Source organism: Centroberyx gerrardi, chromosome 3 (genome assembly GCF_048128805.1).
Source record: "Centroberyx gerrardi isolate f3 chromosome 3, fCenGer3.hap1.cur.20231027, whole genome shotgun sequence".
Lineage (NCBI taxonomy): Eukaryota > Metazoa > Chordata > Actinopteri > Beryciformes > Berycidae > Centroberyx > Centroberyx gerrardi.
The window spans coordinates 7793269-7864600 of NC_135999.1; the positions used below are offsets into that span (position 1 = coordinate 7793269).

The 71332-nt window shown below is 44.1% G+C and overlaps 3 protein-coding genes across 21 annotated transcripts in view; 1 reads left to right on the plus strand and 2 right to left on the minus strand.

Moving 5' to 3' along the window:
• Window positions 1–5049: 5049 nt before the first annotated feature.
• Window positions 5050–24987, minus strand: ecpas (Ecm29 proteasome adaptor and scaffold). The gene is made up of 49 exons (XM_071901858.2): window positions 24945–24987; window positions 24005–24135; window positions 23499–23615; window positions 22828–22946; window positions 22439–22588; window positions 21920–22097; window positions 21425–21564; window positions 20740–20818; window positions 20531–20650; window positions 20049–20134; window positions 19850–19925; window positions 19713–19762; window positions 19545–19611; window positions 19285–19407; window positions 18848–18951; window positions 18524–18647; window positions 18161–18241; window positions 17791–18007; window positions 17374–17465; window positions 16599–16733; window positions 16294–16453; window positions 15847–16019; window positions 15520–15621; window positions 15094–15217; window positions 14257–14402; window positions 13919–13973; window positions 13636–13750; window positions 13429–13497; window positions 13122–13239; window positions 12450–12617; window positions 12253–12332; window positions 11724–11829; window positions 11338–11385; window positions 11108–11226; window positions 10264–10414; window positions 10087–10152; window positions 9786–9875; window positions 9495–9561; window positions 9313–9404; window positions 9126–9192; window positions 8805–9002; window positions 8134–8345; window positions 7881–7924; window positions 7552–7744; window positions 7283–7430; window positions 6743–6848; window positions 6533–6621; window positions 6375–6446; window positions 5050–6101 (listed from the first exon to the last, which is right to left on the minus strand). Exons 1-49 carry the CDS (start codon window positions 24964–24966, stop codon window positions 5962–5964), a joined length of 5529 nt encoding a protein of 1842 aa, XP_071757959.1. The 5' UTR covers window positions 24967–24987; the 3' UTR covers window positions 5050–5961.
• Window positions 24988–25454: 467 nt separating this feature from the next.
• On the plus strand, window positions 25455–51842 carry kdm4c (lysine (K)-specific demethylase 4C). Of its 7 annotated transcripts, none has more exons than XM_071901780.2 (22): window positions 25455–25572; window positions 27715–27881; window positions 28492–28667; window positions 29450–29564; window positions 29894–30087; window positions 32538–32587; window positions 33148–33251; window positions 33498–33635; window positions 33775–33968; window positions 34792–35060; window positions 35326–37409; window positions 37525–37636; window positions 38798–38979; window positions 39238–39487; window positions 41654–41730; window positions 42384–42439; window positions 42655–42766; window positions 47159–47353; window positions 47947–48117; window positions 49210–49329; window positions 50306–50398; window positions 50633–51842. In XM_071901780.2, the coding sequence occupies exons 2-22, from the start codon at window positions 27738–27740 to the stop codon at window positions 50798–50800; spliced, it is 5004 nt and encodes a 1667-aa protein (XP_071757881.2). In that variant the 5' UTR covers window positions 25455–25572; window positions 27715–27737; the 3' UTR covers window positions 50801–51842. The 7 variants fall into 7 exon arrangements, with proteins under 7 accessions (XP_071757881.2, XP_071757884.2, XP_071757883.2 ...); XM_071901783.2 differs by having other exon boundaries at window positions 50306–50383; XM_071901782.2 differs by having other exon boundaries at window positions 42658–42766.
• A 4503-nt stretch (window positions 51843–56345) lies between these two features.
• The window catches only part of ptprdb (protein tyrosine phosphatase receptor type Db), a 62272-nt gene continuing 47285 nt past the window's right edge, over window positions 56346–71332 (minus strand). For all 13 annotated transcript variants that reach the window (XM_071901798.2, XM_071901799.2, XM_071901806.2 and 10 more), the window contains 9 exons: window positions 66732–66851; window positions 66113–66267; window positions 64055–64340; window positions 60904–61082; window positions 60220–60346; window positions 59374–59499; window positions 59085–59239; window positions 58174–58309; window positions 56346–57808 (listed from right to left, as the gene is read on the minus strand). In XM_071901798.2, coding sequence (XP_071757899.1) covers window positions 57740–57808; window positions 58174–58309; window positions 59085–59239; window positions 59374–59499; window positions 60220–60346; window positions 60904–61082; window positions 64055–64340; window positions 66113–66267; window positions 66732–66851 — 1353 coding nt within the window. In that variant the 3' untranslated portion in view covers window positions 56346–57739. The remainder of the gene's footprint in view (window positions 57809–58173; window positions 58310–59084; window positions 59240–59373; window positions 59500–60219; window positions 60347–60903; window positions 61083–64054; window positions 64341–66112; window positions 66268–66731; window positions 66852–71332) is intronic.

Consider the following 71332-nt stretch of genomic DNA (forward strand, 5'->3'; position numbering starts at 1 on the left):
CTGTAACAGCTGCATGGAGCCATTTTATGGTTATTTTCCGTTATTTTTTGAACTCTGAAGACAGGTCTCCAGCAACTTCAGTTGTTTTGGAGAAAGCTGCAATGTACTTCTTCCGGGGATCTCCGGGACTGTTGTATGGACTAACAAACATTACCTGATTTTATACTGGCATGGTAGATAATGTAGTAGATAATGAGTAGATAATGACTGAATTTTCATTTTTGGGTGAACTATTCCTTTAAGCTAGTCTGTTACTAATGAGAAGAAAATAGAGCAACAGTTAAGATGACCTTCTGTTTACTTTCCATTTGAAGATTGTGGAGGTTTGATCTGGAGGGTTTTGATCAAAGTGTCCAGCCTCTCCTCTCGCTGGTAAGACCAAGATCATGAAAAGAAGTTTGCAGTAAATTATCACATAACACTAGATTGATCCTGTAAATATGTCAAATCTTAATGGTGCATCCCATTTCTTGTTTCAGATGTGGGAGGTGAACATCAGCATGAAAATGATGGTTATTGAGTTTGTAGCCCGAATTATGCTCAACTCACCTGAAGCCAACAGTCCTTGTTTTCAGTAAGTCACATTTATGAGATAAGATGAAACTTGAATGATTCCCGTGGGGAAATTGTGTCTTTTCAGAAAATGTGTATTTCAACTCATTTTGAGCGACTCTCATCGACAGAGACCCTCAGATCATCCGTCTGGCTGACAAAGCCATCAGAAGCCTGATGGAGAAGCAGCAGCCCAGCTCCAGCCTCCTCGGTCCCCAGGAAGTGGTGATCCTGGTTGTGCCCAAAGTGCTGCAGGGCTTCTGGATTAACCCGTCGACCCTCTTGTCCGTTCCCCCGCTGCAGCTCAGCGACTTGGCCGTCGGACTCACAAAGGCCGTTCAGGATAAGCTCTCCGCCTCTCTGACCTCCACGGACTGTCAGGCCGCCTTCTCCCGCTCCATCCGGGATGAGAAGGTCCTTTCTATCCAGAACAAGGTCAGAGAGAAGTACACTCCAGACTTACTGCTGGAGGAGCTGAACCGCTTTGGGCCGGAGCTGCTGGCCAGGATCGTTGACGTCACAGCGGGGGAAATCTGTGTGATGTTCGAGCCACAGAAACACATGGAAATGTCTGAAGTGCTGACCACCAAAGAGGTAAGAGGACCTGCGCAGAAGTATGATCGAGTAGCTGGATAAGATACTGTATAGTAAAAAAGAAAACATTTTTTGTTTTCTAAAATTCAAACGGCTTCTCCACCTCTTTAGGTGGAACTAGATGATTTCACCCAGCCAGCTATAGTGGATGCTCCTGTGGTTCCTCTGAGCCTCCCTACTGAAGCTCCTGTGGTTCCTCTGAGCCTCCCTACTGAAGCTCCTGTGGTTCCTCTGAGCCTCCCTGCTGAAGCTCCTGTGGTTCCTCTGAGCCTCCCTGCTGAAGCTCCTGTGGTTCTTCTGACCCTCGCAACTGAAGCTGCTGTGTTTCCTCTGAGCCTCCCTACTGAAGCTCCTGTGGCTCCTTTGATCCTCCCTACTGAAGGTCCTCTGGTTCCTCTGACCCTCGCTACTGAAGGTCCTGTGGTTCCTCTGACCCTCCCTACTGTGGTTCCTCTGAGCCTCCCTACTGAAGCTCCTGTGGTTCCTCTGAGTCTCCCTGCTGAAGCTCCTGTGGTTCCTCTGACCCTCGCTACTGAAGGTCCTGTGGTTCCTCTGAGTCTCCCTGCTGAACCTCCTCTGGTTCCTCTGACCCTCGCTACTGAAGCTCCTGTGGTTCCTCTGAGTCTCCCTGCTGAAGCTCTTGTGGTTCCTCTGACCCTCGCTACTGAAGGTCCTGTGGTTCCTCTGAGCCTCCCTGCTGAAGCTCCTGTGGTTCCTCTGAGTCTCCCTGCTGAAGCTCCTGTGGTTCCTCTGAGCCTCCCTAGTGAAGCTCCTGTGGTTCTTCTGACCCTCGCAACTGAAGCTGCTGTGTTTCCTCTGAGCCTCCCTACTGAAGCTCCTGTGGCTCCTCTGATCCTCCCTACTGAAGGTCCTCTGGTTCCTCTGACCCTCCCTACTGTGGTTCCTCTGAGCCTCCCTACTGAAGCTCCTGTGGTTCCTCTGAGTCTCCCTGCTGAAGCTCCTGTGGTTCCTCTGACCCTCGCTACTGAAGGTCCTGTGGTTCCTCTGAGTCTCCCTGCTGAAGCTCTTGTGGTTCCTCTGACCCTCGCTACTGAAGGTCCTGTGGTTCCTCTGAGCCTCCCTGCTGAAGCTCCTGTGGTTCCTCTGAGCCTCACTACTGAACCGCCTGTGGCTCCTCTGAGCCTCTCTACTGAAGCTCTTCTGGTTCCTCTGAGCCTCACTACTGAACCTCCTCTGGTTCCTCTGAGCCTCCCTACTGAAGCTCCTCTGGTTCCTCTGACCCTCGTGACTGAAGCTCCTGTGGTTCCTCTGAGCCTCCCTGCTGAAGCTCCTCTGGTTCCTCTGACCCTCCCTACTGAACCTCCTGTGGTTCCTCTGAGCCTCCCTACTGAAGCTCCTGTTGTTCCTCTGAGCCTCCCTACTGAAGCTCCTGTTGTTCCTCTGAGCCTCCCTACTGAATCTCCTGTGGTTCCTCTGACCCTCCCTACTGAAGCTCCTGCCATTACTCCAGTCCAGGAAGGCTTGACCAGCAGCCTGGTTGGCACTGAGGAGAAGGAGGAGGTGCAACAATCCTCTGACACCACATCAGGTAGGAGTTCTCCATCAGGTCCGCTCACCCTGTAGCTCATGGCTACTTCCATCAAGATGAACTGAGGCATTGACTGTCCTGTTTTATTTTTCAGAGATCAAAAAGACCAAGAAGAAGAACAGAGTCCGACGCTTCTTCCGTCGGCTGTTCCAAACACTCCGAGGAAAAAGAGAGTGACTGAAATCCCACTGCAAAAAATAAATTCAGTGTTGCATTGCAATCACTCCATGTCAGTCCATTTTTTTTTTCATCACTGTGAATTGATGCATTGTAAAATTAAGAAATGATCATACAGGAATTGCATGATACATATAGTCAATTTCAGAATTATTGTCACCCTTCATGAAAATGAGCAAAATTTATTGCACAAAATCAATTTTAATTATAATAAAAAAAATAATCTCAGAATCCAGAAAATGTATTGCTTTCATCATTTCCTGTTTCACTGGGATCAAAATATGAGGTTGCACACATGTAAAATCCATTTGTCATCCATCACTCTGTGGAAAATCAAAGAGCTTTCAACTCAGAGGAGACAGATAGTAAAATACCACTAAGCACAGTCAGGGCAATAATCAAAAAGTTTTAGAAATCTGGAACAGTTGCAAATTCACCAGGAAGAGGACGCATGTGCATATTGTCCCCATGAACAGTGAGGAAGATGATGAGGAAGATGGTGAGGGAGGCAAAGAGGAACCCGAGGATCACAGTTTCACAACTGCACAGTTCAGTGGAATGCTGAGGTTATCAAGTGTCAAAATCCTCCTCCATGTCAACAAGCTCTTTGGAAGGGTTGCAGGAAAGAAGCCCTTACTGAGTGCAACCCATAAACTGAAGCACCTGAACTTTGCCAAGCATCACTGGAACTACAATTGAAATTGTGTGTTGTGGTCAGATGAGACCAAAATTGAACTTTTTGGCCATGCACACCATCGGCATGTTTGGCAACAAAAGACAACTGCATACAAGGAAAAGCACCGGATGCCCACGGTGAAATATGGTGGAGGATCTTTGATGCTTTGGGGCTGTTTTATTGCTAGTGGTCCAGATCTTGTTAAGATTTATGGCATAATGAATTCCACTAAATATCAGGATATTTTAGCTCAAAACCTGGTTGCCTCTGCCAGTAGGTTGAGAGTTGGCCGTGGAAGGACCTTTCAACCAGACGACGACCCCAAACATACATCAAAATCATCACAGAAATGGTTGCGGGAACACAAAGTCGATGTTTTGCAATGGCCATCTCGTCTCCAGACTTGAACCCTATTGAAAATCTGCGGTCTGAATTGAAGAGGGCAGTCCACAAGCGCAAACCTAAGAATATCAAGGATCTTGAAATGTTCTGCATGGAGGAGCGGTCCCTCCCAAAGTGTCCTCCAACCTTGTCAGACATTACAGTAAGAGGCTATTGTACTAAACCATAAAACATTTTGTGTTTGAAGCATGTATTGTGTTAAAATAGAAGTGTACGACTCTATGGCTTACCCATCATTCTATATGAGACTCTCTTATAAGATGCCAATACATTAAATTCTTTATACCACTCCTCCATGGAAATCACCTTTTCAGACCTCCAGTACCTCATTATAATCTTTTTCCCAACCAACACAGCTGTGCGTACCCGTTCTGCAATGGCATTCGACATCTCTTTAATTCTCAATGGGTCTCCCAAGAGGAAAAAACAAGGACAAAATGGTATATTTACATTTGTTATTTCTTTTACAACATTATGGATATGATGCCACATCGTCTTTATTTCTGGACAATGCCATAAGAATGCATCAGGGTTCACAGCCTGTTTACACTTCCAACACTGAGGGTTTTCTTTAAGACCTACTTGATACATTTTATTTGGTGTCCAATATACCCCATTTAATAATTTGATTTGAACCAACTTCGTTTTGAGTTCTCTAGACATCTTTTAGATGGCTGGGTTTTGTGGCATCACATGTGATCCCAAGACGGTGCAGCTGGAGCAGGGGCCGCAGCAGAGTGACCCCCACAGCACAGGGTACAAGCGACCCAACAGCCCCCCCCCCTCCCTCAGCCCCGACCAAGTCCAGAGACAAAGATGACTCTGGGGAGATGTGATATCTTTTTGGCAGTTTATTCATGTCAGTCAGTGACTAGATGTGCAAGATTTTGTGTGTGTGGGGTGGGACCGTGGGGGTTCAGCATTTACACCGTGCCATCTTAGGATCTGTTGCTTGCTTTTTACCCTTCAATTAAAACTGTATGACATCATTATGTCATCCTGTATTTGGCAAGACAAAAAAACGTGTCACTTGTCAAAGTTCTCAGAGTAGTTTTATTTCATTAGGGGATAAATTCAGACAAGAACTAATGCGACCCTCTCAACTTCACAGTTGGGTTTTTATTTATTTTCAAGACTTCGGAAAATAGGTTGTTTCATACCCCATTCACCTTGCAAACGGGAGGCAAAAGAACACCATTTTCAACACAGAGGACAGAGAGAGGTGCTCAATGCCCTAGTCCGACTCAGTTCTTCATTATTTTCCCCCACTCCCTTAATGTAGATTTTAAATGCATGGGATTTGCCTATGTATGTGCTCGTTCACCCATATAACAGCAGTGGTGGAATAGTGGATATGTGTCCACATACAGGAAAAGGGAAAACTCAGGCCTAGAGCTGACCAGCGACCCTCTGCGTTAGCTAATGAATAGGACCTGCTGTCGTTCTGGTGTTTCATGAGCAGGCAAACCCACAACAGTAGTAAAAGTCCCCATTTGGGGCAATAGGTATACAGTGTTCACAAACCCAACACATTGGTTTATATGGCATTTATTATTATCATTATCTTACTGTCCATTGAAATGAACCAAATAAAACTGTTGACACATAATAGTCTTCGTCTTGCTCTTCGTCATTTTCCGAATTTAGACTTGGAGCAAGTTGTTGCAGTCTCTTCAAGACAAGGTCTAGTTTTGTCAGCCATCAGCTTTAAATCAGTCAGTCAACTTGAATGGAGCAGTCTCTTTTGCACAAGCCAGCTTCAAAGCCCACAGGTAATATGGTTAAGTAATGAAATGACAGAGATTAGTGAAGATCTGTTGAAGAGAAATCAGTTGTATAAAAGAGGGGAGACAGTGGAGTGTACTATGCATGTTTTTTTGTTTTTTTTTTCCCTCCACAAAGAAGTAGAAAGAAATCGATGTGGTTTTGTGTGCTCTGACATGGCTTTGTGTCTGTATGAGTGCATGTATTTGGCTGGCTAGGTGAGAGGCGTGTGTGCGTGTGTGTGTGTTCAGGGCTGGCTCTGGATGTGTCTGCGCAGCTCCTGGGCCTTGTCCCGCAGGTCTGGTCTGCTGTCGGACTGCAGCGTGGACAGGGAGCGCTGGAGCTGCTCCCGACTCTTCACAGACACGCAGTCCCACTGCTCGCTCTCTGCACCATCACACACACACACACACACACACACACACACACACACACACACACACACACACACACACACACACACACACACACACACACACACACACACACACACACACACACAAACATTTCATCAACACCACAGTGACGCCAATGTCAATGATCTCTGGCATCATGCACTGACAAAATGAACTTAACTCAGCCAATCAGAACTGAGGATGACTACATTTTATGACTACATTTTATAGGAAAATCTCAATTCTAGCAGGAGTGAATACTTACCTCCGGTTCTTTTCACCAACAGCTCCACAACTGACAAGGCCTCCGTCCTCACAGACGAGTAACTCTTGTTTTCTGCATGGGAACACAATGTATGATGTATTGAAATCCATGCAGATTAGACTGCAATGCAGAGTACAGTAACGGTGTGAGGGCCTTACCTAGAGGGTATGTGAGAGCAGCACAGGTCTCTGTGAGGATCTGGGACAGTGCATTGAAGTCTTGATGGCCCTTCTCTAGCAGCAACAACCTACAGAGAGAAATGATAACTTCATAAACGGCTCAAATAACTTTTGCATAGGAGTGGTGTAAGCACTACTTAAGAGAAAACACTGGTGAATTAGGAGATCCTGTGTTTGCTTGGTTCTCACCCCTGGAAGTACGCCTTCATAGACTGTAGGACGCCGAGCTGGACTCTCCAGGTGCTCAGCTTGAGCTTCTCACACATCAGACAGCACAGCTCCACCTGGAAACGAGCTGTAAACAAAAAAAAGTTATTTGTGATAAGCTGCAACCTATTTGGCTCTGTAAAACCACATACAAAAACCTAAACCTCCGACTAGTAGAAGTTTGAAAATGAGCCGGATAGTAGTCCTTGGATCCACCCATCTCTAGTTGGGGTCGGCAACATTTTCTACTCTGATCAGACTCTATGAACTCAACACAATCATAATCACAGATTGGGGTGGGGCTAGAAGTCCAGCAGGGTGTTCAACTTCAACCGGGGGGGGGGGCAGGAAAACGATGATTTTCTGCCTTAATAACAGCTGTATAATCTTGTCTTGGAAATTACTCGTGTCCAGGATTGATATGTTTCACCATACAGAAGGCATACAAACTAGTTTACAGCTTGGAAAATGTGATTTAGGGATTTTTAATTTCACTGCACCAGGTCACTTAAGATGTCTTACTCTGGGTCTGTGGGTTCCTGGGCCAGCTCTTTCCAAGTGTCTCAAAGGCACAGAGCAGAGCTTCTGTCCGCAGCTCTTTGTCCTTCACATCTCCATCGTCGTCATCGTCCAGTGACCTCGGGGACCGACCGCCGCTCTCTGGGCAGTTCTGTTGGGGAATTGGGAAGTTAGATTGAGCCACAATATAGTTGTCACCCTGCAGATCTCACTCATGTTTTTAGCACTGTAATAACACATGAACAATATCAAACGTGTAGACGTCATTGTACCTTCTTGATGAGAGGGATGAGGATGTCAGCCATGTCGCTGAAGCGGTCCTCCTGGCTGCTGTGGAGCACGTCTCCGGCACAGCGCAGGGCAGCCATCTTGTACACCAGGCTCTCCTTGCGGCACTCCTTCACCACAACCCCCAGCACCTCGGAGATGGTGGGCTGGCCTGCGCAAGGCTTCTGCAGCTCCGCGCTAAAGCCGGAAGAGGAGGGGGGGGAAGGTGACAGAGTGAGAACGGTAGGAACAAGGCATAAAAGAAAGTACATGAATGTGTTGTTCTACATGCGAGATTGGCTTTAATGGATAAAACTACTGCGAGAAGCCGCACCTGCATTTGGACACCACCGATCCAATGGCTTTCAACAGCTCCTCCTGGAAGAAAAACAAAAATCAAAGCACTGGTGTGAGAAAATGTAACGTTAAAATGTGAATGTGACCACTCTTATCACTCCATGATTCAACGTGAACCTCCAAGGTGGGTAGCGGGAAAAGTTCAACAATCAAAAATCTGTTTTTAACATAGTTAAAGTAATCCCTTTTTATTGTATGTTCTGCTGTTGTTGTATTTTTATATGTCTTACCTTGCCAGCCCATGTGCGTCCCGACAGTCCCTGTATTAAGGCCGTTAGCACCAAGCCAAGGTGTGGTGCCACCAACGAGCCCGTCTGTTCCTTGGCAACAGTTGCCATGGCAGCTGCACCCTGAGCCTTCATCTTCCAGGACTGGGACTGCAGTGCCTTCTGCGTAATAGCGATCAGCTCGGTCATGTAGAGTCTGATGCCTCCAAAGCTGCCTGGTATCCAAGTAAAGTTCAAATCATAAAAGGTCAAGCTGTCATAATGACAATACATATACATACAATACAATACATATAGATTTTATGATTTAGATTGTTTTTCTTTATATTTCACATATGAGTCAACTGTCTGCTCAAATGTACAATGCATTTTGTGTCTATATACATACGATTCAATACAAGCATTATTCCAAAATGCTATATATACACACACATATATTTTTACCTGATTGTCATCATTTAATATTTCTAAACTATAGAAGATGCAGTCTATAAAAATGTTTTCCCTTTGTGAACCAAGGAGTTGAATTACCTAGTATCCTTTAAAATGACCAAAATTTGTTTTGCACATTTTCAATCATTTTCATCAATCATGTCAAGAGTTTGTGTCACTTTTTTCAAAAAGAAAACTCATTTTTTTTCACTTCATATTTATATTGTGTGCGTATTGCCCACCTGGGACGTTCTCCTGCCACACCTCCGCCCACAGCGTGGCATCGTGGCTCTCTCCCTTCTCCTCGTCGGGACCTGGTGCCTGGTGCATGCCCAGGAAGGCCAGGGGCAGCGCCACCCCTGCATGGCCCTTCAGCACATCAGGACTGTAGTGGCTGATGGCGTGCACCGTCAGCGCACATGATGACTTATACACTGGCTCTGGGTGGGGAGAGAGAGAGAGAAGATGGTTTAGGGAAGACAGCGGAGTCAGAAAGTCACCATTCTGTATAATGCACATTCATGTCAAAGTACAGGCGGGAACGTGTCTTTTTCTGTTCTCACCCTCTTTCTCCAGGTACCAGGTGTTGAGCTTCAGTAGTAGTTTCTCTACACTGCTGTCTTTTGCAGTCTGATGGGGCAAACAAACATGTTATTATGATACTTGAGGACGACAGCTAATGCTTACTGAGTCATTGAGAACAACCTATGGTGTGGTTACTGTAATAAGCTTATTATAACCGGTGCTTACCCTGACTAGGTGCCCCAGAGCGAAGGCAAAGGCTTTCTGCACTACACTGCTCCGATCATGGATGCCATTCAGCAGGGCGCTCATCAGTTTACCTGCAACACCAAACACACCACTCCACTGTCATCGGTTCACTAGCAGCATGCAGTAAATACATTACAAGAATACAAATACGTGTGCTGTACCTGAGTATGGGGTGAGGTCTTGGGGACACTGCACTGTGAGGGAAACGATTACACTAGCACAGCCGCCCTATGGAGAGAGAGGAGACAAAACTCAATACGTAGGAATTAACATGAAAAGGTTGACTTGGCAAACCACGTGTTTACATAGAGGAAGGAGACAAGGGGCAACGCATGGGAAATAGGCAGCTGAAGTGAAATGAGGATGCAAATAAGCACACAAGCAAACCATTAGCCACTGAATGAAAATGTAAGAATTAGTTACTGTATGTGTGCGTGTGTGTATGTGTCTACCTTGGTACCCAGGCCCACTCCACTCTTGAGTAGCTCACAGAGCCTGGGAACCAGCTCTCCCAGCACAGAAACATCCAGGTGCTGCAGACACTGGGCACAAAGACACAAAGGATATACCCTTAAAAACAGCTGTGACTGATTTTTTCTTAATGTTTTGTAAGGTTTTGCCTAAAAACTAGAAACCTGAAAATGTTTACTGTGACCTAAATAGAAACTGGGTCCAAAACCCCAAAAGAAAATGTTGAAAGGTCATACCAGAACTGAGAATTGACCATAATTATGAAGATAGTGTTGTTGTTACCATGTTAATGGTCTCCATCATGGGGGAGGACTTAGCAGCGCTCAGCCTGGCGGCATCCATGGCACTCTGGAGGGAAAAACAACACACCGCATGACAAGGTGACTTGTAACCTGCGATAAAACTTACAGACTGTAGTTAGTGGAAGAGGGTGATGATCAAGTAGACTGTTGAGGTTACCTTCTCCTGCTCTGTGGCTCTGAGGCTGAGGTAGTTGAGGACCTGAGGCTCCAGGGTGCTGAGGGCCTCCAGCAGGGCGGGGATGAGCCGTGAGGCGTGAGGCTTCAGCCTGGCACCAGCGGTCTTACTAACCTTCACCAGGGTCTGGATACTGGTGGGGAGTAACACATAGAGTGAATGGGAAAGAACAAGGCAGAGAGTGAGGGAGAGTTATGCTGCATTCATATGGTGGCCTAAGAAAAAAGCCATATCGGTCAGCACTGTGGCTTGTTGCCATGGTGATTTTAATAAACAATATGTTCGACCATTCCATGCGCGTTGATAAAATAAAAACTAATAGCATTGTCTTTATTTTCAATATTTAATTTAGGTTCAAAATGGGTTATATTTTGCATAAATTATTAAATATGACTCCCACTATAAAACGAATAGGAAGCTAAGCAGGGGATTTGAATAGTCTAGCCAAACTTGGCAAAAGGTCCTTGCTTATTCACAATTTTATCTTTGTTGGATCATATGTGGGTACATCTATTTTGCTAGACATCTGGTTTAACTTCACCGCCAGAATTGAAGGCAAACATTGGGAAAATGGAACTTTCAAGTCTGCAGACGCAGTAGCCAGCAATTTACGCAAGCATTGGTGGAGTTTTAAATCAACACCCGGTCCGGTTTGTCTACCGCATATTGCCAAAATGTGAATGCAGCATTTGACAGAGAGACAGACAGAAAGGGAGATGGGTTTAGCAAAAGTTGCCTCAATATGAGCAACTTCAGAACAAGGCCACGCAACAGAACGAATACTACAGTTATGCAATACAAAAACACAAATGAAGAGAGGCGTTACCTGAGTGAGCGGACCTCGGACACATTGCTCACGATGCCTTTGTCCAGCAGGGTGGGCAACAGCACCGCTACAGTTCTCTGGGCTGCAGTGCCTGTAGACTCACACATGCGAGCGCACACCTGGACAGAGAGAGAGAGTGTCGAGGGACAAGCACTTGGACATGCACTGATGTACCCACAAACAAATATGAACACATACAGGCAGGCAAGACTTATGACAAACAGCCTTACCTTACTGAGTGTTTTCAGGGTTAGGTCTGCGGCCTTCCTCACAGATTCCTGAAACGCAACCATGACGGGGTCAGAATCTCATCTAATAAAAATCCGAGCCAACTGTAACAGGGATCATAACATGTCGCAGATCTTAATTAAAAGAAATGAGAAGCCCTTTATGGAATCATTATGGTTAGCTATGACTGGAGTTTATGATAGAGAAGAGACAATGTATACTTGTTTAGTCTACTGTCGCACTATATGTGAGGTCCTGTTATAGTTTGTCTGACATCTAGTGTGTGAATCCTGCATTGTGAAACTGCCTTGTAATGTGTTAAAAAAAAACAGTCAAATTCCTTGTGCACGGTGAATAAGAGCAATTCTGATGAGTATTTCCTGGTCACCTTGATGTCATCAAGGACTCTGAACAGTGTCTCCCACATCTCCGCCAAGTGATCGATGAGGTCATCAGCCTGGCGACCGCGGATCAAGTCGTTCAGAGCCAGGCAGCTGGATGGGAAATCAATATATGAATCAAACAGACTTCTTTCAACTACAGACTTTTACATTATATTTTAGCTGATGCGCTTATCCAGAGCAAGTTACAGTGAGTCCAACAGTAGAATAGGCTTTAATTCCTACATCAACAAAATACAAGCAACCAACGGCAAGGAATACAAAGGGCCTTAATGCCCTCATAGTATTCCTGTGACCACAGAGCGATCATGTATGACAGAAGTACTAGAAAAAGAAGTAAAACACAACCTAAGGAGATAGAAAGGATATTGTTTAGACCATTTGGTCCTACACACAGTCACAAAACTCAGGCTACATAAATAGATGAAGGTAGATACTATGATGAGCATCTTAGGAGTCTTCAGTTTCAGGGGTTTTATACATAACTCATATATGGGGTGTGTATTGTTATTGTACCTGGACTCCCGTACTCTCCAGGTGTTACTGGTCAGGTTGGAGATGACATCCTGCAGAATCTCCTTAAGATACTTATCCACCTGAAACACATCAGCCCAATCAAATGTGCACATACAACACACTGATGATGGCAGCCATTTACATGTAGGTCTATGTGTATATGAGTGTGTATTTGTTGTACGTGTATCAGCTCCTACCAGGGTCTTGTCAGTGACCAAGGCATCCCAGATGCTGGTCATGGCCTGGCGAATGCCCAGGTTGGGGTCAAACTGGTAGCGGTAGAGACGGGGCACTAGCTGGGGAAGGTATGGAGCCAGCTGCTCCCCGGCCTTGGCTGCTATGATGTGGAACCCAAAAGCTGCACCCTGGAGGGAGGAGAGGGGAGGAGAGGTGGGAGAGAGGATAAGAGAGGATAAGAGAGGCGAGTCCAGTCCAGGGAGAGGGTGAAAAGACACAGGAGGTGGATGAGAGAGAGAGGATGAGAATGAAAGCAAAGGGAGTAAGAATTGCGAGAAAGATGAAAAGGTGGGGTGCATAAACACGGTGAACTGTGTGAGTATTTGGCTAGTGACAAGCTTTGGCTCTGTCCTCTGATGTTCTAGGAGAAATGATGCCAGAACTATGAGGCGAAAGTACTGACTGTCTGCTTTAATTTGAGGATATTTTCTGCAATATTGGTTGAACAGTTAAAAGACTATAGCCCTTCTTGCCATGCTCTCCTCATTTCAGAATGCCAAAAGTATTTGGACAGAGTGTCAGAAACATTCAGTGACAGATCACTTCAATCTGCTATCATACATTAACTCTAAAAAAGGCCTTTTGGTGTGTTAGTAATGCATCAACCGGTCGATTGTACTTCCTGGCAGTACCTTGCGAGAGTTCCACATGGCGTGGTGATTGGCCAGGTTCATGAACTTGTAGACGAGATCTGGTTGGTTCAGGTCACTGGCCAGTGAGCAGAGCTCCTTGTACGTGGACAGCCCCTGCCTGCCAGGAACCATGAATATGAAGAAGAAGAGGGTCAATTTGTGCATAAATTACCTCACTCAGAACTTAAGTTTGGTTCCTATTTGATGCTTGTCTTCATATTAAAACTCCCATTTTGTAAAGATGTCATTAAATTTGAAAAAGTAACAAAAGAGAAAACACGCCTAATTGTGGCGACATATTACTTACCCATCAGGTGCTTTCCCCAAAGCATCTCCTTGGAACACCTCTGTGTCGTCTGACATGGCATGCTTCACTCTGTTAGGAAAGATAAATCAGCATTAAACATTATCTTCATGCATTTTAAATGTTCTCCCCTACACAGATGATGCTAAAACGTGTTATGATTCTCTCTCCTGCTCCATTCTCTCCTTCACTCATCCATCTAGCTGTTACCTTTTCCCAGTCATGAGTGTTTCCACCAGGGTGGACACCAGTTCCTGCTGGTCCCCCTCTCCTCCCATCTCATAGACCAGGCCAAGGCCTTTAGATGCCACATCCTGACTCAACTCTGAACCGAAGAAGAGGAGGGATGGATAAAGAGGTGGGAAGGACAGAGAACAAGTGGTGAGGGCTCTTCCTTTTGTAATGTTGCAGGGATGCACAAATACATTTCAAAAGAACTAGTTGGTATAATAGTAATAAGTAGATCAATGTAACAGAGAGATCCTCATCTCACCATCAGGGTCTGAGAGAATGGAGATGAATGCTGTCTGAATCTCCTTCAGGTGGGACTGGAGGAGAAGAGAAAGCACAACAGTTATTACAATTAGAGTGATCTGACAAATACAGAATGAACTCCAACTCCAACACAAGAAAAACAAAGCAAAATACCAAGTAATTCTTATATTTAAATCACAAGAGGCTGAAACACTTCTTGAATTCGGTGCCCATATGAAGCTAATAGGAATAGGAAGTATTCATGTGAATTGACTCCTGGATATCACACAACTCAGCCCTTGAACTGTGACCCCCGCTTGTCTTTAGACTCTGAGCCCCTGACCCCCAGCCAGGTACCTTGATTTCCTTGTGTTGGCCGATTTTCTTGACCAGGGAGAGCAGCCAGATGCAGGCTGCCTGTCGGACGTGGGGGTTCTGGCTGGGTATGTACTTGGACAAGATGGACTTGAGGACCCAAGGAACCACGTCATTGTTTTTCATATCTGACAGGGCAAGGAAGAGAGTGGAAAAATAAAAAATTCAGTCCGGAATTTATTCGACCATCTAAATTTAGCATGTATCGAGATAAGTTATTGGAGATTTTGACATTTAAATGGAAATGGGACTATTAAAGTTATGTTCAGACAGGCAGCTCAAATCCATTTTTTGCATATCTGATAGCGTGCACACTCCTGAGATGTTACTATTACAAAGTCGTAATGACAGCAAATGATTATACCGTTTAAAAACACAAATCCAATCAGGTCACTTGTAAATTACAATGTGGACAGTCAGCCTTAAAGATCAGACTTGAAAAACCAAATCGGACTTGCCTGCTGTCTGAACATGACCTTAGAAATTTCTTAGTCTAACTCCCAATTTTACAAACTTGTAAACAAACCTTGTAAAGCCTCAACATACATGTAAAACTCAACAATAAATTTTAGAGTGAAAAATCTTCAATACCTTCAATCTAAATAAATCACTACATAAACAAAGACAGTAGCGAGAGCGATAGTGTTTGAACAAGACAACATTTTGCAATTCAAATCATATGCAATAGGTATATACTCTGAGTGCATGTATCTAGTACTGTGTGGGTGTAAGGTGGAGTGTTTTACTCTATGTGCATGCTCATAAATCCTTGTGTGTGTGTAGGTGTGTGTGTGTGCGTGTGCGTACACCCATCCTTACTGTATGGTGGGCTGTACTGGTCCTCGGTGCAGGTCCATGGGTCTCTGGCGGCTCCAGAGCTGGTGCCTATGGCAGCGCTGGTGATGGCCTCGCCTACTGTGAACTGCAGCTCCACCTGTTTGGCCTGAGAGAGGGGGAGAAGGGGAAAGAGAGCGAGCGAGCGAGGAAAAGAGAGAATAAAACAGACAAAGTGAAAGGTGTAATTGTGTTGAAATGGTCGAATTGCGAAATGGCTTGTTGATGTTGTGCACATGGAGAATGAAGTTTGATCCAAAATCCATGAAAGAAATGGGGAAAGGAGATGGGATACTTCAGTAATAATCTCTATGAATTTCTGTCTGACTCATAAGCAACTTGCAGACTTGTAGAAGCCTACATAGCTAATGTTAACCCTGCTGTCAGTCAGTCAGTCAGTGTGTTTCGTACCTCCACAGAGTCCATGAGTCCCTGCAGCAGCTTCTTCTGGTGAGGGAAGTCCCCATCTCCCACTGGTAGGTAGCCCAACGTCTGGATCGATCGCTCCTTCATCTGGACCATGCACACACACACACATACAGTGAGTTTGATGGATGATGCAAGTCAGAATTTTACCTGATGTATACACCGATGAAACAGTGATCTACAAACACTCTTATTCACATATACACACTTATTCATCAATAACATATACAATATAAATAAATGCACAACTTATTAACTTGTCACCACTGGACAGAATCATAAAGCAGCCACTTCTGCCGTGTCCCAGGTTACCTTGGTGCTCTCCTTGCCGGAGGGGATGCGAGCCAGCAGGTTGTCCACGGTGGACAGTTTGGTGAAGCCCTCACCCTCTGCGGGGATCAGCAGGGTCCCGTTCCGCCCGATTTCCCCCAGCGCTGTACACGCCGCTACCGCCAGCAGCGCACTACTGCTGTCCAGGAAGGAACCTGGACGGACACACAGGAATAATTTGGTTCACACAAATAGCTTTACATTGGCAAATCAAAAGTGTGACCTTTATTTTGTTATGGGAATACAATAGTGGAGGGTAGATGTAAGCTACAGTTAACAGTATTCATTACATCCCCTTGTTGCAAACTCAGCAAACAACTGGTAACTGTAACTAAACACCCATTTTTTGTGCTCAAACAACTGCTACAGTCAATGAATTATGTTGGCAGGAAATGCATGTAACATCATTACAATAGTGTGAATTCATACCAATTGTCTTGGTGGCCATGGCAACAAGTTCATCATCCTCCTGGGGTGTGGTGATCATTCGCTGAGCAGTATCACTAGCGGTGACAGCTTTCCTCTTGCTCATGTACCTTCCCACCATGTAGCCTAGAGCCAAGATGGCGCCATGCTGGGTCTCAGGACTCTGTAGAAAAACAGTAAACATTTAGGCAACGTAAACTGGGACAACTTACTATATACATAAATGCAAAAGTGCTCTTTAACATGGAGGTATTTCTGTTTCTGAAGTTATCAAGTATCAAGAGCTGTGTAGAGGCAAAGTGGCGTACGTGGTTGTCTTTGGTGATTTTGATCAGGTTGTACACAGCGGTCTTCAGCTCGTTGCCAGACATGGTGGAAACCACCACGGCGTACAGCTGGGCCGCCAGCTCCCTCATGTCTTCCTTGTTTGTGTTCATCAGACTCTGGAGAGGAAGGAAACGTGTGTCGTTACAACTGACTGCATCGATAGGTGTGGTGTAATCTGAATCAATATCACAGCTTTACAATATCAGAGGACAGCTGAGCCTATGTGGTGATTGGACGAATAGTTTAGTCAATTGTTGTTTGGTGATATTTGTCATACTGATGAATCAGCTCACAGTGAAAGTCAGTGTAGTCACCAAGTCTCCCCACCCTGCATCTATCATGCATTAGTGCTGCAGATTTTTCCAATAAATTCCATCAGCAACATTCCACCAGTGCAGCATGTGAAAAGAGTTTTATGATGGCCTCATCTATATTAGGCTGGTATGATGCAAGCATGTTTCATCATCGATAAACCTAATATACGTGCGGCCAATTTTGGACACCCTTGGCCAATTCAGACACATACACACACACACACACACACACACATACACAGATATTACATTTAATTTTTACCATCTTGTATAATGTGTAATTTTAAGTCACTTGCCTTTCGTTGAGAAACTTAAAAAAAATTGTGCTAAAAGAAAACCGCATCAAAGAGTGTGTCTAGAATTGGTGAGAGTGAATTGGCTGCCAGTACATTAAAAAGAAAAGAAGCACAACATATATCTTTTATCAAAAAAAAACACTCACTTTAATCCAGTCAATTTTCTCAACATATCTGGGAGCCAGTTTCTGTGGGCAGACAGACACCACCTCCAGCAGACAGTACATAACTGGGATTCCTGTTGAGAGATTACCAATAAAGTGCAATAAATTCAGATTGTCTTCAGAACACAAAACAATAACCTATGCATGCATGCACTGATTAATGCAACATTGTCTCACATGCCCACATTTTAACACAATAAATGATTCAGACTGCATGAAGTTTGAAACCGATTTACGCACCACTGTGCTGTGCTAAAGTCAAGGTCTGATTCGGGCCCATAGTATTTAATCTAACCCAATACTAAAACCACCACACCAGTTTTGTAAGAAGCATGTAAATAACACTGGAGCCTTGTCTCCATTATGGTCCTAAGTGAACAGGAGATTAATTCCTCTCACCTCCTACGGCGGAGAGCAGCTGCTGCAGCAGGTCCATGTAGATATGAATAGGATTAGCTTCGCCACCCTTTGATCCTGAGGGCTGAGGCTCAGAGGTCAGCAGTGCGTGGACGTAGCGGCCGATGGACGGTGCGTCGTCCTGCATGTCCACCAGGCTCTTGGACAGCGGTGTGGCCCCCGCGCTGTGGGCCAGACACATCCTCAGGTAGAGCACAATCTGGGGGAACAGGAAGAGGAAACACAGTGGACATGAAGCAGAAGAGGTTTAAAAAAAGCAACTTCCTTCCCGACAAAGACAAACTTGAATTCGCAAAATCAGTCCGTGTCAAGGTGAATGGATGTAACTGATTGATCACCAATTATTTTTTACCTCTCCAAATGCAGACGGGTTGAAAGGAAGAGTGGAGGTTCCAACAATGTACTTGGCTGGAGTCTTCATCCTCTGAGCCGCCTGATATGACAAGATCAAAAAATATGTGAGAGCCATTATAATGTCTAGCAAAAATAACAACCGGTATAAAATACTGTAACCTGAAAGAATATCAAAATTCTGTTGCCCCGCAGAGTGACAACTACTTCTTAGAAGAAACAGCAGCTGCTTCGAGGGTTGTCAAGCTCAAGGAAAGGCCTCCAGCATATACTGTATGTAGGCCAAATTATGCCACTGGCCAACTCTTAACCTGGGTGTTATATGACTGGAGGCACTAAGTGGGTGATATGGACAGGCCTTCACCTTCTCCTGGACGTAAGCCACCATGTCAGGAAAGGAGGGCATTGGTTTTGATCCCTCCTTCTCGGAGCTCTTGATAGGAAAAGCCCTCAGCACCTTCTGGGCCTCCCCACACACCTCCTCCCTCCTGCAACACAGAGGAGAAACACTTCATCTTCTGCTCCATTCAACAGAGTAAACCCTCATTTCACATCATCTTACAGGTGATAAATAATCATTTACATACTATTTCGATGCAAGTAAGGTGCATTCAAAAGTCACTAAATTACCAATAGTGTATTAGTGTTTTACTTTCCCTCTCCATTATACAGCAGTGTTGGGACTTACGGGTCTCCAGCAGCCAATAGCAGCAGGTATCTTGAGGGCACGTGATCAGGTGCAAACACCGTGCTGGCAAACTTCATGGCCACCTGACGAACCTGCACCTCCGGCTGACCAAGAAAAAGAAAAAAATATATAAACAAAGCAACTATCATAGCGCTGCCAAATGAACATTGGCAGTAATTCAACATCACAAAGTATGTGACTGTTAAAATGTGTTCTTACTTTACTTTTCAAATACATTTAAAATACCCTAATAGAATTGACATAACAGGTAGTTCGTTTAGTTTTACTACTCATGTTTCATGTTTAGTTTTATGCTTAGTTTTACTTGAAATATGAAGTAAATCAAACACCACTCACATTTGTTGTTTTAACCAGAATTTTTCAAAATCTGTTTTGCCCTGGTATGCTTCCACATGACATTCTGACTTCATGCCTACCTTTCCTATGTACGCAGCCACCAGGGCCTCCATCAGGTTGAGCAGTGCCCCCTGCAGGTTAGCGTAGGCTCCTACCATCATAGACAAAGCCTCCTGAATGGCCAGACGAACGTCAGCCTCCTCCTGGAGAAGTTAACACAGCAATTTGGAAATATCAAGATCAGTCATCAGATATTTTTCCTGTAATGTATTGTTGTTTGGTATTGAGTTCTTTCTTAAGTGCATTTAATGCCAGATCCTTGAGAGATTCTTTAACCTACCTTGCACATGGACTCAAAAAACTGCTGTACAAGTGCGATGTCCTTTGTGAATAGTTGTGGCATGCGGCTAGGAGAGAGAGTGTAGAAAAATGGCACATATTTCGTTATAAAAATTCCATAGTAAGCTGGCAGCTTTCAAGAAAAAGATCATTAGGATCACAAACATACCTGGATAGCTTCCCGACAGCAGAGTATGCAACACACAGTAACTTAGGATCCTGCAAGGACACATATATACATATAAAATCAACTACTGAACTGTATGAAATAACAGATTAAATATGTGTTGTTATTTGCAGTTTTACCTCCTTGTATTCATTGATGAGCTTGGTAAGACCATTGAGCAACATTAGCCCCAGGGGTTTATTGGTGTCAGGACATCTGAAAAAGAGAGAACACCCAAATATAATTTCTAAAAATGCAAAAATGCCTACTTTATCATGAAAAAGTTCACAGGTTATCCGGGATATTTCTACACAATGGAAAAACGTAAACTTTTCTTACACCATGCAGATGTGATGGACAAACTGCAAAGTGAGAGACAGCAGTTTGTTGTTGGTGTTGGCTCCAAACAGACCATCATACACAACCTAAGGAGGAACGGGAAACCATGGAGAGTGATTATACATGGGAGAAATCTTATGAGACAGACAAATACGACCAAAATGAGACAATTTTGTTAACCTAAACCTTGTTAACCTTAAATCTTGTCCTGGATTAAGGAAGGATTCATATGGGTTTACTCATTGAAAATGACTTAGTCTAGGACCAGACTTAATACATGTCTGCATATTTGGGTCTCACAACAAATGCATTCAAATTTGCACACACACACACACACACACACACACACACACACACACACACACACACACACACACACACACACACACACACACACACACACACACACACACACACACACACACACACACACACACACACACACACACACACACACACACACGCATGCAAACCCACCCTACCTGGATATTAGCAGGAAAGCACTCTGCAGCTAGACGCGACCGGAGAAGGTGTGGCAGGATCTTCAGTTTGACTCTGGTGCTCACTGGCTCGTGTTTCAGCTCTTGCTTCACAGTGGCTCCCTAGTACGAACACAAACACACAGCATTAATATATACACAAACTATTTCAGGGGTTAAGTTTGAAAACCGGGAATGCTGAATTTACACACCTTTGTTTTGAGAGGAATGTCCCCCAGGTAGACTTTGTACATCTTGTTGATGATCAGAGGATTGTTCCAATCAATGATGCTGGAAGATAACAAAACATGGACATTGCCAGTGATTTGAGTGAAAATGTACTCTTCCAACGTTCCTTTTCTGAAGTGTACAGATGCCGACCTACTTTCATCACGGGTCTTACCAAACAATCATCATGGTTCTTACCTTCTGAATTGCCACATAAAACGGAGTCAATTCACAAGTGATCACTTTAATAGGAGTATCATTTCATGTCACCCTAGCATGCAACAAAAATGAGCCAGTTTTGTGAACCAGGGGAAAAACACAGGAAAGCCTTACCTAAAGCTTCTCAGACTAGAAAGAATAGCAATGAACGGTGATATGTTGATCATTTCTCAGGTCTTTTGACCATATGAACCCACAATGACTATTTGACTATAAAAGCGAAACTTATCTCAAATTTGACTTTCCATTCCAAGATTTATGAACAGGAACGCAAATCAGCATCAATTACCTCTTCCCATCTCTCATCTTTTTTCTTTTTAAAACAGTATTTTAATTTAATTTGTGCTTTATTAGAATGTATACAGTAATGAGTGACAGGAAAGTTGGATGGCTGGATGGCAGGTGGTGAACCAGACGTGAACCCAAGGCGATGCAAATTCCTCCACCTACCTCTGTTTGCTCTTCAGCTCCAGGTCGGCGGCGGTGGCCACGCTGTGTCGGGTGTCGCTGGACGCCACCACCAGGTGCACCACTGTCTCCACCTCTGGGACCTGCTCCGCCTCGATGAACTTCACTATGCCCAGCTTACACTGGCGAAGACACACGCACAATTAAGGAGTCATCAGCCAACAACTAAAGACAGGCAAACGCAACACATTAAACTGTCTATCACTCTCCAAGCATATACACAAACCATCTTACAGCCTTTTAAACACCGCGAAAAATTGTCTATCAGCTATTTATTGATAGCTAATAGACAATTTAGAGATTGAGTTGGGTGTGGATCACAAAAAGCTCGCTTGAGCATTACACAGAAATTTTTACTTTTACTTTTGGGCGAGAGTCAAGCTTTATCCAGCACACATACACGCAAACATGGAACCGGCCCACATTGACCAAAACACAGCCACCCAGCCCAGTCTTCCGGCGTCAGGAGCCCGGTACCTGCTCTAGTTGCTCAGCGCTCCACTGGGCCTCTCCGATGACCCTCTTGGCAGCGTAGACGCTCATCCCCGGGGGAGGCTGGGGGAGACCCTGGCCGGCCGCCGCCACCGTCCCGGCCCCGGAACCTCCCTGCGGGGAGGAGGGAGCGGGGCGAGTGGGGGACTCATTCAGCACAAACCTAGAGGAGCCAAAATGACGATAAGTCAAGGGGGCTCGTTCAAACGCTAAAAAGCCTTGTGTTGAAATAGTCAGAGGTGGGACAAATGGCAAAATTTACAGACTACAATTCTGACAGGGATTCAGGACACGCCTCAATAGATGCGTCTTGCTCCACTGGGCTCTTTCATACAACTTCGCTGACCTGGATGAAAGCGCCAAGTAGATTGAGTAGCTTCCCTATTGGTTTTCATTTGTTCTATTCAAGCCGGCACAAATACATTCCATTCACTGTGGTGTATTTAGACCCTTCTGAGCTTCCCCTTGGTCTTACAATACCCGAACCACAAACCCGGTACACACCCGTAGGGCATCAATAGGACGTCTAGCATGAACTCCAACAGCAGCTGCACCGTCTTTGGCCTCTCTATGAGGATGAACGGGGAGGCATTCTTGGAGGTGTCAGCAGGGTATTTCATATGGTAGAGGGTAGGGATCAGCAGGTGCATCAGGCTAGGAGAAGACAGAGAGGTTGGAGAGGAATTAGAACATGATAACACAAAAAGGAAAGGTAAGGTCAGCCTGAATAAAGATGACTGAAGCAGTATGAGTGGATAACTTTAGAAATCTATAATTGGAATAAAAACTTTGAAACGTGGTCTTTTTTTGATCAGGTATTGTAGTAACAGTAAAGGTCCCCAAGTGTCCTATTGTGTGTGTGTGTGTGTGTGTGTGTGTGTGTGTGTCCTCACCTGTCCTGCTGTGGCTGTGGCTTGCCCTCCATGGCAGTGAGTAGGGTGGGGGCCAACTCACACTGTTTTCCTACCTCCAGACGAGGGTAGCCCATTTTGATGTAGATGATGGTGAAATTCTACAAAAAAAACCCATAAAATAAAAAAGTGATCATCACCCCCGTCTCACGTTACAGACCACCACCTCTAAAATTTCTATCAATAGCAGCACTGATCTATGATCTCTGGTCGAGCCATGTGACCATATAAACTGCACTATGGAAATAAAAAGCAAATTGGGTTCAGATTACTACTCCTATTTTAAGATAGCTTATAAGCACAGGCGCATGACTCATTACCAGTTAGGAAAAATCTCATATTATTAAGATAATGCTAAAACACGAGGAGCCGAACCACACGCTTAGAGCCAGATCCAGCCAGGCAAAGATTACTGAAGTGGAGACGTCTTTAATTCCAGGATTACACTAGATGATGAAATGTGCAGCACAAGTGAATTTGCAATGTATTCTCAATGGGCACCTCTTCTTTCTATTCATTTTGAAATTGCTCTACTCCTACAATTGACATCTAACATTAACCCAACAATGGGGTTGAGGACGAGGAGTAGCTGCACTACATGTATATTACACTTTTGGCTCTACTTGATCTAAAGTGTAAAATGAGATTGTTACCGTGACAAAGGAGGCGGCTGCGGGGTCTTGGTACTGCACCAGCAGAGTTTCTACTGGTAGTTGTATCTTAGGTCGGCTCTTTATCCTCTTGTTCAGGTGGACCAGCAGCTCCATCACCTAGCGGCAGAGGCACAGTGAGTAGCCGGTCAGTGTATTTACACAAAAGAGATGCATAAATCAGCACTTGCTGGCAAGAGAACAATGATGCATTAAGGATCGAAAAGGATCCTTGTATTGGGAGGAAATATACCATGGGGACTATAGTGGTAACTTTAAGTCTCCATCTAAAGAATCTTAAGGAAAAGCTAATATCAGGGACGCTATGGGTGAACCTCAGCTTGAGGTTGTTAGATTTTAATACATGCTTTCTTATTAAAAGCTATTGAGGGAGAGGCTCTAAGAGTATGGAACTCTACCATTTATTCTAATGCATGTGAGGAGTAGGTATACAGCACAGACTTAATTTTAATCTTTTTAGCTACAAAGATCGCTGACATCCTTCTTACTTTCTTCCGCACACCCTCTTGAACACTGGACAGTTTGAGGAGCACAGGGGGCAAGAACTTAGATATGATGTCTTGCAGCTGTTCATCTGTTTCTGCATGGCCCAAGCGAAGGAACACACGTTCCAGTTGATCTGTCAAGCACAAAAGAAATTACACACATTAAACACATGGCCCTTCGAGTAACATTTCTGCCTCATTATTTAGGTAGTTTCTGCCATGCTCTAGGATTGAATACTATACCTTGGCCCTATTTAAAATGAGAGCATTGCCATCCTAAATTTGATAGTAGCTTTCTATTCTGATATGGGAGTGCCACTACATGCAAAACCAGTGAGTGAGATGTTCAGCTGCATATAGAGGATGCAAAACAGACGACCTGAAGCCTGTGGTGAAAATGTGTGATAACTGTGAATTTAAGGTTGACAATCCCTCGAGCATGTTGCTCCAGCTCGGCTGATAAGCTTGTCAGCTGCTGTAATGCTGTAACCATCACTCAGCCTTCTTACTGTTGGCATGGCTCACTAACAGGCTAGCTAACTGACAGACTACCCATGCATTTCATCGCTTCTCTGCCACACCATTAGCTTTCATCACCAATGACATCCTGTTAAATTAAGTCTAGATGCCCAAAACGTTCAACTGTAAAATACACACCTGGGTCATAACAGCATAATGAAAATTTGTTCATACGTGATACTTTCATTTTGACCATGACTGGGCAAACGGCCTTCTGACGTTAGCATGCTAGCAATAGCTGACTAGCTATCTATGCTAACGTTACTGCGGCAGCCTTTAAATAAACGTATCTCGTTATTTCATACATACTTTAATTGTTCCAGTCAGCCACACCAGTTCATTAAACACATATTTGACAGTAATAAGCACGAGCAACATCTAAGCTGACATCAATCAATCGCCAATAACGCATAGAGAAACTTACTGAGTTCATCTTGGGCAGCCATGTTTGCAGAAAGTCATAGGCGACCCTCCCAGTTTACAGAGTGCCACTGCACACCGGTGCCACTCCTCTCTACTACATGTGATTAAGTATGGGCAACTATCTCGTGAATATGAGTATCAATTAATATAATGTACACACAGAATATATTACCTCAAATTTGTATAAATGGCAGTATCTGTAAATACAGAGACCATATTAATTTGTGTCCTCATGTTTTTTTTTAAAGCTTCTATAAATCAATATGCATGGCGCTTTGAGCAACAAATGTGACTTATTTTCTCATACACACATAACCCAAGATTTTATTGTACATCTCTTCAGATGCAGGTGCACGGACTTTCTGTGAAGCAGACTGGCCGCGTTCCAATTCGTCTACTCGTCAGCCGATTTGCAGATCTCACCGTGCAGAGATAAGTCTATCGCACCGCAGCCAGCCGGTCGTATAAGCTATTTGGACGGTGACGTAAACTGGCTGGTCTACATGCGATCTGGAACGCGGCCGTTTTCAAGGCACAAACCAGCAGCAGCAGAGCAGCTGTCATGTGAAACAGCTGGACGAACAAGGAAAGGGATAAACAACAATACGACTCCGTCTTTCTAAACCAAGGTAAAATACAAAACATTTGGTCGGGGACGGCGTGTGCTATACCGCTGATGATTGCGCATGGTATTTCGTGTCAAGTTAATTGGAGGGGTGTAATTTACGTGACTCCTTTGCTTTAACTGTGTTGAATTAGCCTAGCTATCAACAGCTAGCGTTGCCAGCCAGACAAGTTGGCACGCGCTTATGCCATGGGGCACCTCGCTCTGTATGCCTTGTCATTGTTCATCGATCTGTTGCTAAACTTGCATGGTCCTGACAAATACTCTATGCATTATATACATATATTCAGATTAAATCATCTGTATACCACACAAAGCCACATAGCAAGCTAGCTACGGGCCTAGCATTTGCAGCCACCTTGCAAGGGACATTTAAACCCCACTCACTCTCGTGCATTGAGAAGTTAGCTAATGTGGTAGCTAAACTAGCTCGCCTACTTATGTTTTCCCTTTCCTAGCTGTTATCACCAACTCCTATCAAGTCAACTCCTATCAAGTTACTTGAACTTAATGAGTACCCTAGCTGATTAGTCTACTAAGTTAGCTAGCCAGCTGAGCTAGCTAACTGTGCTATTTGTTCAGCCATTACTTGGCATCACAACAAAACGTAGGCTAGCTGGCTAGTTAGCTGGCTAGGCAGACAACAAAGATCAGCCGAGCTATAGACGCTTTCCTTATGCAATATTAAACCGAGGTTATAATTCAGTCTTGAATCAATAGACCTTGATTGTCCTTGGTTTTAACAAGTTTGTTTTGATGATTAATAGGCCTAATAAGCCAAAGTAGGTTTATTAATGCTTTTTACATTATTGTTTTAATAATATGTTGACAAAGAGTAAGGTTGTATACTACAATATTTTCGAAACATATTCGTTATTTTTTTTGTACTTGTTTTATCCTGTTATGGCCTGTTACATAATCGGATCGCACGCCATTATAATGTAGTGTATGTTGAAGCATCACTGTGAGGAAATACAAGGTTGAAAATCAAATAAACTCCAGCCGGGGCAATGCGATCCTTTGTCTCAATGCAAAGTAAATTCGGAGTTGGGAGTGGGATGGGACCGGGGACAAAAATCTGAGAGGTTGTCAGCATCAACAAGGATCAATGGATCAACTCGACATTTAATGCATCTTTACCTCCATCTAGTGGTGAACCTGTCACCGACACAGCAAACCGGCCGCTTCACAGCTCGTGATCTCTAGTTCTGCACACATGTAATTACATCTAGTGCAGACTTCATGGTCAAAAGAAGATTGCTACTGAGATATTACGCAAAAAAAATAAAAAAATAAATGAAATGCTGCCACTATAGAAGTGAGTATAGAATTGTAACAGCACAATTCACCAAGTAATAATCAATACATCCATTTTATGAAGTGCAAACAATTGTGCAAAGTGTAATAGCTGATCACAATAGTTATGAATAGTTTTGTATGCATGAGTTGTGCTTAAGTCTGAAATTGGTACAGCCTAATTTTAGTCATCTGTTTTATTTATTTATTTATTTATTACTTTATTTATTTATTTATTTATTTATTTTTATTAATTCAGCCACAAATACAAACCACTCAACAACCAAGAATAACTTGAATACAAAAATCAACAGAAACAATAACGATATACAAAAATTAATAAAACAATGAGAGAAGATCAAAACAAAACACACAGAATTATTTAAAGGATGTTTGAATAGTACAAGAAAATACAGTTAATATTAATACTGTAGCCTACATGAATTCATTACCAACATACATGAAAGAACAGCAAAAAACATAATCATTATTCAACAAATGGAGATGATTTCATCTGCAAAAACTACAGTTAGGAGAACTAAAGTCTATGTTCTGTGAACTTGCCAGCTTTCCGAAATTTTCCAATTTTAACGGTGTTCCTGTGTCTTATAAATCTTACTTGTAGTGTATCCTTCTACAGTGAAGTGGTATTTCAGAAATAACTTGACTAATATTTAAAGATTCTGCACACTAAAATAAAGTTTCCCCTAACAAAGTAATCAAATGAATTATTCATTTTTTCCTTTCCCCAGTTTCTCTTATTAGAGTTAGAAAGTCAACTTTAAAACACAAATTGATGCTGGAACACATTTTTTATCTATTCGTCTGTTGGTTCTTGTTGCATCCGCAGGCTTTATCTGGTGAGGCGGCAGGATGGCGGGAGCAGAGGTGTACGCCCCTGCAAACCCCACCTGCAAGATCATGACCTTCAGGCCCACCATGGAGGAGTTCAAGGACTTCAACCAGTACCTGGTTTACATGGAGTCTCAGGGTGCACACCGCGCAGGCCTGGCCAAGGTAGGCACTGGTGTATGTGTGTATTTGCACAGTGTCTATATGTGTTGGTGTGTGTGTTTCTTTAACAGTTTTTGTATGTGTGAACATTAACATCACTCCAATGCGGCATGCTACAGTAAGTCCTGTCATGTTGTTTCTAAAGCCTTACTAAGGCTTTAGAAACAATGTAAAATGTGATTTTTACGGTATCTGGTATTGCCATCAAGTAGTGAACAAACAATAACTGATACTTGTGAGAATACTGACCAGCCTTTCCCTGTATGTACAGTCTGTAAATACATCATTATAACACAGTGGAGGAAAACTGTCCCTAACTACACAACCATGGGTAAATTATTTATAGATGTGAACCGCTGCGCTGTCTACTTGCTATTGAAGTGGGTAGCATGGAGCAAACGGTTAATGAGCCATCTCTTGAAACTTTCTTCCAAAGAGATACTTAATATTGTTTACCATCTAATGTAGTCACTCAGGACTTGAAATTGCACGATAGGAGGCCTGTTTCTGCAGTTCTTTGACAAAAAGAAAAATAACTATCGCTGTGTTATTTTCAGCCACAATCTCATCTCTTTATCCTTTTAACCTCTCTATTCCTCTGTCTGTCCCCCAGGTGATTCCTCCTAAGGGCTGGAAGCCTCGTCGTACCTATGACGACATCGATGACCTGATGATCCACGCTCCCATCCAGCAGATGGTGGCTGGCCAATCAGGGCTCTTCACTCAATACAACATCCAGAAGAAGCCCCTTAGTGTGCAGGAGTTCAGGCGACTAGCCAACAGTGACAAGTCAGTGTCATGGGGGACTTGTTTGATTGTTTTGAGTGTTTGATTGATTGATTTTTACGGAGGGAAACGTTTCACACAATACACCCAAGGGTTAAAGATGGTGCTGCCAGGAAAGTAACTTTTGTCTACTGGGTACAGTGACTGGTAGATTACAGAATTCACTCTCTAACTCCACTATTTTATCAACATAATAAAAGATGGTTTGTTACCTGGCAATGTGGCTGATAGAGTAGACATATTACCAACTGCATCAATATACGAGTATCTGGCAGGTGGCCGGTGTTAATTTACTACCCTGGATGCTGTTTGTTTCCAACACAGCCCACAAAATGAAAGTAAAGAGGAGAAAACATTGCATCATATGTAGGAAGTTGCACAGTGGGCATTGCAGGCATTATGACCTTGGCTGCTGTCCTGAACAAAAAAAAAAATCTATACCTCCATGAATATATATTGTGTTTTACTGCTAAGCTTAAATATAAAAGGAAAGCAGGGCGTGGGGGAGAGGCGAGGAAATGAAAAGCGGATAATGCTGGTGTTAATTTGTATATTTCCATAGCTAGGATTTTAGACAAGTTCATAATCCCACATGTGATTGAACTTTGAGTTGGATGAGTGGTTTCTAAAAGTGCAAGGGGGATATTTGCTCGGGGTTTAAAATGTAGCTGAAATATATTGTCCGCTGAGAAGGTTCTCATCACGCAGGATTACAGACGCCCATTTCACAGTAACCAGTTGTTTATGGTCTTTAAAATGCTAAGTCATCTCTGTCTCCTCCACAGCTACTGTACACCTCGCTACCTGAACTATGAAGATCTTGAGAGGAAATACTGGAAGAACCTCACTTTTGTCTCGCCCATATATGGAGCCGATGTCAGCGGGAGCCTCTATGATGAGGTGGATGGCTTTTCTCCCTCTTTGTTTCTTTCTCTCTGTTTTATTTCCCCGCTTTCCATGCATTATTTATTCTTTCACTTTTCGTGTCTTCCAGTCTCATTGTGTTCAATCCTTCTAGTTAAGCGTTCACTAATTTCTCTAGCTAGTCCTCATCTCCTCTCATCCACATTTCTGTTCTACTTCCAGCTGTCCCTGTCCTTGGGAGAGGGTCTTGAATGAATCTTGAACATGTAAATTCTGTCTTAGGTTGTGTTTTTGCATTTAAAATAAAAGCCTAGAGGTATCTAACCAGTGTTACTCATCTCTAATCACTGTCTCTAATCTCCTAGGATGTAGAGGAGTGGAACATCGGCCACCTGAACTCCATCTTGGATGTTATCGAGGAGGACTGTGGCGTGTCCATCCAGGGCGTCAACACGCCCTACCTGTACTTTGGCATGTGGAAAACGTCTTTCTCTTGGCACACTGAGGACATGGACCTGTACAGCATCAACTACCTGCACTTTGGGGAGCCCAAGTCCTGGTTAGTGCGGGACAGGGGTTTAGGTACATGCCCAGGCTATATACCATGAGGGTCAACACCATATCTGTACTTTGGTGTGTGGAAGACACCTCTCCTTTCTCACTGAAGACATGAAATTACTATGGGACCCAGGCTTATAAAGCATGTCAGTGCTCTTGTCAAGACTGTGACTTATTTGGGGTCAAAGTTAAATAAATAATCTTCAAGGCTGAGTTAGGGAGGGAGGTAGAGGGCATGTTCAGGAGGTAGAGGGGAGAGTATACACTTAAGTATAGAAAATATTAGGACCACTTTCCTAATATTGAGATGTCCCTCCTTTGCACAATCCATATCTCATTTGCCTCAAGGCTGGAAAATCCATCTTTACCCGTCTCCTCCGTCTACATCTCCCCTTCATGATCTAAGTGGATTTAAAAGGTGAAATTTGTAAGAGCTCGCAGCTTTCACCTTGATTTACCTGGCCATTCTGTTAAATAAAAAGTGCAGATGGTCCCAATGTTTTGTGCCCACTGTGTATGTTTGCCCACTGAGGAGGTGGCCATCTGCAGTAACTGCCAGGATTTTGAAGAGGCCAAGCAGTGATGAGAGTAGGACAGGTGCCACATATACAGCAGTAGAGCCTACGTTGCATGCCAGGGAGTAGGTGTGGAGATATATTTTTCTCAGAGGGTGTAATTATATGGTTTGGTTTTCTTGGGAGCAGTCATCATCAATATTTATGCACTGGAGTGAGGCACCAGGATATAGACAAAATATAATATTTTGACATATGTTGTTGTTGTTGTATGACTTGCAATATAACTTTTAAAAGTCTAGTGTCAGGTTTTAAGTCTACATTACCTTTTGTTGGTTTGAAACACTGGAAGTAGCTCAACATCGTTAGAATATGTGCTGTTCAACTTCCTATGAATGACAAATCACATAATAATATACATTGTTTCTGGCCTGGAGCGAGGCATGTCTGCCTTCTCATTCTCACCCTTTACTCACTGACTGTGTGGATCATGAGATTGACATTAAAAATTGTCCATATTGCAGCCTTGGAGGTATAGATATTACATTATTTCATATTACAATGCTATCTTGTCTGAATTTCTGTAGACAAGAGTATAGAATAATGCACTCAAGTCAGTCATAGAATGTAAATTGCATCGGTCTAATTGGTAGTTGTTAAAACGACTGCATTCTTTAAGGGAAGAGAAGCTGGGTGTAAGGAGGCGCAGGGGGAAGTGACAGAGGGGAAGAAGAGGTAAAGAACGAAGGTAGATCAAAATGGAGTTTGCTTTTTATTCCTTTGTCAGGCTGGCTTGCTCCATTTCTCTCTCCCTCTCTTGCCCTGGAGGGAGTTGTGCTCATTAGAGCAGTGAGCCCTGCAACCCCACAGGGATCAGTGTCACAGCCAGACAGTGACACACATACACACACGCACACACGCAGCGCTGCCTAGTATCCCAAGTATCCACACACGCATACCCTTATCATCTAGCACACACACACACACTCTTTCATCCCGCTGCTATTTTGACATCTCGTCCCTGGAGGGGAGCAGCTTAAAGATGCACCTCTCTCACCTCTCCTCAATCGCCCCCACCCTCTCTCCCCCCATGTCATCTCTACCTGAGGTTGCTTCCCCCTCTTGCCCCTGTCTCTCACAGCTCTGTTAAGCTGACAGGTGATATGATGATAGAAATGCCACAGACCTGAGGGCGGATGGTGCGAGTCAAATGGAATGCCTAGTCAAACCTTGGGGGAATTCTGTCAAGCTCTCTGGGTTTCTTGCCGGGAACTTTGGGAATAGTTAAAATTCAGAATCCGTCAGCAGTGTGGCACAGGAAGATGCAGAATAAGGTCAAAATGAGATTCAACTGAATTCCTCTTTCTACAGCAGCAATCAGTGATGGTTATTTTTTCTCTGTCGGAGACAGAACTAGGCCCCCATGTTTTGAAGTGTCACATTCTTAGTGACTACATACATTAGTCTAAACTATGGCCAGCGTTTGTTTTGAAGAGCTCATCTACCCCCTTAATAGGAAGTAGATTATGTGAAGCTCTCTACGATTAATATGAACATTTAATATGAATGTGTTTGTGTGATTAAGGATAATTTCCTTTCAGCATATTGTAATGATTATGCATTTACTCACAGTACAATGCTGGAAAAGGTTGACCAGCTTTCTCCCAAGTACCAGTTATTCATTTATCCACCACTTGATGGCAGTCTTGAAATTGTAAAGGTTCTCTCTGAAAGCTTGGTAAAATCCCTACCTCACTACTCACAAGGCGTTTGTCTCCAGGTATAATACAGTGTAGGTGTAATAAATAGCATGTGTTCAGAAATTCACACACACACACTCACACACACACACACACACACACACACACACACACACACACACACACACACACACACAATCTGACTGCCCCCTATCTCTCTCTCTTGTCTCCAACAGGTATGCCATCCCCCCTGAGCATGGGAAGAGGCTGGAGCGTCTGGCTACAGGTAAGGGAATATTTTACACTACCAGCTATTGTGAAATATTGTGTGAGACAATTAAATAATCTAAAACGTCCTATGATGGCAGCATATAGAAGCAGTTCTGCTTTAAACCGCACAGAAAGGTAACACAGAAATGCAAAAGCACTATAAAAGTGCCAAAGAGTTTGGTGCCTGATTGTTACAGATGGCTCTCCAGTTAGCTAAACTGGAATGCTGACTAAGTAATTTGGAGTTGGTAACAAACCTTGAAGCAGCATGATGGAGTGAAGGTGGGATTCTTGGGTATTCATACACCAAATATTACCAGAGTTCTTCAAAGTTAAAAATGTTGCTGCCACTTGATGTTTGCTTGTAGTGAAAAACAGGCTTTGTTTCTGAAGTAAAATCCCAACTCACTCAGCTTTTTGGTAAGTTTTTTTTTCTTTAATCTGGCTCAGTGTCTCTGTTAATGATGTGTGTGTGTGTGTGTGTGTGTGTGTGTGTGTGTGTGTGTGTGTGTGTGTGTGTGTGTGTGTGTGTGTGTGTGTGTGTGTGTGTGTGTGTGTGTGTGTGTGTGTTGTCAGGATTCTTTCCCAATAGCTTCAAGGGATGTGAGGCTTTTCTTCGTCACAAGATGACTCTAATCTCCCCTTCCATACTGAAGAAGTATGGCATTCCCTTTGATAAGGTAGGCACTCAGCCTCTTTGAAAAGTTACTCCCAGTCGCCTCTCTGCCAGTCATACTCCCTTTATTTACAAACTTTCTAAAGCAGCCCCCCCCTGATTGTGGAATTATGGAGTGGCATTGTGTTTTTTTTACCGCATCTCTCACAATAAAGAAGCATTTTCCCTGGTTTGAAGACCAAAGTGATATTTGAGGTTTTTTTCAATCTCTTCTTATAAACCCATCTCCCCCCCCCCCCTGTATTGTCAGATTACTCAGGAAGCTGGAGAGTTCATGATCACCTTCCCTTATGGCTACCATGCTGGCTTCAATCATGGCTTCAACTGTGCTGAGTCCACCAACTTTGCCAGTGTGCGTTGGATAGACTATGGCAAGGTGGCCACGCAGGTAACCAGACAAAACGGAATTGATCTTTACTTCAACCTCAAACCTAAGTTTAGGAGTGAACACAGCCTTAGATGTGTGCCACTCTGTGTTTTGGTAAAGCAGAGATAATGTTTTCCTCTCTCCCCTCTCCCTCCTATAGTGCACATGCAGTAAAGACATGGTAAAGATCTCCATGGAACCCTTCGTGAAGCGTTTTCAGCCTGACCGCTATGCTACCTGGATGCTGGGCAAAGACTCGGCAGCCCTTGACCACACGCTCGCCACTCCCGGTTCGACACCTGAGCTGCAGAGCTGGCTGCAGAGGCGCCGCAAGACCAAACCTGCCAATAAAGGGTACTGGATTCATATCCTTGTTGTATTCACACAATGTTTGCTATGCTACACTGTTTATTTAGACAATAGGTCAACTGCAACTAATACTGCTGGTGGCGGTTTAACTTGGTTTAGGAGTGTTCCTAATAGTATGTTAAGATTATAATACAGTTAACGCACATGCATGATAATTAAAAGCTTGGGTGAGTTTCTTGCCAGCTTTGTCCTTTATAGCCGTTGTTGCTCCTTGGAAACGCTGCCTTGAGGCCATAGTGGCCACCACACTTTTCACACTTTTCCACTGTTTTCATGTTGATGTCACCACCTGTTCCTGCAGACATTAACATTAAAAATATCAAAAAATACAGTTGCATAGTTTGTCACTACACAGTGATAGAGCCGTAGCCAACTGTGGCATAAAGCAGCACACTGCCGCCTGCTAGACCCTATGCAAATAATTTGCAAGCTATATTTATAGTCCATACATTGATCATTGATTCCAGCCCCCTTCAATGTCAATACAATTAGGAAAATGTGTATCAGGCCATTTTATTTAGAGAAAAATAATATTTTCTACATTAAATGTGGGGATGCATCAGATTGTGATGGTCTGCGTTTTGCAGTTAATAACATCAAAAGAAGGCCTTGGTGCCCATGCTGGGGCCCTGGTGCATTGGCTAGCAACCTACTGTACAGTATGTGGCCTGAAAAATTTGGCAATTGCAAAAGCCAAATGGCCTTGTGTCCAAAGTCACTAAATTCCAGGCTTGCCTAAACCGCTTTTCAGTGTTAATCGGCGTTTGAGTTGGAATCCTCTTTGATCTCTCTCCCTCCTTACTTCCAGTAGCACCCACTCCCGTATGCGCTCCAAGCGTCTCAGAACCACAGAGGAGCCTGTTGCCCTGGAAAGCAGCTCAGTCCTGGGCAGCAGCAAGAGGAAAGGCCTGGCTGGTCCGCTCGGGCCCAAGGTGCGACGGTCTGGAGGAGAGACAACCTGCCGGACGGAGGAGGAGGAGGAGGAGGAAGAGGAGGAGGAAGGGAAGGAGAGGGAGCAGGAAGAAAGGCAAGCTGAGTCAAAGCACAACCAGAATCAGAACTCACTCCAGCTCTCTGGTAAGAGACTAACTGATGGCGCCAGCAGGTATTGTTTGAGACTGGGGCTGTTATCTGCTTGGATTTGAAGTGTGTGCAAGTGGGCCTGTGAGTGTGTATGCATGCCTACATGAGGGAGTTTCTGTTTGAGTCTGAGCTAGTGTGTCTATGTCTATTTTCCTCTCTCTCAACTGATATCTAAATAAATCAGAAAAAATATGCATATATACTCCTTATGTACTTGATGGTAGATTACACATTTTACCCATCCCTGTGTCCTCAACAGGTCCATGCAGACAGATGTGCGTGGTCAAGGTAAACCGTGTAGAGAGTGACTGTTTGGGCTTTTCTAATATGGAGACATCCCAAAACTCTCACTCCAACTCCTCTCCCTTCCCTGCTTCACCAGTTAACAAAGCTCCAGTGACGGAGACACTCACTCATATTGACCCTCAACACCTCTCGGGGTCAGGGGTCAAGGGAGTGACTGCTGAAGGATTCCAACATAGGCCCGAGGCTACCCAGACGCATGGTGGATTTGAAGAGTCGAGGCCTTACTCTCCTGAACCGCAACACCTCTCAACCTCTCAGGACCGTTCTATAGGGATCACACCTCTGGAGGCCAACAAAATGGGCTCATCTTCCCCCACAACAGGCAGTTCTGTTGAGGCTGAGGTGGGCTCGTGTCCTCCTGACTCTGAAGCTCAGACAGTCAGTTCTTCATGTAGAGAAGAGGCTTTAAGCACTGACAGGAAAATGGACACGGGTACTGAGAATTACACTAACAACACTGCTCAAGCGGAGAAAATGGACTCAACTGAACATATCAATCAACACTCCACCACAGAAGCACTTTATGATCTCAACACTGAGCCAGTAGAGGGGGGTAGTTACACATCTTGTAGCTCTCTCTCCCCGTCAGGACAGCAGTGTAGGCTAGAAAACAGCAGCACTGAGGAAAACCTGATCCCTCCTCTGTTACAGAGGAATGGAGTGGATATGCCGCTCCTCACCCCTGAGCAGGCAGGAGATAAGGTTGGAATCTGTCCCTTGCCACCTGTCTTGACCCAGGAGATGCCGTCACTCACCCTCGCTGATGACGGGCTAACTGAGGTCCCGCCATCCAGATCACACACTCACCAGGTGGCACCCGTGCTTCAGCGGGAGACACAGACTGGCTCTCCGTCCTCACAAGGAGCCAAACAGGAGGAGACAGAAACTGACTCAGTGATGTCAACAGAAACTGTAAAACATGCCAACAACTGGCATTCGGATTCCTCTCAATATGACCATGAAGGGGCAGGGGTATCTGATTTAGAAGCTAACACAGCCAATTTAACTAACAACGCTATGCACAAAATGGCTTCTGATGGTCTCCATGAAACACAAACAATGCCAGAAATTGCTGTAGGAGAGGATCATACAAAGTCGGAACGTCTTACCCCTACACAGAGCGATGCTGCAGCTAGCCAGCTAATTCACAACGCTGCACTTCAACCAGAGCAGCGGCCCAACCTAGCAGAGTTAGCAACTAAGGAAAAATCTAAGGACCCGACTCAAAGAGACACTGCATTCACCCTCAGCAGTGTGGGCTCCCTTTTGACTGGCACCTCAAGCCACAATCCCCCCGCCCCTTCCCTTCCGTTATGCACTCAAAACAACAGTCACTCAGCACTACAACTCCACCAAATGGATGAGTCTCATCTTCACCACAATACATACTCCCCCTCCCATTGTAATTCCCAGAGCCCCTACATGGAGCCCAAACCCTTTTCTAGCAGCATCTGGAAAAACCTCAATTCCCAGAGTCCTGCGGTACTCATCCAGAGTCTCCACCCCGACCTCCCTTCTGACTTCACCCATGACCCCCTCCCTTACACAATGTGGACTGAACCGCAGTGCAAAGAGGTCACGGACCTGGACGACCCAGAACAAGACCTCCGTGAGTCAGAGAACCAGGAAGAGGAGGGTGGGCCTCTCACCTGGGCCCAGCTGGAGCCCACCTCACTAGTGTCAGCTGGTGCCGTGGAGCCACTGGGGCTCTGCGGAGACTACGAGCTCCACAGAGAGGAAGCGGACGGGGTTGAAGCCCTCGCGCTGTGCCGGGAGCTGGGGAGGGAGAGGGAGGCAGAGGGGAGTCTAGACCCAGAGGCTCCCGGCTCTCCTTTGGGCATGGGAGGAGGAGAACAGGAGGGGGTGTCTGACATGGAAGAAGGGGGGTCGGAAGAGGAAGAGGAGGAGCAGCAGAGTAGCGCCAGGGGGGAGAGCAGTAGTGAGTCATCGGACGAGGAGGAAGAGGAAGAGGAGGAAAATGATACAAGTGACTACGAGTGTGGTGAATCAGGGCTGGAACCTGGGGAGGTTTGTGCCGTGAGTATTCCTTCACACACAGTCTCACTCTGTCAGTCTTTTGCTCGCACTCGCACACAAATACAGACACAGTCTATGCGCGCTAATGCCCTCTAATGATGCCTCTTCATGCCAGTACCCAGCGCTGTCAGTGAAGAGGACCAGTAAGAGCTGGCGTCACCCACTGAGGAAACCTACTGCCAGGGCCGTGCCCACTGCTGTCAAACAACAGGCTGCCAGTGATGATGGTGAGCGCATTCAAACACACACATGCACACACACAGAGACACACACATGCAATGAAAAGGTATTGCCAAGCTTTAGCCTTCAAAGACAACACACACGCATAGATACTGTTAGCCTAGAGGCATGCACATTTCAATAAAAACCCATAGATATTTCCCATTGTGGTTGGCAGTGAGTAGTGGGTGGCACCAGGCCAGAAACCATGATCCTCTGACTTCTGTTGGCTTTGTGTGAGTCACAATAAACTTTTTGAGCAGGTTTTAGTCCAAAATGCAATTTCCACCATTTCAAAAAAATGTGACACCTACTTACAAATAAGGTTGCTGGCAGGAAAGTAAACCTCATAAGGAATATAATTTATGCTAATTGCTATCTTTAAAACTGTTAATTGCAAAATTTGAAATATTGAGTAATGTCAGGTAACATTTGTGTTACCCGAAAAAATGTATAATATAACCATTGAACCATTCAACTCTGCTGTCCCCTCTTCCCCTCTAAATTTTTCACATTTTATTTCCCCCCTAAATGATTCTTCTGACGTCAATGCACTCATAAACATACCAAATAGATTTAACTCTCAGGTCTACCACAGCGAAATGAGCGAGTGATAGATCTTTTATCTGTTTTCATGGTTTCATGGTGTCTCAATTAACAACTACTAATGCACATACACACACAGTCACACTCATCATCTCCTTGGCTGTGGCGAGGGATGAATTATTCAGCAGCCATTTTAGTTGTTTATTCCTGAGTAAGAAATGACCATGGAATGACCATTCATGGCTGCAAGAAGCCCATTTTATGATGATGAGAGCCCTTAATCATTTGGGGCAATTTTGTAAACAGACAGGCCGCTATTCATTCAAAATGGTGTTTTTTCAACTCACTGGAGAAATTGTCACCACATTGGATGGATTAAATCTGATTTAGCAGCAAGTCTATTAACACTGCTGAAGTGAATACTGAGAATGATGCACGCTGTGCTCTTGATATTCAGGTCACACGTTTGCCTCAGATTCAGAATAGGCTTAATTAACAAACAACCAGACCGGAGGTTTGCTTTTGGTACAGCATGGATCGCCATCTGCGTCATAGCAAAAGAGGCACTAGTGGAATACAAAAGTGTTTGCAAGGTTTTAAGACTTTATTCCCTCTTTACTTAGAGCCCCCTGAGGCAAGCCTGGCGGAGGAGGAGGAGCAGGAAGTGGAGGCATGGGCTAAGCCCCTCCTCTTCCTGTGGCAGAGCAGGAAGGGCTACTTCACAGCAGAGAGGGAGTACAATGCCAACGCAGCCACCATGCAGCCGTACTGTGCTGTCTGCACGCTCTTCATGCCCTACTATCAGGTAGAGGGGACTCACACATATATGGCTTACAGTTCCATGAATGCATACAAGCATGTGTCACTTTGCAAGCAAAAAATGACACAGACAGACTATCTCATACATATACACACACACACAAACACACCTTTAAAATATGGCCATATCTCTCAGCCACATAGCTGAAGATGGAGGCACCAATTATCTGACTGACCGACTATCAAAGACTCTTTGCCACTCCTAAGAAGAACAAAAAAAAGCCACATTTTTTTTCTCCCACAGACTGAAGACAAAGCAGAGGACAGTAAACCCATCCCAGCTAAGCCCCCCGCCCCGTCCCGAGCCCCCTCTCCTCCGGAGGGCCCCACGCGGCCCAGTGGAGGTCTGAGGAGGACCAAGCCGCTGGTCCCAGAGATCTGCTTCTCCTTCCGGGAGCAGAACTGCCCCCCTACTCCCACCAACCCTCTGCTGCAGGACGATGGCACCTCCCCTCTGCTCTGCTGCCAGGGCTGCTGCCTCCAAGTCCACGCAAGTATGTACCCACATGGGAAGCGTTGGTGTGTATGTGTGTGTATGTGTACAGGGGTGGGGGGTGGGGTGGGGCAAGTGTGTGTCCACCTCTATAACCTCTAACCTTTTATAGTTCTTTTCAAGCAACCTGTTTCTGTAGTTGTGGTGCAATGCCTTCCACTTACTCTGACAATACTGCCCACCTACCACGCCAAGCCACATTGTTTGTTTCTACATTTTGCGCTCGTCTCTCTGATGTCACTGCAAAAAGTTCAGTGGGTTTAAGTCCTGCCTCGCTCCCCTTTAATTTTCCACCTCCCCTTCTCTGTTTCCCTTTCTCCCCTCCTCTTTGTGGTTTGGAGTATTTTATTTCCCTCGTCAGCTGAATGAGGGTGAATCCTCTGTCTTCACCACACATACTTCCTGTCCAACAGCCCCAAGCCAATGCCACAAGCCCTCACACACACTCTTAAAACCCTGGAGCCTTTCAGTTCCACTAGACACACACACATACACAAACACACACACAAATGCACAGCACATTTTCTCAATCCCTCTCTCACACACTTTAACAACCCTAGATCTCTTCCCCAACCCACACACGTTTTGCCAATATCTTAAGTCCTCACTCCACTCAGTCTTCTACAGGCGAGCGCAAACACACACACACACACTCAAACACACACACACACACACACACACACACACACACACTATACTTTCAAAGTCCTTCAATCCTCAATCTTACACACTGTCCCAAGTCCACAGCTTTTAACAGACCTTGTTTCTCCCTCAGTCATCCCCAGCTCCACAGCTCTTCATATGCATTCTTTGCCGATGTTTGTTTCAATCCCTCACACTTTCTCGCCACCAGTTTTGTTCTCACCTCATGTTTTATTTGTATGAGGCCTAGGGTTATGCGTGTATGCGTGCTTCACTATTGTATATGTGAAATGCATTCTCTTGCATGTGTGTGTGTGTGTGGGAGGGTGTAGGAGATGAAGTGTATATCAACTGACACTGATGTAAAAGCCACAAGTTTGGTTTTGAGACCCGGCGATAAATACGGGCTGATGTTGCTTTCCCCTCTGTACCGTTATTTGAACTCGGGGAAAGGAAAGAGAGGTGAGCTTGGGTTTTTTTTGTTTGGTTTGGTGATGGATTGTGGGAAAGGAGAAAAGACACACACACACTTAAAGTGTTTGTTACAAAGAGAAATTCACCCAGCTTATGTGTCTAAAGCCTCCAGCCCGTGGATTCTAACTAGCTGCCAACTCTGAAAAGAATCACATTTGTCTTCCTTTTGAATTCCAATTGTTTTTCTCTTAGAGGCCACCAGCACTTCCTTCTATAAAACGTTTGTGTTATTCTTCCCCACCAAGGACACAGACCAAAACTAAACCAAACAACAACAGTTAAACAAAGCCGCTGTTGTTTTTCAAGCCGGTGTAATGTTTTTTTGGGCTGTCTGTCAGCCATGTCGTCGGAGTTACAAAGGTTCTTGCTGCGTTTGTGTCTGAGACTAAAGCATGATGTCACGCCAATGCAAGCCTGGCATGGCTGTGGCTAGCCAGTCACACAAAGCACTCTGTTAATACATGGACGCACACATGTACACACACACACACACAAACAAATACACTAATAGACTTATAAACAAACACACTCAGACGTACCTCAGCTCTTAACGTCTCCATTTCTTGCCTAACCACACCTAACATTTCCTTAAACAATTACACGTACACACACACACACATACACACCACAGAGATCTCCATTTCCACATAGTCTGCAACATTGCACTGCTCTGCATGGCACAAACCCACCTTTCTGTCAAACAACCCGTGGAAAGGACAATGGAGATGTGGAAGATGTGGTTGCGTGTTTACGTGTGTGTGTCTGTGTTTGTGCACTTTTCTTGTCTTTTTAAATCTGTTCTCTCTAATCGAAGATAGAATCAAGACTGCTGTTTTCTGTGAATGGTTCATTGATACTGTGCCAACCGTTAGATCAATATCAGACAAGTTTGGATTTCACTAATTTATTTCTCTCCCTTTTCATTCTAACCTAGTGAGTGAATCTATGAGCGGTCACTGAGTCTGTGAGATTCCTTGCCGAGCGGAGATTTAAATGTTTCCATAGATTTATATCTTTGCCCTTAATTTCCATCAATTCCTCCCTCCTTTAGGTTGCTATGGTGTTGCTGCAGATGATGTCAGTGAGCAGTGGTCTTGTGATCGTTGTATGGAAGGAAGCTTCACAGCGGTAAGTCGACCAATCAGTCCCTTGTATGGTGTCACTTGACCTTTAAGTTTGTTAGCCATATGTTATCTTAGCAAGCATAGGCTAGAAAGATGGCTGAATATGATTTATGCCGCAGACAGAAATACCTTGTTTATGTTAAAACACACTTTCTCTTCCACTACATCCAACCCACCCAAAGAAAAGTTGTTAATGGTGCTATGTGTAGCATCTTTAAACATTAATATTATTGTCAAATTAATTGTGATACCTTGGTATAATTATCATAACCAATGAGACCATTGTCGAGACGATTGGTAGCCTCTATCTCATGCCAGCGGTACTGTGTGTTGGACATGTTGGAAGTGATTTGATCTGAAACTTGATGATTTGAAACTTTAGCTCAGTTTGCACTGGAAGAACAAGTGACCCTCTAAGCAATCTGCCTTTGTACTGTAAAACAATCCTGCAGATTTCCCACGAAATCCAGCCTGGGGGCACGCAATGTAAAATGCAATGTAGAGGACAGTAGAGGCTGCCAATCTACTCGGCAAATTATACTTCTGTCTCAAAATTCATACGGTAATGATATATTGATGTTGCTATGTGTAGCACCTTTCAGAGGATATTGTTGAATGGATGGAAGGTCTGATTTTCTCTCTGCCTCTCTTTCTCAGGAATGCTGTCTGTGTAACCTCAGAGGCGGGGCTCTGAAGAAAACCACAGATGACAAGTAAGATGCTTTTGTTCTCTGATTAACTGTTCATATTCATTTGTGATCTCTTAAGCATGTAAGAATTAATAGTCTTTGTGTCTTCAAATCATGTTTATGTATTAATCGGGGGGTGTGTGTGTGTGTGTGTGTGTGTGTGTGTGTGTGTGTGTGTGTGTGTGTGTGTGTGTGTGTGTGTGTGTGTGTGTGTGTGTGTGTGTGTGTGTGTGTGTAAGTAGGTGGGCCCACGTGATGTGCGCAGTAGCTCTGCCGGAGGCGAGGTTCAGCGATGAAGCCAAGAGGAGTCCCATTGACACCAGTAGGATCCCCATGCAGCGATACAAACTGGTGAGGACTCTCTCTCACACACACACACACACACACACACATGCAGTGCTGGAATTCCCCAGGTCCTTGAGGACTGGCTCAGTCTAATTAATGAAGTGTTCACAGTTCTAATTAACAATGTGAGACGAACATGCCCGCAATCAAAGCTAGATAATTAACCACTGGTGGGTGGGAGTCGGGGTTTGTGCGAGTGGGGCTGTCTGCGTGCCGGTGTTTGTGTATGTGTGTGTATGTGTGTTTGTCCGACTGCCTTTGTGTATGTGCATGCCTTTATGCATTTTGTGTGTGTGTGTGTTTGCTTAATGAGATAGCCGGAGTGTGTCTCAGCAGACCTGACACATTGCCACTATAGTTAGCTCTCTGCTGCAGGCGCCATGATAGCTCAGCAGAAACCAAAGAGGCAGAGAGAGGTGCATCTTAGCTCCGGACGGATAGCAGAGATAGAACACTGCCCATTTGTATCGAGATTACATTTTTCTTTCAGTGATAAGTATTTAAGTGTCAGGTTTTTATGATCATGACATGGGATGGGGCTCTTAGAAAGAAATAAAATCACCCTAAAATAGGATTCACATCACTGTTATCCCTATGATCTGTGGACAGTTTCATCTTGAACTGTGATTATGTGCATACATCCTCCAAAGCTAGGAATAAAAGAGTCCTTTGACGGCATGAAGAGCGCATTCCTATATTTGCTGTATGTTACTGTCAAGCTAGTGTAGGTGCAGAGAGGCTTCCTCTTTATAACCCCAGTGACATACCTGCTCTCTCCCACCCCCCTTTTCTCTAACAGCCGAGCTAGGTTCCTACATGGTTGCTCACCCTTATATAGTTCAAGCTTCAATAACATCCTGTGTATTGGAAAATGCGTGTCAAATCTTTCGAGCTGCTTCACCGATACTGCATGGGACACTAACTTTGTGGACACAATGACAGTACCCACAGGGAATTTGCAGGGATATGGTTCATATCTGCTCACACCACATTGAAATAAAGCTCATTTGGATAAACCACAAAGTCAGTTTCCATTTCCATGGGCCAAAACCTGAACAGAATGAAAATTGTAGTCCATACTGAAAAGGCAGGGTGCATGTTCAGTTTTTTAAAAAGGGTTTGACATTACCCTGATGTTGGCCTAGTGCCAAAATGTCCATCTCTTTATGGTCTACATTTTTTTTTTTTAAGGAATATACATCCGGCCTATAGCTGTGGAATATGCTATTCAGTCTGTTGCAACGCCATTTTTTTTCTTATGCTGTGACACTGCAGATTAAAGACAGTCCTCTGGACTCTAGCTCTTATTATTAGCTAAGTCTATGAAACTGAAACTTTGAAAATCTCACACAAGTCCATCTTTATATACAATTGAGTTTTAAATCTACTGAGGAACTCTGGAAGATGTATCTGACTTTTCAGGGAAATCCATTTACCAGCACTACATGACTAGTAAATGTATGTATATCATTTCTGCTGCCAATGTCTCACTAATTCTAATACTGACACAGGTACTTTTTTTAATAGACCAGTGCTTTAGTTCATGATGAATTGAATTACCTCTGTGAGTTCTATGTTAAGGTAAAATCTGAAATGCATCACAGCATGTTTGACTAAATACTGCAGGCACAAGCAGAAGGCCCCGTCACACGTAGCTGCAAAGAAGTTATAATTTCCACTCCCACCAACTATTGCAGACTTCGTGGGATTCATGAGTGACATTGAAACATGGCATATATTTTATATTGATTGTTGGTTAAATAGAGGGAGATTGCGACCGAGACTGTGGGTGGCAATGGTACACCTTTCTCTTTCTGTCTTTTGTCCACTCCTTCATCTGTTTGTTCATTCAGTGAGCCACGTGTTTTGATGTTCGCACTGGACCCATTGCCCCTGCAGCAGCCCAGAACATTCATAATTTACTATCACACATAGACACACACACACACACACACACACACACACACACACACACATACACATACACATTCATAATTTACTGTGGGAATGTTCTTAACGCATGGCTCAACACAGGCACCCAAATACACCCCAGAGATGGCACAGGCATGATGAAAGTGGGTTAGACACACACACACATTGAAACATAAAGCTACATTAACATATTCACACTTCAGTATATTCTCAAACTCTTGTACAAATTCTTGTTTTTCACCAACAAATGCGCATAAACACTCATATACATGCGCTCAAACATAGATGCTCACACACACACACGTACATGCACACACACACAGTGTAAGTTGCATGCCAGTCAGAATCTTGTCATCCTGGCCTGAATAGGTGGACCAGACAGTCAGGCCAGTTCATCAGTGTACCGCTGTCCATAATGGAGGAGGTATGGGAGAGGGCTTTATGAAATGTAGGCCAAGTTAGTCACCAGGAGAAAGTGGGAGACAGAGAGTGAAAAGCCACTCGCTTCAGAAATTGAGGAGGCACAGAGCAATGGATGGTTCATTAATAGAAAGAAAGGGCGAACGTTGGAGATTATTTATCAGCCATGCTAACTGAAACATTCATTCACTCCATCAGCGTTCACGTTGCCTTTTCGGGCTGCCTTGCAGGAAGAAAAGAGGACTTTTCTGCGAGTCTTTCAGTACGCAGCGCCTCCTGATCCTCATCTGATATCTGAATTAAACAGGCTAAGCTGATAAATGTGAAGGCGAAGCCAAACCTGCTGTGGAGGTTAAATTTAATTAATGCTGTCTGGGTTAACTAATTAGATCAGCCATTGATTGTTCAAAGAAAGGCACAAAGGCTATTTATTTGAGCGGCTTAGCTGACAAGGACATAGACTTGTAAAAAAATGTTGTATTTACACAGCCTTACCATCTTTACCACATATTAAACACTGTACTATTCTGCCTTGGGCTATGATGAGCACTTGCTATTATATATATACTTGGGAATTAGAAGCTTTTAAGGCCCTTTTAATATTCTAGTGTTTCTATACACTCACAGATGCTTTATATACACATCATGTACTTACCTGGCTATGATATGACAAGTGTTATGACAGCTCACATTTCATCAGGCCTTTTTATAGGCTGGAATTCATATTTACAAACCAGCTAATTCCCACTTGAGCCCTCTTACTGCTGAGGCTCATTCTCCCGGGAGTTTCTCTACATATAGGCCTATTATCTGTCACCATGTATGGATACATTAAAGTGGATTCCCTGGAATTACATTAATGAATAAATTAACTTAAAAGAGATGCGAAACGGCAGTGGGAGAGAGAATGGGGAAGTGAAGTGAGAGAGAGAGAGAGAGAGAGAGTGGAGTAGATGGGTGTTTTATTAGGGGGAGAGTGAGGGAAATGGAGTGCGATGGGAGGGATGTGAAAGGGGAGAAAGAGCAATAGGGAAGAGAGTAGGGTTATAATGGGGGGATGTCGTCATTTTTTCCCCTTAGTGGGAGAGCGGAGGATTTGTGGGAGGAGAGGAGGAGGAGGAGAGGGGAGATGCCACAGCGGAGGAAATGGACTTGATGGGCTGTTTGGTGCAGAAAACCAAGGGGTAGGCTCAGAAATGCAGGCGCGAGTGTGTTTATGCATGTGTGTGCTTGGCAGTGTTTGTGTGTCGGATGTGTATGTGTGTTACACCCACCCCTATGTGCAGTTGTCTACCACTCGGTGACCCCAAGAAGGGGAAAAAAAACACCACAACATAGACATTGCAGTGCTGGTTTGTTGCGGAAACCTCAAATGATGTCATCTGATTGGGTCGTATTTTTATTTGAGGGTTCCCTTGTATTGTAGCGGTGAAATAACATGTTCCTGTTGACTGTTAAAGCTGGGCTCTCTCTTTCTCTCTTTCTCTCTTTCCCTCTCTTTCTCTCTCTCTCCCTCTCTTTCTCTCTCTCCCTCTCCCTCTCCCTCTCTCTCCCTTGCCCTCTCATTTCACTCTCCGGTTTCCACACTTTGTTTACACCACTGTATCCAATAACAGCGAGTTGAACAGATTTCACAGATATGACTGTTTGGAGCACATAATGTTTTTAAACGATGTATGAGGTTCATGGCACAACCGAACGATGACTCACTTTCTGGTCTTTTGTCGTTAATTGCTGGTGTTTTTCTTGAGCTCATATTCACAAAGTCTGCGCACAGTGACTCATAGTTTACCCCCATTCCAAAGGCTGTGTATTGAATAAAGTCAAGTTTCCTTCACAACAATAAAGACACTCTGCGACCAGTAAGAATAATAATGATAATATAGTATGCAGTGGAGAGTGACAGCAAAGATGGGAGGGAAGGCAGATGTGACAAAAGATCCCGTGTTCACTTTGTTCACTGACACTCTGATCTCGGTGAATGCAAGCCTTCGTCGGTCAGTGTTTTGGTTCTGACTGTTTCCTCTGGTCTGCATGTGTTTACAGAAGTGCATCTATTGTCGTAAGCGCTGTGCGGGGAAGCGGCAGGCGGGCGCTTGTATCCAGTGCTCGTGCGGCCGCTGTCCCACCTCCTTTCACGTCACCTGTGCCCACGCTGCTGGGGTAACCATGGAGCCTGATGATTGGCCGTATGTCGTGTCAATCACCTGCCACAGACACCAATCACGGAGCTCCTCAGCTGTAAGTCATAGGACGGGTGTTTCATACGGCCGTTATGAACCGAGTTGTGCTTAGCAGGAATGGACATGGATATGTGTTGGCATTTTAGCAAACTTTCATGTCATTTGTACTTGTAAATGATTGATTAGGATAATTGTTCTTATTGTAGTTGTGTTAATCTTATATAGTAGACGGTGGAGTAGAAGTGGACAGATGAATATTGGTCACATGCATAAAAATAAAGGTGAATACACTGAACAGTAAAGTAAATGGTGCAGCCGTGACTTGTGTGTGTATGCAGGACTTCTTTATCTCTTGGATGATTTGAGCTTGGTGTCATGAAATATATTGATTATGTCTTCCATTTTCATATGATAGATAAGATATAATGTATGCAAATGTATTAGCTCATTGTTCTTCTTCTGTGGACTGCTGGAAAAAGCTGAAATATCTCTTTCAAGGAATATTTCTTGCATTTAAGAACGTCATTTTTGGGTTATTCATAGCCTTAAAATGCAAATTAGAGTGGCCGTCACATACTGCGATGCTATACTGTATTGTCACCCGCCCCTCGCATACAGTCTAAGCTCTGCCCTGCGCTCTGTGTGTACCAGAAACAGCGGGCGTGCCAGGCGTCCATCGCACTGGGCCAGACGGTGATCTCCAAACACAAGAACCTGCGCTACTACAGCTCCAAGGTCACCCAGATCACCTCCCAGACCTTCTACGAGGTCATGTTTGACGACGGCTCCTTCTCCAATGACACCTACCCCGAGGATATAGTGGTGAGGATCTGTTTAATTAGACACACACGCAGGTCGCCTCCCAATTCTACGAGGTCATATCGGATGTTAAAGCCCTCTCAGATGGAGGAAGCTTCCATTCAAATGAAAATAGAATTATCAGAAAACTGCAGAGCTTTCTAAAATGTGTTTTCTAAAGAGTTTTCTAAAAGGTGATCGGGGCTACAGCGTTCGTCATGGTAGCTGGGAATAATCACTGACATGACCGTTGTTGATGGGTTGAAATTCATGGATTTGCTCAAGTGATTATCATGATCACCAGACCTCCCCCAGTGAGGCTAACACCGTTTTAAGAGAAGTAGTGGTGACAAACGTAACCGCACACTTGTTTGTGTTACTGTACTAGTGAGGACATTCCATCGATTTGCACGCAATCCTTTACCCCTAACCCTAACCTCAGCCCTGACCACTAAATGTCTGCCTCCAGGCTCATGTTGCTGTACTTCCAAGTCTCGTAAGCGCTTTGACCAATGGGAGTCTGGGGCACGATGCTTTCAAAAAGCCCGCTAGAATGGAGCGCCTTAGAAAGACTGCTAGCTTGTGGATTGGTCGGTCTCACAGCCTCATCATACAATCTGTGACCAATCTTTAAGATGTGAAGAATTCGCTTACTTTGTCTGTCTTAAGTTTGCCAATCTGAAAACAATTGCTTATGCATTCATCTGAAAATACAACACACTAGTCTTGTAATACAATGCATCACATGACAAGCAAGGTGTTTAAAGTGGTGGTGAATCTGAAACGTTTGGAGCAGAAGCGCCCTGTTTCCCACTGTATCCAGAGTTTGTTTTTCAGCTCAATCAAGTCTCCAGCTCTTTTTCGTGGGTAAGCCTGTCAAACCTCCCCACTGTTTTTGCAACGGTGGGAGAAAAGGGCTGAGCCTCGTCTAACCATAGCATTAACTTGATTCCAACACTAACCCCAAACCTAAAACGACTCCTTTTCGACATGAAGGCAGGCAAAGTGTTGGAAGTCTTTCCTCATTTTTCTATCTCTGTGAGGACATTTTGACACACACACACACACACACACTGATGCATACAAAGACCAAACGTTATTTTCCTGCATTTGCAGAGCAGAGACTGTGTGAACTTGGGTCCACCTGAAGTCGGGGAGGCTGTTCAAGTGAAGTGGCCTGATGGGCTGTTCTACGGCGCCAAATACCTGGGGTCCAACGTCTCCTATATGTACCAGGTACACACACACACACACATACTGTACACACATAAATGCATGACAGACAATACACTTGTGTGTCTTTGTTTGTAGAGAGAAAGTTGCAAGCCTAGCCTCTTGTCAAAGAGAGATACAGCAATAAACTTGTTCAACTCCCTCAACTTCAGAGTCATCGTGACTCTGTTGACGTTATCAGGTTCTCCAGGTCTATGTATAGAGAGAGGCGGAGCGAGAGAAAGAGAGAGAACACTTGAGAAGGAGCTTGAAGGAGGTGCTGAGGCAATGGCGAGAAAAAGGAGAGGAGTGGAGATGAGGTGGAGGATGATGGGGGGATGAAAAGATGGATAGATGGGGGGGCAAAAGCTGTTCAGATACGCGGAGCGGAAGCAGATGGGCAGAGGAGAGAAAAGAGGGATGGAGAGAGCGAGATAGAGCGAAAAATGGGGGATGAGGAGGAGGTGACAATCTGCATTATTCAAACTCACTGAAATATTCACTAAGCCAAGAGTCAGGCTGCTTCCACTTAAAGCTTTATTTAGTTGAGCGGGGCGTCAACCATTAGTTATGCACAAATGCATCTGTGACGCACAGACTCAGGCTTAAGATGGGTCAGATTTTAGAAATGGGCTGGACTCGGCAGAACGGGAACTTTCCATTGTCAAGGTGGGCTTAGGTATGAAATGGGTCAGACTGTGTTTTATAAAGTTGAGGTGATTAAAAAATGCATTTCACGAGCAGATTGCATTCATATTTCAGAGCAGAGGTGACCTGAAAATGACTTTTTTAACCAATCAGATTGCAGTCAGGACAATCTGTTTATGATGTTTAAAAAGAATCTTCCATCTTTCGTCACGTGGACTTGAAAAATGTTGATGTCCCGAGATAGACAATTAAATTTTCAGCACAACCTGGGATGAGGATAGGCAAAAAAAAAACATCAGCCAATGCATTCAAACAAGGTAGATGACTGTTGAATGTGTTTGCGTTCTCTCAGGTGGAGTTTGAGGACGGGTCTCAGGTGCTGGCCAAGAGGGAAGACGTCTACACTTTGGATGAAGACCTGCCGAAAAAGGTGAAGGGTAGACTTGTAAGTATTAGACTCTATGGACAACTCGAAGTGATGATACAGGCTAAAATGTAAACTTTGAAAGTTTGATATGCAGATCAGTGTTATGGCTTCTTATTGGCATTTGAATAGAAGTTGTCCCTTGATTTTTTTTTTACTCTCTGCCCACCTGGAACATCACTCATTTTTCTTCCTTCTCTTTTTATTTTCCCCCGCTGTGTTCTCCCATTTCTCTCTCTCTCTCTCTCTCTGCAGTCCACGGCCTCCAGCATGCGTTTCCAGGACGCTTTCTTTACCACGCAGGGTGAGAGGAAGAGGCAGAGAACGCCCAATTCACGGTTCCAAAAAGACTATGTTGCCCTGCCAGGCCTCCGTACAGCCGCCAAAAGCACATGTGAGCCGCGCAGCCCCAAAGGGAAATGAAGCGATGGAGAAGGATCAATGACAAATGAATGCACTGAATTGACTGCGGATGTAAAGGAGAGGTTGTTTGTGTATGCGCATGTGAGTGTGTGAGTGTGTGAATGCTGGTGCGTGAGCTTATTGGATCTAGTTCCATCTTAACAAACATTGCCCACACAATTTCCTTGTGAATAGATTAGAGGAAAGACTTGAGAACCTCAAGGGAATGGGTGCTTTGGGTGAGATGGATGTTAACTTAATGTGTGCTTGTACAGTATGTCAGTGAGTTGGTGGGTGGGGCGACGGGCTAGAGGAGAGTTTCGATTGGACTGACCATCTACAGAATGGCTTAACGGAGCGCGTCGTGGCCCCCGGTTGCCTAGTGCTTTCACATCTGTCAGGGAATTTAAAAAAAGAAACACAACTTATATTTGTCACATCACCCTTTTTTGAAATAAACAACAAATACTTTTTCCTTTGTAAATGACAAATTCAAAAGTTTGAGATTTTTCTAAATAGCTGATCTACAGTAGCTTTTTGGGGGTGGGGCGGGTCTGTTATTCCCAGTTTTCATTTTGAATATTTATGCACTTTGCTTGTAGTATTTTCATCACGTCCTACTGTTTTCTCCCCGCATGTTAAACATTGTCTCCTCCTGCTTCTGCTGTGGGCCACGTCCCAATACGCTACTGTGGCTTCCTCTCTCCGCGTCCTTTTCTTGTTCGTCCACGCTGATCAAAAGAGGTTGAATGTATAATTTGACATTCACGTGGCATAAATTATTGTATAATCAAGACTATTTTTTATTTGATTGATCGCACCACCTGTTATTCCCTTTCCATGATAAGGAGATAAGAAAAGGAAGCCCGGATAGGAAGCCACGCTAGACTGTAGTGTTGGATTCTGTGCCCTATTAACATGTGAAATTGAGATGCTACTGTCATTCTGTGTTGAATGAAACACACTGTTGAAATTATTTAAGTTAATATTTGTATTTATTTTTGGCTTGCTATAGATAAAGTATTGCTAACTGCTGTAAGGAAAACAAAATAAAAAAAATCCATATTTGCTTTTTTATTGAATTGTGTCAGTTGTTATTTATGAATTCAAGTAAAGTTTCCATTTCCAGGTGGCATGATTCTTTGTGAATCTTTTTCAGGGAATGAAGTAGAAAGATGGCTTATGAAATGGTGTACAGTGTTTTAAACCATGAGCCATGATGTTTGCGTCATAGAAATGTGACCCTGAAAACTAATAGGCTAATACCACTATTTGACTGGTACTTTTATTAAAAACATACAAATTCCTGTAATGTAGTGAAAGAAATATCTTGGAAAAGTGATCTCCATCATTTGTGAACATTGAAGTCGCTATTGAAAGTGGGAGCCAAACAGTTGAGCTTGCTTCCTGCCTGTTCAGAAGCAGGGCGCTGTGCCATGCTGCGTTACCATAAAGGACATGAAAGGACGGATGGTTGCCAACGCCAGTGAAGCTTTCCTGACGACAGTGAGTGTGACTGCAACACACCTACAGCTAGAGGTTTACATCTGGCTGTGCACAAATGCTGCATTATTCTCTTAGATACAATTGTCAGCATTGTGTTTCATAACTACATTCTTCACATTACGTTCTCTTTTATCTAAGGTACATTTTTCTTTTAGATAGTGGGTAATATTGCTTGAAGAGGACAAATGATTAAATAGATTGCTGGAAGAAATAACATAAAGAGTAGAGGGTTGAGGAATGTATTTGTTACATCTTCGTCGAGCCGCTAAGTAAAAACACTTAACAGTTTCAAGGTTAGTGAACATTCGATTTAATGCGCTAAATGGGAACCTGAGCTGTGTGACCGGCCCTCGCAGGTGAGAGGCTGTTTCATGCTGAGGGAGACCGAGCGGGGCCGGTTCCCAGCAGACCCTCAGCTCTGTTCTTCAAGCAGATCTGAGCGGCCCGGTGGAAAACAGCAGGAAGCGGAGTTCTGGAAAACACATCTGAGATCCAGGAGGCAGCTAAAGTGGCCGTGGCCAGGCTTCAAAACAGCTTTGTACTCCCGTGGAAACTCCACTTGCAGCACGCTCCAAAAGGCTTTTTGCTGATATTGAGGCCAAAGCAAGTAGACAGTCATTCCTTGATGAAGATGCCAAAAAGAAAAACTCTGGAGAGCTTCAGCTCCAGGGTGAAGCGGATCTATTTTATGTTTATTATGTTTCCATCAACCCAGGTGCATTCCAGAAAGGAGTATATAAGCAGTCATGTGCCTCTACTGTCTTCTCTGGTCCTTTCCATGGGTCCAGGTGACTGAGGATAGGGGGCACACACACACTCTGAGATGAAGACAGATGAAGGACTCTTTTAGACCTTGGTAAATGTATGAGCTCCCAGATCTATACTTGGCAGAGCTCTGGCCGTGGAATCCAACATTTTTAGTCCAGTACATTGTGAATCACCCAGCAGGTAGCAGATCACCAAGTAGACAATAAAGAGAAAGTGCTCCTCAGACAGAGAACTGCACTGACCAAGCCTCTCCCTCTGCTGGTTTGAATCAACAGAGAATTGGTCAAGGACCTTGTGATGGAGTTCATGCTGCAGCTGCACCCGCTGGGCAAACATGATTATAGCTCAGTCAGCAGGGGGATGTCTTCACTGTGTGCAATCATGACTTCACAGTGTTGAAAAAGATGTGTGTCCTCGGATGACAAGGCACAAGCTCCCTGGTGTTACCCTGGACCCATACTGCTGAGCTGCCACAGCACCGGGATGGAAAAGTTTTGGGCTCCACACACTCTAATTGAAGGAATCTTGTATATATACTAAGTGATGAGAATTCACCGCAGCCTGACTGCTTTCTGGCAGCAGTTTCCCCCGATATGGATGTGAAAACTGCAGCGACGACCTTGACAAGGTGCAAGATGAGCAAACTCAGGACGCAGATGATTATTCCTTCTGTGAGCGTGCCATCTGTCCACCACCAAGGCCAGAGAGAAGGCTTTGTAAAATGGAAGTGTCTTCCATGTCTGAGAGGATGCCATCAATCAATGAGGAGGCTACAGAACAACAAGAGGACAATCCTAATGCCGTCGTCACACAACATGAGTCATTTGAGGAGGAGCCAAAAAGGAAAAAGAAGAAACTGTTGTTTCTTGTTCCAGCATAAAAAAAAATGACTTTAGAAATATGAAAACCTGCCACAATGTATTTTACATTACCACCAATTAACACCACCCAACCATTTCTTTCAAACAGTAGATTGAAAATTATATGGTGTTTATATCTAATATAATTTCATGTCTTTAATTTGATAATGTCAGTGTTGATTTTACTGTTATTTGATGTTATAGTTGATACTATTTACTCTTACCGTTGTTGAAATAAAGCATTATGTTATTTATTTCATATACTGACTTAATATTTGTTATTCATACCATGGTATTTATAAAGTCTTATTTAAAAGGACAGCAGTAGCAATTATTTCACTTGAGTTTATTTGTAACAAATGAAACTTGTGTCGACAAAGAACAGAATTCCATACAGACCTCTTTTTTCGGTTTCACACACTCCGAGAACCAATGTAAGAAAATAAAAAGCACTTGTTCACTCGGAGCAGAAAACAAACAAACAAAAAAAATAAAATAAAGTTTACATTTACAGACCAATTGGAGGTAACTGATCCATGTAACACACCATATTTTTGTTTTTATACAATTTATAAACTCCAGTTTTATCCATCTACATGATACATCGGGGGAAAATATAACACTTTCTTGTGAAAATTTCTCTTTTGTGGTACAACAAATCCACGATGTGATGTATTGCACGTACGGCTGTGCCATAATCTGTGATTTCAGGTGCATCCTCTTATTATACCACTCCGTATATCTGATAGACTTTTATTTACTCTTTACCTTCTTCGTTCATTTCTTTACGCATTTCTCCATTTTAGAATATTCTCGGTGTTTTGTGTTATTTACATATACACAACCATGTGAGCATTACGGGGTCCGTCTTTACTGAGTTCAAGTAAAAATCATCTTTTTGGGAGGGGGGGGGGGGGGGGGCTATCAGAGATAATAGGATATTAGTATTAGTGCATAGTACAAAGAGAGAAAGTGCAAGTCTTCCCGTAACAGGTGTGACCAAGGGGGGGCATCTCAAAAGTGGTACCATGCATATAAAAACGACAACAGGGTTACTGTAAGATGGTGGACAACTGTGAACGATCCCTTACACGGTGAAGCATTAATGAAGATACAAAAAAACAAAACAAATGATGCTGTAGGTTCTGCGTCATTGGAGATGTAGCACCTGAACTTCTCTCAGCCTTTGTCAGTAAAGGAAAACTAGATAGACATCAGGACAAGGAACACAGATGAACAGTTTCACTGATTTGCAGGTGAAAGCCAGGGCTTCAGGCGGGGAAAACGTAACCATATCTACATGGTTTGTCATTTTGCTTTTCTTCAAACCGGCCCGGAAAGCCACCGCCGTTCAGCTTAAATATAGAAGTCTACATAGCTGAGTAAGTAGGACTTGTCTGAGCCAGTTCACAGTCGGCGCCAAAGTCGTCAGCGTGGCCAAAACTCCATGGCAGGCGAGCTGAAGTCTCCATGAAAAAAGTATATACACAAAACTTGTGCGAGAGTCCCAGGAAGAAAAAGACGACAAAAAAAAACAACAAAAAAAACGTCAACATAGAAATGTTCCTGTCCAAAAAAGATTGTTCAGACCATCTTGCTAACGACCTACTTTTGAAACCGCTATTTTTCTCTCTAGCTGAAGTCTCGTGTAAGATTGGATTTTGGATTAAAAGAGATATGATGAGTTGGGTTGAAAGTGATGAGTACAACAACTGTCCAGCCTACACAGAGCCTTCCATACAGAAACTTCACAGCCAAGAACAGAACACACGAGATACCTTCACATACTGTCAACGTAACAAAATCATATGCACGACACACACGGACAGTCGGTTCACACACGTACAAGCATACATACATACATAAAATACGCAAAAAACCCTTTAAAGTAACTTTATCAAAATAGGCGTGTAATATAAGGCACTAGAAATCTAAAATCAAAATACTTATTAGATGCTGTTGAAATATGAGTCTTGAGCATTCGTCGGTTGCTGTGACACACAGAAGGATGACATCATCTACTGGCATCGTGACATGATAAAAGATCTACTTCCCTACAAGGTCAGAGGTCATCCCTCTGGTTTTGGACACATTAAAACGGTGGCAGGTACCATATCAATCATAACATCCTTGTGTCTGGAAAAAAAATGATACACCATCATCATCATCGTCGTCATGGCATATAACTGCAGTTAGTGACTTGACACAAAAATATATAATAATACATCTACTTATTGCACACTGAATCAGACAGAGAGAAAAGTCATATAGGTGAGCATTCCAGTGAGAAAGATTATTTCACCCTCCCTCCCTCCCTCCATCCCTCCCTCCAATTTTCTACAACCCTTTCTCCCTCCCTGCTTGAGAAATCTTTGTGAAGCTTATTTGGACACATAAATAGTTGTTTTTTTTCATAGAACTATTTCGCTTTCTGTGCATACTCTGTTGTAGTTGTGGCTCGCTCTCAACCTGCGCGCAGAACTGCATGATGGGATGCGTCCTGGGGGGTGGGGGTGGGGGGGCTGTTTGGTAGCAGCAGGTTTCATACTGTACTGTGGTCCCTTCTGTGGTCCCTGGCAATTCAAAATGGCCGCCCTCAGGTCTCTGCCATGAGGTCGAGAGTCTTGTAATATCTGTGTGTGTGTGTGTGTGTGTGCGTGTGTGTGCGTGTGTTAAAAAGAGAGTGTTAGAAAGAGAAGAAGGGAATACAGGAGAGTGACACTCGATGGCGGTGTTGTTTGGAGAACCGTGAACGTTTTCACACTAGATCTGATTGTACACTTTAAAACAGTACCGTATCGCTTCAAAAAAAACAAAAAAACAACAACCTCGCGACAACTCAATGGAATACAAAAAGAAACATTTCGCGACCTTGCCTGCGTGTGGTCAGAGGGGAAAGAGTCACAAGTCAGTAAAAAAAAAAAAAAAAAAAAAAAAAAAAAAAAGAACAATGTGAAATAAGGAATACCCGGTTTTTAAAAAACAAGATAGTCACAGATCTATATTTTCTTCTAAAAAACTAAAGTAATGTTTTTATTTTGTGGTATGCTTTTTAAACCTCTCCCAAATTTCCCTTATCTTAAATTGTGAAGCATAAGGTTGAACTGGTGGTTTTTTTTATTACTGTATGGTAGAAATATCTCCTTTTTCATTCATCGGAAACGAGAGTCTGTTTCCACAACAAAAACACTTCTTGGTGTCTTTCTTTTTTTTTTTTGGGATGTGTGTCTTTCGTCTTTAATACTGTGTGCTCTGTGTTTCCAGCCTCCTGTTGGCAATGTCTGGTCCTCAAAGGTCCCTTGGCAGGTCACCAGGTCTCTCAGTCCACCAGGCTTCCGTAGGATGGATCTGTAGAGGTTTCTAGACAGTCTCGAGATAGAAAAATCTAAACTTCCCGTGATAGTTAAATACTGTAGCCGAGTCCCGTGTTTAGGTTGGTGATGCTACACTGGTGGTGGATGAGGTGAGTTCCGCACCCAAACAATGTAAAGCAATCTGGGTGCTCACAAAAGCACTGAAAACACATAAAATCTATATTTGATCAAGTATTTTGATTGGAACAGCGGTTGAAGTTGCTTCTTCAGACTGACCAATGGGTGAGTTTGGGCTGAGGGTGGAAGGAAAAACACCCTTGTCAAGCAGGTTGCTATGGCTCAGGTAGAGGTGCTCTTTCTGGGTACGGGAGAAGCCGATGGTCCCCTTTCACTCTGGATGTGGTGGCAAAGATCTCCAAAGACACCCTGCTCCCTGGTGCACTAATTGAGGCCACAGGTGACCAAAGAGAAGTGCACTAGGTAGGATGTGGTATCGGAGATGGCTGTTGGGTTTATGTTGCATAGTGGTCGAAGCTTCCCAGGTACTCCAGACTGGCCCGGTAGCAGAACTGGTACTGGTCCTGGAGGGAGACAGGACAATGACAAGTCCATGAGAGACGGAGGAGACACAGAAAGAGAAAGAGACTAGAAAACAGAGACACAGAAAGAGAAGGAGACTAGAAAACAGAGACAGACACAGAATGTGTGAGTGTTTCTGTCAGAGAGCGAAAGAGGAGACAGAAAGAGAAAGCAACTGAAACAGAGACAGACAGAATGTGTGAGTGAGTATTTACGTGAGAGAAAGAGGAGACAGAAAGAGAAAGCAAACAGACAGAGTGGGTGAGTGTTTGTGTGTGAGAGAGAGCGACAGAGTGTAAGTGCATGTGAGAGTGTGTGTGTGTGTGTGTGAGAGAGAGAGAGAGAAAAACACAGAAAGCCTGCTCACCTCTGTCTGAACGGTGGCAGGTCTCTGGGTGCGCAGCATCTTGACGGTCTGGAAGATGTCCACCACTCCCTCGTACCTCATCCTCTCCAGCACGATGCTGAGGGTGATGAACACCCCGGTCCTCCCTACTCCAGCGCTGGTGGTGCACAGGCGGGAACAGGAACATATTTAGAGCCTTAGCTGTAGCATTGGTGGTCAGGTTCACATTCAAATTCTTAAAGGACCACACTGACTTTTTGGGAGTTTGGCCCATTGGTCACCAATATGTGATGAGAGGATTGGCAGCGAAATAATCTGTGTCTCTGGTAGATAATGCTAAAGCGCTTTAGCATATGACTAGCATTATCCTAAAAGTGAGAAATTGTAGCAGCTGTAAGACTGGATGGTTAGTTAATTTTATTGATGTATCTAAACCTGCCAGGCTTGTTTAAGGGATTGGTAAAATAGACAAAAAATGTCCTTATTGGAACTACTTTCAATGGCAGAAAATCTCCAGTTAGCCACACAGCTTAAGTTTTTGTGCTGTTGATTCATAATGACTTCACTAATGATGAAGATTGAGACTTTGTTTTCAGAAGTTATGAATCTGCAGGCCATAGAATACCAACTTTGGATTACTAAAAGGTTTATCTTTATACTTTGGATAATGCTAATCGCCTACAGTTACTTAACATTCTGTATGCTAAAGCGTTAGCATGCACACAGACAGCTATCTACCAGAGACAGACATGATTTTGGTGCCAATCCTCTCTTCACATATTGGGTGAGGGGACCAATGAGCCAAACTCCCCAAAAAGTCAGTGTGGTCCTTTAACAGGCATGTACACAGAATGATGTGCTTGTCCTTGTTTATACTAGTGCAGTGACTCAGTGATCACAGCATGTTAGTTAGGGGGAAGGACAGCTCTTACCTGCAGTGCACAGTTATTGGCCCGTCCTGGCCAAACTGCTCTTTAGTTTTGTGCACCTGGCCAATGAAATCAATGAATCCCTCCCCTGACTTTGGCACTCCTTGCTCTGGCCAATCAGTGAACTGGAACTGACGAACTGTCCGTGATTGGCCATCCTGGGGGAATAGAACGTGTGACTTATTCTTTTGTTTTTCAATTCCAGAAATAATCAATGCAAAGGACTCTTCTCTCTCTCTCTCTCTCTCTCTCTCACACACACACACACACACACACACACACGATGACTTACCCTGGCGTCGGTGACTTTGAACTCTCTGAGGATGTACTGGGGCATGTTGTACTCGGCCATGGGGTCCACCACAAAGTACTGGTACCTGGCTGAGCGCTCTGCAGGCCAGTACTGGTGACACTTCTCCTGCAGGGGGACAGCGCACACACTCCGTTAACACCTCCGACAGATTAAATGTGCGGGGGGAACAATGCCTGGCCACTTAGTCATGAAAGTGTCATACTGACTTGTTAATTTTGCTATCCAGATGTAGTCAGCCTCATGCCAGATGAAATATGAGGCTCATTAGACATAACTCATATCACTGTCTCTCTGGCTTGCTCACTCTCTCGCTGTGCTCTGTGCTATACTGTATCATATGCAATGATACTGTTAGAATACATTTATAGTAGAGATTATGTTGTAATTAGGGTTAAACCAATATTTATCTGGCTGATATTGGCCTTTTAATAAAAATGGGATATCGTCCAGTCAGTGTTGTCTACTGTCGATATGATGGAGGTGAGGTTGTGATTTTTCTCAACGGTATCTGGGGTGTCAGTCTATAAAACCTGCAATGAAACCTGCATCGTCCTTCCTTAAGAAGCTGCAACCCACATAAAGTAATTTCATTAGATATTGAATACTGACACAAAATATCAGCTATCACCAGCTTCGATCCAAAAATATCAATATTGGTATCGGCCTTAAAAATCCATATTGGTGTGCTTACAGTGTGCTTACTTCTGTCCAGCGGTCTGCTGTAGCACATATTCCTAACACCTAAGGTTCAGTTCCCAGTGGGGCCATTCATACTAACAGGTACGCCCTAAAAGTATGACGACTATGGTGCATGTGTGTCCGTACCCGTCCCATTTCTCTCAGTTTGGTTAGCATGACTACGATGGTAGAGTTGTGTTCCCATAGCATCCTCCAGTAGTCCTCTGTGGTCTCAGCCAGTGGGCCTTGGGTTGCTATGTAGGCCTTCTGCTGCCTACACACACACACACACACACACACACACACGGTTTATCCATATCAATGTATCTTCCAGAGTACGCAGTAAAGTCACATTCATGTGAAACATTTTGACAATTTATTCTGCTTGAGTACACATAACAGAATATTAAAATGTTTGATGTCATACATTAAGGCCACTAATGAGTGTGGCAAGCACTGCATAATCCACCTATCTCAAAGTTGACTATGGTAATAGTAGCTGAGAGGGAGTTATTATTTACCGTAATTAAGGGTACAATGGTTATGTAATAGGTATGAACAGCAGCTGGGTACATTTGGCAGCATCAAAGTGTATTATGCCTTTTTATACACCAGTGGTAGTTATCAATGGATGTGTACTGACTGAAAAGTTTTCTTCAAAATTATGTACTTAACAAAACAGGAGAAAACAAGAAATATTGCGAAGCAGCTGGTTACCTGGGAAGCTTTGACCAATCAGATTGTATGAATTACATCTCCATATACAAATGAAAATTAAACAGGAACACACAAAAACAATTGTGAACATGTTCAAATAACGTTTTTGCTGACCTGTATCCATCGATGAAGCTGGCGTTGATATAGTCGGATCCCTCCACCCCTCTGATTGGCTGCAGACAGACACGTGTCGTCTCGTACGGCATGATGTTCACCAGCCGGTTCTTGAACTTGTTACATGGCAGGTTGGCGCTCACAAACCGTGATGTGTGGGCCTTGGCACTGGCCAGACGCTAGGATGGGGAAGAAATAAAAAGATATATATTATGATATTGACCGACATGATGTGGTAGGCCTTAGTACTTGTGAGAGCAGACAATACAGGAAGGAAGGAAGGAAGGAAGGAAGGAAGGAAGGAAGGGAGGGAGGAAGGAAGGAAGGAAAGAAGGAAGGAAGGGGATGGGAAAGGAAGGTGTGATATAGATAAAAAGTAGTTCAGACAAACTCATGAACATTTAAATATGGACCTTGGATTTTGATGTAACCAAGACTTTCTGTGTGTGTGTTATTGAGATGAACATTCCTTGAACTCATTCAAATGTATTTAGCACAAGACTTGGTTTTTCTCAGACATACTGGACAAGAGACAACTAGACAATCCACTTGACTGGGCAGACCTCAGGGTATTTATCCAAATGACTGAGACGTCTTCAATTGAATAAATGGAGGCAGAAGGGAAGGGGCTGGAAGGAGGGAAGGGGTAGAGAACAGTGGGGGAAATAGGGAGAATAGGGCAGCAGAGGGGATTGAAGGAGGGAGTATAATAAGCTGAACGAAAGGAGGAAGAGGAAACTGGAAGGGGGTGGGGGGGTGGGGGGGTGAGAGGGGGGCACAGGAAACCACAAGGCCCCACGCTGTCTCAACGCACATATGTGAACTGCAGTTGATCCTGCATCAGCGAAACCCCCCCCCCCCCCCCCAGAACACACACATTCATATCCATACATGCAGACAGACAGACAGACACGCGCGCATACACTCTCTTGCACATAACACCCTCTGACCATCGGTTGACACGGGTTACAGAGAAAGACAGAACAACACAGGATAGGCGGGGGGAAACCGCAGACTCCGGGGGAACAATGGGGTCTCACGAACCAAGCCGAGACCAGCGGCGGCTACCGGAGCGCTGTGGGAGAAACAAGAGTCCCTTATTTTCTTACAGACAGACCGAGCTGGAAAATCCCACACTAACCACAAGTTCGCCAGTTCATTTGGGTACTCTGAATCCAGTATCCAATGTCAACAATAGTAATTCTTCATGTCATTTGGTTTGAATTTTATTTCGGTCTTATCAAGAAAGTCTGGCACACACAAACTCGTTCATTGTTTCGATACACGTCGTTCTTCTCGTCATCTGTTACACTTGGATAACATCATGCCCTGTTGGCAACCTCTTTGAACTCGACAAGTGAACTTTCTCTACAAGGAAACAATAACATGTGTCCTAATAGAGTGTTGGGTTGCCAAAAGCTGCCAGAACGGCTTCACTTCTTCTCGTCACACACACACGCTTCAACTTTCTGTAACTCCGTTGGAGGGACGCAACACCGCTCTATGAGAAATTCCATCCTTTGGTGTTTTGTTGATGTTGGTGGAAAGTGCCGTTTCGGATGGCGCTCCAGAATGTCCCATAAGTGTTCAATTGAGACAAGATCTGGTGGCGGAGACAACCCTGGCATATGGTTTACATCAACGTAAGGCTGAACAAACAGTTCAGTGAGCACTCGGGGCATTGTCATTCTGGAGGAGACCGCTTCCATTAGGATAGGAATGCTGTAGCATGGGATGAAGGTGATTGCTTAGAATGGCTTTGTGTTTACCTTGCCCTCTGAACGTCTCAGCAAACACAAACCAGGCCAGGAAAATGTAGGTCACCTGCTTTCAATATATATCTTTAACTCAATCTCTATTTAACCAGCCGGGTCAGTTGAGAACAAATTCGTATTTACAATGACGGCCTGGCAAGAGGCAAATATCAATGTAAAAAAAACCCCCAAAAAAACCCAGAAGAAAATGAAAAATAAACACACTTTGATCCTTTATTTACTTGCACTTGCCTGTGTATTCATGCCTACCTTCAATGGTCTCCCTGTGAATCCTGAACAGCTCCCTAAAACCCTTCAAAACGCCCAAGTGACCTTTCCCCGAGCCTTTATAAATTGCAACTTTCTGGCCTATATTACTTTGCCCTTACAGTTTTATGATGCATATGCCCTTAGAACTTTCAGAACTACAGTGCTATCTAAAACGCTCAGCAGAACCCTCTTACCTTGAACTCAAAGGGCCAATCCTTTAATCCCCTAGAATCCACCCATCCATCCATCCTGACTATATGAATCTTACAGTGGGACTGGAACTTCAAGAACCTCTAAGAACCATGAATAAAACAGCAGGTGATTATCAAGGCCAAGAATTCCGAGTTGATCCTTGTGTCCTTGTGGAGAACGTTCTTCCCAAGTTGTGTTGGAGAGACCAAGCTTCTCAAGAATGTCAGTACAGAGAACATCTCTCCAGTCTGAGATGTTCTCTGTTGTCGTCATGCAAGCAGTTAAGACAAACAGATGTTCAGGTGTCCTGCTGTTTCAACTGGCTCTGTACTGTAGACTATGATGCTGTGTACTTGTGTCAACTTGTTTGGACGAAATGTGTCGTTCTCGCAATGAATCTTAGGGCTTCTTGTTCGTTCTTGTCAGCCATTTCACTATCTGATGCTTCCTTGATATTTAGTGGTCCTTGGGCCATTAGATATTTAGCCTAATTCGCCTGTGACTTTCCAGAGTCTATATATTCTGATGCTACATTGGTTTTTAACAGTGGGTCGAGAACTTTTGGACTTTTACAACCTCACAGAAGTTTCTGAGGATCTCTCCTCACCTTGACCTGTAGTTCCAAGCCTGTGACGTTCTAGATACCATACATTCTGGCCCTATACTCTCTTTAGGGTGGCCTAGTGGTTAGAAAGACCATCCTTTGACCCTGATTCACCCTGCTGAAGTGCTCCTCCATGAGCAAGACACTGAATCCCTACCAGCTCCAGGGACGCTGTTCTGAAGCTGACCCTCCACAAAGGTGAATTTCCCTGTGGAGATCAATAACGTTTCACATTATCACATTATCATCATCTAATTGGTTTCTACCGGTGGGTCTAGAACCTTTGATACTTTCAAAACCCTTCGGGGACCCTCAGTGGAACCTCCCTCACCTTGAACTCCAGCTCCATGCCGGTGACGTTCTCTCCCGGTTCAATCTGCGTCAGCCTCTGGATGTAGGAGTACAGGTTCCTGGCGGGGACCTCGGTGTTCCCGCAGGCCACGGCCTCCAGCAGGGCGTCGTGGATGAAGACGTACTGGTCCTCCGTCTGGACCATGTAGTTCCTCTGGGAGCGCATCAGCGTCACATGGCCGTAGATGTCGATGGTCTTCTCGTGCTTGATGCGCTCCGTCATGGCGTCAATCACGATGAAGCAGCCTGTGCGGCCCACTCCGGCGCTGAGGCAAAATGGGAAGGAAAAGGGGGGGCAGAAATTGTAATGTGAGCTTCTCATATAACCTGGGGTATGCATTATTGAACAAATACTATTCTTGTGTGTGTGTGTGTGTGTGAGTGTGTGAGTGTGTGTGTGTGTGTGTGGGTGTTGTGTGTGTCTTACAACCAAGATTTGGTACAAATGCTAATCTAGCCCTGTTGCAATCTGCAAAAGCACTGAGACGAGATATTACAATAATCCTATACCTATTGTGCCTAAACCAACTAAGTAGCATAAAGACGCCAGCCAGCAATATTTTGAACAAAGGACATAATAATTGACATTAGCGATGAGTCAGCAACACCGTCTCGCTGGCATTAGGAAGATGTCCTCTCCTATCGACACACAATCCAGAAATATAATACATTTTGCTGCCCACCCAAACACTTCACATTTTTGCTGTGCTGGTACCTAAATGGTGGAACACCCTGACCAAGCAGGTTTCTGCAAGTGAATAAAAACCTCTTTATATGGTTAAATTAATATCAGTGTGTATGTGTGTGTGTGTATGTGCGCTCACGGGTGTGTGTTGTTCAGGTGGAATGAGATTCAGTCCACTGAGTGATATAGAGGCTGGTAGATATGTTAAGGCACATTATGATGGAGCCTTGCCGGGTTAATTTAATTTGACTGATAATCCTGTTAGATACTCCATCTGACTGCTAGGAAGATTAGGAAGATCTCCTCTCCTGTCAACCTTTACTCCCCCCCAGCTCCCATCTCTCTGCCTCTTCCATCCTCTCTCTAAGCCCCCGACGAACACTCTCACACTCAGCCACATCGCTTTTTCACTCTCACATTTGCAAGAGTGCTTTTTTTTTTTTTTAGACTCCATTTTCTCTCCCCCTTTTCCTTTTCTTTAATTCATCATTTCTATTTGCCACATCCTGGATTTGACCTCACCTTCTCTCCCATTCTGCACGTACCTCCTCCTCTAACTCCCTGTCTCTTACCGACTCCCCCTCTCAATCATTGTCTCAATCCCTTCGATTCCCTACCCTCTCTTCCTCCACATCCATACCTCACTAATTCTCTTGCTCTATAGTGTCTGTTCCATATTCCCTCTCCTTCCCTCTATCTTCTTCCCTTCTGTCCCTGGAGGAGAGCAGACAGCGGCTCCATTCCAGCTCCTGGGGCTCAGTGTGCCAGGATTGTAATGACAAGTTTCCAGAATCTTCCTCCAACCAACGCATCAGCCTCCTGCTGCTCAGACTGCAGCTCATTTGAATATAAACTTGTGAACCCAGATCTACCACCCGCTTAAACGGTAAATAGTCAACAGTTAAAGCTACTTATGGAAAATGGGGTCGGTGCAGTGGCTGCTGTTGTTGTAAAACCTAAGCGGTGATGGAGGTTGTTTAGGGAGGAATGTGAGTGTCTAAGCCAGTGAGAATGGTTTTGGGGTTTGCATAATGGCAGGTCAATCTCATTTCAGTTCAGGACCAATGGTTTGATACGGGAGTTCTTGGACTCACGGCGAGTTTCAGTTTCAGGGACTCTAAGGTTTATGAAAATTACATTGCCAAGTAAAACCCAAAATAACATAAGTGTTTTCGTGCATGCACACGAACACACACAATCAAGGACCAAATCTTTTTTTTCCAATCAGGGAGCACATTGGATTGTCTTCCTTGATAATTTGAAGAAAATATTACGCAGTGAACTATGAGAATTGTCTAAACTAAACCAAAAAAAGAACATGAATGAGGTGCGAACATATACACAGACACACACCTGCAGTGGACAACCATGGGTCCTGCGTCTGGAGGGTTGCAGGCCTTGACCCTGCGCAGGAAGGCCAGGAAGGGGGTGGGGTGTTCGGGCACCCCATGGTCCGGCCAGGCCGTGAACTGGAACTGACGAACCTCGCGCTTCTCATTGGAGCCACTCTGGAGGAGGAGACAGACAGAGTGTTAAAAGGCTGTTCGCTTGGCCACATATTGATCATACAGTATGTACATATATGCGACCACATGCCACGAACCCATTTAACTTTACAGGGGATCCATTTGACCTCAGATACAGTTTGATCATAATGCACTTTTTCGAGTCAATAAATAATAACTCAAAATAATTTATTGGCCCCTATTATGTAGAATACCAGTTTAAACCTCCATTTAAACCTCTCAATAACGATAAAAAACAAAAAATATCTTGACAATGTGCCTATTTCCCATGTTGGTTCACATTTATGAGTAATTGCACATGCATGCCAGACAACAACATGGACACAGACGCAAAAACACAGACTAATATCCATAAATAGCTGGACAGATTGATGCACACACACATACACACACACACACACACACATCACACTGCCGCCCACTCTGCCGCACACACGCCATGCTACCTTGTAGAGGGCGAAGGTCCTGACAGAGTAGGTGGCCAGCTCCACTGTGTCCAGCAGAGTGACCTGGATCAGGCCGTAGGTCTCCGTGCCCCGCGTCGGCCAGTACTGATCGCACTTCACCTACAGAGGAGGAGGGGAGAGGCTGTGAGAGATGCAGAGCAGTTTCTGTATGTGTGCGTGTGCGCATGTGTGTGTGTGTGAGAGTGAAAGAGAGAGAGAGAGAGAAAGGGTTGACTTGGGTGCGTGTGCACGTGTGCACGTGTACAAAGGCCAAAACCGAGGGAAGTGTTGAAGCAGATTTGTGAGACAGTGGTATGGTCAAAAAAAGCGTGCATATAGAGGCAACCCTGCAGGTGAAAGGTGTTTTGTGTGTGCCAGAGTCCGTGTGTGTGAGAGAGAGAGAGAGGGAGAGAGCGAGAGAGAGAGAGAGAGAGAGAGAGAGAGAGAGAGAGAGAGAGAGAGAGAGTTCTAGGTACCTGAGTTGTTTCAAACGCTATCAATCATATGACAAGAAAGGAAAGTGCCATAGGATCCGACACAGAGCTCTCAAAGGCCAATTAATACCTAATGTTCATTCCTCACATATTTGATGCTGTACGTTGCCCTATATTCCAACCCCACAAATCCCTGCAAAACTGCACACAGCACACCAAATCCCAGCATGCTTAACCACCGCGATGCACTGAATTCCCCCCGCATCAAGCAGACATATTTGTAGTTCTTTAGCTCAGCCTCAGAGACCACAGAGGAGAGGGGGGAAAAATCCCAGTGGAGAGGAAGGGGGAGGAGGGCCTTGGCAGAATCAGGCCAAACCAAACGTTATGTGCTGATCCCTCCAGTCCTCACATCAAAGACAGCAGGGAGCTCAGCTCAGGCTCGCTCTGCATTCCACTGCTCCAGACTGGGGATTATGCGTTTTGGCCCGGGACGTTCGGGCTGTAATTACAGCTTTTCAACTGTCGTTTTCCCATCAGGCCTTGAGACACTGTGGGGCTAGTGGGGACTGGAATGGTTGTCCACGTAGGGGGGCCAGACCACTGCCTGAGACTCAACGGGATCGCAGCAAATGCCTGGTGTGAAGAATATAGTATGCATTGATATATCGGCTAACAGCATAAGTTGGCCTCGGCCTTGTGTGGTTTGATTGAGAAGAAGCGTATTGGTTTGAGTTCCACACTGGGACCATGTACTTATCATCTGTGTTTAGAATGGGTAAATGCATAATGACATAATGTGAAGTAGTGTTAAATGAGATTAAATAATTTTCTCCAATATAAAGCCCACTACCTTCACATACATTAGAGGTAGTGGGCTGATGGATAAAGAACTTAGGGCAGCACTCCAATGTAATGTTGTCATTGTTGTGCAGTGTTATAGCTGTGAAGAATTATATTCATCATTGAATTGGGAGAATGTAGCTCAGCTGGCATTCATAAAGCAGAGATTCATCATTTTATGAGACAGCAGTCTACTGGTTACGGTTACAGTAGGTGTTCTGCAAAGCATTGTATCCTTTGAATGGAAGCTATTGTAGAAGTTCTCCACCCTGTACTGAACCTGCATTGAGACTGCAGGATTTTCCATACAATTCCTCACGATGACGCAGCAAGCATGTAAAAAGAGGTATTTCTACAATGGCTACATCTATACTGTATAGCCACAAGAGAGAGAAAGAGAAAGACAGTTGACGGTGTGATCATGCAAACTGTGGACACTAACGTGCCCTGTTTCTGAACTGGTGTGGTTACAATGAAAACCATTTCAGACCAAGTTAACTGTAAGTGCCTTGCGGTGAGTTGAAAACAATTCAGCATTCTCACTCAACGCACTGGCTTTTGTACAGAACGAAAAGGGAGTAAAGCAGAAAAAAGGCACTGAATAGGGAGAGAGGTAAGGAGAAAACCATGTGAGGAGAGGTTGCGTTTCACAAGGGATTAGCAAAGGAGAGAAAGAGAGGTCTTGCCTTAGAGAAGAAATAAGAGGGCATCTGAGGGTCAAACAGACACAACAGAGACAGTTGGAAAAGTTGGAAAAGAGACAGAGCTTTAACACAAAGCACAGGTTATTAGGAAAAGGAGCACAGATGAGAGGAAAGGATAATTTTCTGTACAGGGCTCTAGACATAATTGGTTAGCACTTAATCATGATTCATACCTCAAGCAATATTTGTTCATTTTATTCTGACATGACATTCTCATTACATTGAATATTTACTCAAGCGCATATTCTGTTAACTATAGCAAAATGCCTTGGAGCAAAAAGATTTTCTAATTCATTACCACCCCCCAGTTAAGCTATACTTGTAATTCCCCGGTCTCCCTCACTATCCTATCCTGTTCTATTTGATCCCACTGATCTATTCTACTCATCAGTGCTGCTCTCTCCTGCCCCATCCTACACCCTTCTGACTTCCCCCAGTCTCATCAGTGCTGTCTCTGTCCTGTCCCCTCCTGTTCCCCCCTCTCTTAGCCATGACTCCTTTTAGCTTGGTCAACATCATGTTGATGTTGGCTGCGGTTTAGTTTATGCAGTACATCCTGACCTATCCTGTCCAGTCCTGTTCTGTCCTCTTCCATCCCATTCCTTCTTGTCCTGTTGAATTCAACTGGACCCGTCCTGTCCCACCACATCCATCCCAACCTAATTTGTTCTGTTTTGTTCTGTCCTACCCTATCCTACTCAACTCTACTCAGCTAACCCTACACTAACATCCTACCCTACCCTACTCTACCCCACTAACCCTATTCTACTGTACACTTCCCTACTCTATCCTACCCTACTAAGTCCACCCTACCTTACATACCCTTTCCTTCTTTATTTTACCCTACGCTACCCCTCTAACCCTGCCATATACTACCCTACTCTACCATACTCCATCTTATCCTACCTTTGCCTTCCCTATCCTTCCCTACCCTACTCTACCCTATCCTACTCTACTGTACGATAGCCTATCCAATCCTACCCTATCCTACCATACCCAATCTTACCCTCCACTGCACTACTCTATCCTATCCTACAGCACCCTATCCTACTCTACCTGACTTTATCCTACCCTACCCAAACATACCCTACTCTATCCTACCCTACCCTACTCTATGCTAACCTACACCATCCTACCGTACTCTATTCTATCCTACTCTATCTTATTCTATTCTACAGTACCCTGTCTAACGCTACCTAACTTTGTCCTACACTACGTTACTCTATCCTACTGTCATACTTTGTCCTACCCTACTCTATTCCACCCTAACCTACTAGATCCTACCCTACCCTACTCTATGCTACCCTACACTATCCTACCCTATCCTAGTCTTTCCTAATGTATTCTACTCTACACTACCCTACCCTACCCTACTCTGTCCTACCCTATCCTATTCTCTTCTACTCTGCAGTACCTTAGTACTCTGTCCTAGAGTACCCTATACTACCCTACTCTATCCTATCCTATCCTACTTTGTCCTACCACAGGGTTTTTCCTGCATCAAGATTTTTTTTGGCGGCTGCCTAAGCGTAATTAGTGAGCGCCAAAGCTGCTAGAATGGAAAAATGTTCATTTGGTGCAGTTAAATGTGATTTAGAAGCGTTTTTCCCATGTTTTGTTTTTGGTTGTTATAGGGTACAACCATGATGATGATGAGCACTGTTGTGCCCACTCTCGCTATACAGAAGAATTCAGCAAGATGTGCGAAACTACTGCTTGAAAAAGAGATGCAAGCGACAGAATTGATAAAGAGCAGACTCCAAACGCCAAATAATGTTCTTACTCCAAGAAGAAATGCTATTTATCAGCTAACTGGTAGGCAACATTTCCTAAACACCTGCAGAGCCTGTGTGTGTGTGTGTGTGTGTGTGTGTGTGTGTGTGTGTGTGTGCGTGTGTGTGTGTGTGCGTGTGTGTGTGTGGTGGGTGGGTGGATGTGTGAGAGAGAGAGAGTGACTGGTGAGTCAACAACCTCTAACAGTTGGTAGGCTCAGGTGTGAATTATTAGTCTGTAATTTGTATCCAGGGTTACAACACTAAATGCAAACAACCAAATATTTATCCAAACTTGGTATTTTCCATCTCTTAATGTTGTGAAATGTTTAAAGATATACAGACGTACTTCATATTCTATATTGCCTTATGGTAGAATGTGTATTTCTGTTACTAGTATGTTTTGGTTCCTTTCAGGCAATTGTTCAGAACTGAAAAGCCCATTAAATCACATAAAAATTGCTGCAAAAATGTAATCATACAGTTAATCAACAAACACTTAAATCAATAGCATACAGTCAAAATTATTAAGAAATTGTTTTATGCATTTAATTGAATGTTTATTTTTTTATCTTTTGTCAACCACCTGCTAACTATTTTCCTATAATCAGCTAAATACGATCAAGCCACTTCTGCATTGAAAATCAGTTGGTGGTCCCAAATAACAAGGGTCCAAGTTCATGCATATAGAGTGTTGATTGATTGCATTCGCTGGCCCACACAAGCCTTTTTCTGAGCCAGGAAAAACCCTGTTAACCCTACACTATCCTACCCTATCCTATTCCATGCTACCTTATATGGTGAGAGTCTTACCAACACCCAGTCCTCACCCTATCCCAAACAGACCG

Bases quoted from the DNA above. Each gene is read 5' to 3' on its own strand.
- ecpas (XM_071901858.2), bottom strand. From the start codon at position 24,966: ATGGCTGCCCAAGATGAACTCA. The intron at 16,020-16,293 runs GTATGAATTCAC...GTGTCCGTCCAG, and splicing joins CATGGCCACCAAGACAATTG to GTTCCTTCCTGGACAGCAGT. The intron at 11,386-11,723 runs GTGACCAGGAAA...GTTGCGTTTCAG, and splicing joins GAGTCCTTGATGACATCAAG to GAATCTGTGAGGAAGGCCGC.
- kdm4c (XM_071901780.2), top strand. From the start codon at position 27,738: ATGGCGGGAGCAGAGGTGTACGCCCCTGCAAACCCCACCTGCAAGATC. The intron at 35,061-35,325 runs GTAAGAGACTAA...TGTCCTCAACAG, and splicing joins GAACTCACTCCAGCTCTCTG to GTCCATGCAGACAGATGTGC. The intron at 50,399-50,632 runs GTAAGTATTAGA...CTCTCTCTGCAG, and splicing joins AAAAGGTGAAGGGTAGACTT to TCCACGGCCTCCAGCATGCG.